This window comes from Schistocerca piceifrons, chromosome 2, assembly GCF_021461385.2.
Source record: "Schistocerca piceifrons isolate TAMUIC-IGC-003096 chromosome 2, iqSchPice1.1, whole genome shotgun sequence".
Taxonomy (NCBI): Eukaryota; Metazoa; Arthropoda; class Insecta; order Orthoptera; family Acrididae; genus Schistocerca; species Schistocerca piceifrons.
Window position 1 is genome coordinate 532632797 of NC_060139.1, and position 72089 is coordinate 532704885.

Below are 72089 nucleotides of genomic sequence, written 5' to 3' on the forward strand. Positions count from 1 at the left end.
ACACTTGGCAATACGAAGGAAACTGAAGTGAAGTTGTGGAAACGGTCGAGACAGGTGGAGCGAGCGAGACAAGCGTAAGAAAAGAGAGAGACAGCGCTTTTGCATAAAATCTAGGAACGGGAGTTGGCACCGTTGTCAACACAGAAGCCGTTTTCTGCACTCCGCATTGCCCAATGCGCTGACGCAAACACTCTGAGAAGCCTTCCACTACAGTTTTTACCCTCCACAGTTCCCTCTAATACCATGGAAGTTATTCTTTGATGTCTTAACAGATGTCGTCCCATCCTGTCCCTTCTCCTTGTCAGTGTTTTTCCACATATTCCTTTCCTCGTCGATTCTGCGGAGAACCTCCTCATTCCTTACCTTATTAGTCCAACTAATTTTCAAAATTCTTCTATACCATCACACCTCAAATGATCCGATTCTCTTCTGTTTCGGTTTGGCCGTACTCCACGTTTCACTGCCATACAATGTTGTGCCTCAAACAAATATTATCAGAAATTTCTCCCTCATTTTGTGGATAGTGTTTGGTACTTCCAGAACTGTCTTGCCAGGAATTCACTTTCTGCCAGTTCTTCGTCAGCTCTTATATCATGCAACGATTTCTGAAATTCAATCATAACATTAGGAAACTCGAGACTAGGGTTTTTGTATGTCCCCGCTTGTGGTTGATGGGATTTCTGGTGTGCACTTACGTGATTCAGTTGATAGTTGATGGTTGCAGATACAACATCGCTATTACACTATTCTACGGATGCCAGTTCATAGATGTAGGCCACTGATGACTTCGTTAGTACGATTGGAGTTCACTCCCTCAGATTCAGTTAAGGCCTGAAGGTGCTGTATCGCGTTATCGAAACTGCTTGCGATATTATGAAATAACATCATAACTATATGTGTCCTTGGAGTCTTTCGCAACGGCATATATGAATAAAACGTTCTCGCTTTTCAAGCCGTGTCAATTCGAATAAAATCTTCGAGCCTTCAATGACCATCTCCGCCATCGTCGTCAGGAGTCCACTGATGCCGGGACTGCTACGGTTTCTCGCCTATATAGGCATGATGACATCATTAGCAGCCAATCACATAGACCCAATGTGGTGCGCGCGTTAAGTCGACCCGGGCAGCTAGCGGAGCTATTGTCCGTAGCAGCACCGGTGAAGTCAGGTGGCGCCAGGGGTAGGTAGGCACCACGTTTGAAACTGCCGTTCCCGCGTCGCGCATCTGTCTTTGCTTTCTTTCTATGTCAAACGCCCGCTCCCATGCCCTGCTGAGTGTGTACCCCTGGTCTCTGTTAAAAGTGTTCTTGTTTAAACGAATCTCGGCCGCTTCCTTTATAACGGAGTCCCAATATGTGGATGCATGAGCCAACACTTTTGTATTTTCGAACTGTATTTTATGTCCGTTTTCTAAACAATGCTCAGCTATGGCCGACTTGTCAAGCTCCCTTTATTTTATGTCCTGCTTGTCCTCAGCACAACGCTCCGCAACCGTGTGAATCGAATTGTTTGTCCGATATAGATGCTGCCACATTCACAGCGTACACCATACACGCCGGACATTCGAAGAGCAATGTCATCTTTAACAGGGAGCAACATATCTCGTATCATTTGCATATCACAGCATCTCCTTCCTGTCAGTTAAATTTCGCGTCTGTAGCACGACATCTTCGTGGTGTAGCAATTTTAACGGCCAGTAGTGTATTATTTAATATACTACTACAGAAATATTGAATCCGAAGTATGTAAGTATGTACGTATTATGCCCTTATACATTTTCATTCTTATGCCCCAGGTTTTGTACGTTTACGCCGTCCAGTAGCGGTGTACATAACGGCGGCCTGGGACGACAGGTGGTAATCAGACGCCGCCGGGCTGTCAGTGAGCTACGTGCACAGTGCGCAGGTGCGAGGCGGCCTGTTAGGGTGCTCCGGCTGCGCCGGTCTGGTCTGGCGCCAATCGCCGTCCGCTGGCGCGCCGATAAATCCCAGGCGTGCTGCAGGCCCGCCGTGGCCCGCGCTGCGCGGCGCGGCGCGGTGTGGCGGCGGCGGCGGTGGTCCGCCGCTGGCCGCTGTGTCCTGCCACTGAGGGACGCTCGCCGTAAATCTCGGCCTGGGGCCGCATCACCTGCGCTGGCGCCAGATCCCGGGCCTCCTTCACTGCAGTAGCGCCTCCAGGCCGGGATTATACCCCTAAACTACACCACTTGGTCCTCCGTTTGTAATACGCATAGAGTTTTAATTATCACCTCGAACAAATAAAGTTACGTAATTAGTAAAAACAGAAGAACCTGAAAAAACAATATTGAGGAAATGAAACTTGGAAAAACTGAAAGAAGCAGAGATATTTTGAAGTTTTAGAGGCAGTATTAGGAAACAATTGACTAGAACAGAGGAAAAGCGTACAGCAGAAGATGAATGGACAGCTTTGAGGGATTAAATAGTGAAGGCAGCTGAGGACCAAACACCTAAAATGACAATACCTCCTCGAATTCTTTCGGTAACGTAGAAGACACTGCATTTCACTGATGAAAGGAGAATATATAAAAATGGAGCAAACGAAGTGGGCGAACGGGAATAAAAACATCTAAAAAATGAGACGGATACGAAGTGCAAAATGCTCAAGCAGCAATGGATAGAGGACAAATGCAAGGAGTTATGAGCATATGTCACTAACGGAAAGATAGCAACCGTCTATAGCAAAATTAAAGAGGACTTTGGAGGTTAGAGAAGCTGCTGTACTAATTTCAAGAGTTCAGGTGGAAAATCAGTCCTAAGCAAAGAAGGGAGAGCTGAAAGGTGAAAGTAGTACATACAGGGTCTACACAAGAAAGACCAACTTGAAGGCATTATTATATAAATGGAAGACGAGGCGGATCAGCATGAGATGGGAGAGACGATACTGCGAGAAGAATTAGAGAGAGCACTGAAAGACTTAAGTCAAAACAAGGCCCCGGGAGTAGATGGCATTCTGTCAGAGGTACTGCAAACCGTGGAAGAGCCACCCATGAAGAAACTCTTTCATCTGATGACAAGGATGTATGAAACACGCGAAATACCCTCAAACTTCAAGACGAATTTTGTAATACCAATTACAAAGAAAGGAGGCACTGACAGGTGTTTATATAACCGAAGTATAAGTTTAATAAATCATGGTTCCAAAACACCAATACGAATTCCTTACAGAAGAATGGAAAAACTGATATAAGCCGACCTTGGGGAAGACCAGTTTGAATTCTGGAGAAACTTAGGAACACGGGAGGCAATACTGAATAAACGACTTATCTTAGACGATAGCTCACCGAAAGGCAAACCTATGTTCACAGCATTTTTAAACATAGAAAACCTTTTGACAATGTTCACTGGAAAAATGTCTTTCAAGTTATGACGGTAGCAGGGGTAAAAAAAGAGGGACGAAAGACTATTTACAACATGTACTGAAACCAGGAGTCGAAGGCCATGAAAGGAGAGCAGTGCTTGAGAAGTAGTAAAACAGGTTTGTAGCCTATCCCCCCATGTTACTCAATATGTACATCGAGAAAGCATAGTCAAGACATATAAATATACTCAGCACATTTGAATTACAGCTATAGCTACGAAAAAAACGTTCTCGGTTTTCAAGCCACGTCAATTCGAATAAAATCCTCGAGCTTTCGATGACCATGTCCGCCATCGTCGTCAGGAGTTTACTAACTGCTGGGGCTGCGACGGTTTCTCGCTTATATAGGCATGATGACATCATCAAAAGCCCATCAGACAGACCCAATGTGGTTTGCGTGCGCAAGCCGACCCTGACAGCTAGCGGAGCTATTTGCCGTGGCAGCACCGGTGACGACAGGTGGCGCCAGGGCCAGGCGCCAAGTTTGAAACTGCCGCTCCCGCGGCTCGCATCTGTCTTTGCTTTGTTTCGATGTCCAACGCCCGACCCCGTGCCCTGCTGAGTGTGTACCCCTGGTCTCTGTTAAAACTCTTCTTGTTTAAACGAATCTCGGCCGCTTCCTTTATAACGGAGTCCCAATATGTGGATGCATAAGCCAACACTTTTGTGTTCTCGAACTGTATTTTATGTCCGTTTTCCAGGAAATGGTCCGCTATGGCCGACTTGTCAAGCTCCCTTTATTTTATGTGGCGCTTGTGCTCAGCACAACGCTCCGCAACCGTTTGTCCGATTTAGATGCTGCAACATTCACAAGGGTACACCATACACGCCGGACGCTCGAAGAGCAATGTCATCTTTAACAGGGCGCAACATATCTCGTATCTTGGGGGCGGGCCGGAACACTGTTTCTGCAGCAGACGTTCTAACTTGCTGCTAGCTGCTCTACAGTATGGCAGTCCGTTTGGCCTCTTCTACTGATTCACCAGGTGTCTTTCGTCGGTGGCCCTTGAAAGCGTTTGCGATGTCTCTTTTGCTGTATCCATTTTCGCCGTAAACGCGTTTTAAGTTCTGCAATTAAGACTGTAGGTGGTCGTCGTCAGAGATAATCTTGGCTCTATGAACGAACCTGTTCAGGACCTCTTTCTTATGTACAGGATGGTGGAAACTACTGGCATTCAAGTACCGAAAAAAGGACGTTTCCAAGACAACAACCATCTGCACGAACAGTTCGACGACGTTTGCAGCACCATGGATTATCAGCTCGGAGCCCACGGCTGCGGTTACCCTGCATCACAGACAGGAGCGCCTGCAATGGTGTACTCAACGACGAATCTGGGTGCACGAATGGCAAAACGTAATTTTTTCGGATGAATACAGGTTCTGTTTACAGCGTCAGGATGGGTGCATCCGTGTTTGGCGACATCGCGGTGAACTCACATTGGAAGCGTGTATTCTTCATCGCCATACTGGCGTATCACCCGGTGTGATGGTATGGAGAGCCATTGGTTACACGTCTCGGTCATCTCTTGTTCGCGCTGATGGCACTTTGAACAGTGGACGTTACATTTCAGATGTGTTACGACCAGTTGCTCTACCCTTCATTCGACCCCTGCGAAACCCTGAATTTCAGCAGGATAATGCAGGACCGCATGTTTTAGGTCGTGTACGGGCCTTTCTGGATACAGAAAATGTTCGACTGCTGCCCTGGCCAGCACATTCTCCAGATCTCTCACCAATTGGAAACGTCTGGTCAATAGTGCCCGAGCAACTGGCTCGTCACAATACGCCAGTCACTACTCTTGATGAACTGTGGTATCGTGTTGAAGCTGCATGGGCATCTGTACCTATAGACGCCATCCAAGCTCTATTTGACTCAATGCCTAGGCGTATCAAGGCCGTTATTACGGCCAGAGGTGGTTGTTCTGGGTACTGATTTTTCAGGATGTATGCACCCAAATTGCGTCACAATGTAATCACATGTCAGTTCTAGTATAATATGTTTGTCCAATGAATACCCGTTTATCATCTGCATTTCTTCTTGGTGTATCAATTTTAATGGCCAGTAGTCTCCCATTGCGACGCATAAGTTTGAAAATTTCTAAAAAGTTCCTAAGAAATCAAACCGCTGAGGTCATCGGTCCCTGGGCATACACACTACTTAATTTAACTTAAAATAACTTACGCTAAGAGGAACACACATATCCATGCCCGAGGGAGGACTCGAGCCTCTGACGTCCGATGGGGAGGTTCAAATGGTTCAGATGGCTCTGAGCACTATGGGACTTAACATCTGAGGTCATCAGTCCCCTAGAACTTAGAACTACTTAAAGCTAACTAACCTAAGGACATGACGCACATCCATGCCCGAGGCAGGATTCGAACCTGCGACTGTAGCGGTCGCGCGGTTCCAGACTGTAGCGCCTAGAACCGCTCGTCCACTCCGGCCGGCTCCCGATGGGGAGGAGGGGGGGGGGGGAGGGAGAGGGCGTGGCGCACGATTAAGTTGGAAATTTGGCTCAACGTAGCGTAAAATGTTCCTCTGTAATGGTGAAAATGCGCGGCACCCTGCGACATCACCTTCAGGGTCGACGATGGTTCAAAAATCGAGGTCTCCACATATGTGAAAAAAAATGCCACAGCTCAGAAGTTCGTGTGACATGTAAAGTGGGTTAATAATGTACCATTGGCATCAAAGTTCACCATAATTCTCCCCCACGCCGCTGTGAACATGAGACTCACACCCCATCTTACCCGCATATCAAACCTTCGTTTGGCGCCTCTGCGTTGGAGGCCGGCCCTGCGATGGTCAGCGTCGTAATCGCGCAGGTTGTAGGTAGGCTGTTTACGTTCTTATGTTGGTAACGCCATGTAGCGCTCTGTATGAAAATCACTGCGTTGTGTGCAGTCTGTGGCTGGTTGGACTCATTGTTGTATTATTCGCTTGTGTAGCCTTGCGAATTTGGATCTGAACAGCTCGTCGCTTTGGGCAGTTGGAGGTGAGCCGCCAGCAGTGGTGGATGTGGAGAGAGAGAGATGCCAGAGTTTTGAGAGGTTACTATGAGCAGACGATCTGCGTCTTTTGAACACTTTTAAGGGAAAATAGACTGTTTGTTTTCTATCAGAATCTTTCATTTGCTAACTATACCTATCCGTAGTTAGTGCCTTCAGTAGTTAGAATCCTTTATTTAGCTGGCAGTATTGGCAGTCCTGTACTACAGTGGTTCGAGTAACGATGATTTTTGTGAGGTCAGTGATTCTTGAAAGGTACAGGTTACTGTTAGTCAGGGCCATTCTCATGTAGGGATTATTGAAACTCAGATTGCGTTGCGCTGAAAATATTGTATGTGAGTTTAGTGATGATCATATTAAGTAAAGAGAGCACTGGCTGCGTACGTTCAGTTTTGCTCAGCTGTTTGAAAATCAAATAACGTAAGAGGTTTCCAAGCACTGTCATTCTTTACATTCAATGGGGAAGTTTCAAGGTTTCTTATGGATACGGGAAGGTAACTGACACCAGAGGCTCATCAAGTAGGTGGCTACTTCCACGCGCCTGCAGCTACTTTGAATATTTTCTCTGTAAAGGCACATTTTTAAAATTTTCAGTTAAAGAGGGCGCGTGCCACCGAGATTATTACCGAAAGGGGGGGGGGGGGGGAGGACGTGTTAGAAGAACCCTTTACATTTTCTTCCCGCATCTGTCAATATTGCATACCTCCACGATCACGCTGCAGAAGGGCGTGGAACAGGAACACTGAAAAATAGCTATCTGCTGTTTTGGATCACGTTCAGAATTTTTCGAATGGTTTTAAATGGTTCCTAGGGGTCTACTCCTTCTCCCCTCCGTACAGAAGAACAAAAGCTGGACTGTGCTTCACAAGAGTAAGAACACGTTCACTTGGGTTGCTAGCCTACGATGTCCTTGGAGAAGGGTTGAAGCATCATGGAGTTGTCAGCAGTATCAACGATTGTCAAAAGCATGTTGGTTATCGCACGGGAAGTGTAGTTTTCTACTGCGAAACGTGATTTCATATTAACGGCTCTATGAAAATGAATGAAAGTGCAGAAGCAAGTTGCCAGAGACCTTCCTGTCATGCACAGAAAGTTGGACGTCACTCAGAGCGAGATCAGAACGGGGCAGTTGAGGGAACATGAAAAGATAGGCGTCCCAATGAGCCAGCAGTTACAGTCTGCTGTGGTTGTGTTCTTCATTATAACATGCCTCGAAGACATCTGGTTCAAAAAATGGCTCTGAGCACTATGGGACTTAACATCTCAGGTTATCAGTCACCTAGAACTTTGAACTACTTAAACCTAACTAACCTAAGGACGGCACACACATCCATGCCCGAGGCAGGATTCGAATCTGCGACCGTAGCGTTGCGCGGTTCGAGACTGAAGTGCCTAGAACCACTCGGCCACACCGGTCGGCAAGACATCTGGATGGGGAGGCATCATTGCAAAACTAGAAGAAAGACAGAGTGTGATGGCCCAGGAGTTTGAAATTGCTCACAGTACTCTTTCAAGTGTATAGGGGCGAAACTGGAAGAAAGACGGAGTGTGATGGGCTAGCCCAGGAGTTTTAGATTGCTCACAGTACTCTTTCAAGTGTATAGGGGCGTTCTGAAGAAAAGGCCCAGAGGAGATTAGGTGCTCGACACAGTCAACTGCAGCAACAGGTGACCCATGCTTGTACAACCGACGTTGGATAATGAGAGCAGTTGCAACGACATTTAACAGGACTGCAAGGCACGCAATCTGACGCTCCACATTGGCACGGCAACCGCATGGAGTGTGGTCCCTTTAGCCGACGACTAGTGCGCCGTGTTTCGTTAACACCCGCACATAGATGTAACCATTTGCGATGGCGCCAAGTGCATAAGGTCTGGACCAACGAGGAATGGAGATACGTGCTCCTCTCGGATGAGAGTAGATTCAGTTAGAGCAGTGATTCTGAACGTACCTTAATATGGTGAGAGGTGGCATCATGTAATGCACCCATGAACATTGTCGAACATGATTGTTTTGGTGGTCCACGTGATATGGTTGTAGAAGGCGTAATGTTGCATGACCACCAAATCTTTTAGCTCGGCACATCATAGTTCACCAAGTGCTTCTTTTCGGAGGTGCATACGGCCCTGGCTTCATTTTCATGGGGATGACACACCTCACCGAACAGCCCAGGTGGAGGAGCATATTCGGCGAATGGTCTGTCCTACCCGTTCCTCGTACTTTAATCACATCGAGTGCTTGTGGGATTCGTTGGGGTGATTTATCACCGGATGTCCATAAGCACTAACGACCATCCAGCAACTGTCAACCGCTCTGCTAGATGAATGGATCGCCCTACCACAATAACTCCTTACCAAGCTTGTGGCCAGCGTGGGAACACGTTGCCCAGAATGCACTGCCCACCGTAGTTATCACAACCCCTGTTAATAACCACGTGTCACCTTTGCGATGTCCAAGGGGAATATCATAAATCGTGGCTACTTCTGTGTAATCATTGCTTCTGAATAAAAGTGTCGCTTCTGATCATATAGTGGCGTATTTCATTCAAGTACCTCCTGTACTATTCTGTGGCAATTCTTCCTACGTATGGTCTAACTTTTACTGAGCAGTGACACAACTACATCTACATCTATATGATTACAATTCACCCTCCATCGAAGTGCCTTCAAGCTATTTCTGTACCGTTGCGCTCTCTAACAGCGCCCTGGAAAAACGAACACTTAAATCTTTCTGTGCGAGCACTGATTTCTCTTATTTTATTGTGATGATCATTCCTACTTATGTAGGTTTGGGCCAACAAAATATTTTCAGAGGTCAAAGTTGGTGATTGAAATTTCATGAGAGTACACTGCTACAACGAAAATCGTCTATGCTTTATTGCTTTCTACTCAATACTGCATATTATATCCATGGCGCTCTCCCCTATTCCACGGTAAGGTGAAAAACATGCTGACCTCTGATCTTTTCTACGTCCTCCGTCGGTGTCTGAAGCGAATCCCACACCGCGCAGCCGTACTCCAAAAGAGTATTCTGCCAATAAATCTAAGTCTTTGGTTTGCCTTCCTTACAATATAGTCTATTTGATCATTCCAATCAGATATATTCGTGATTGTAATCCATAAGACTGTAGCTGAATTTTCGGCCCTTAGACTTATGTGTTTTTTCCTGTAACCGAAATATAGCAGATTCCTTAAAGATCGGGAACAGCAGGGGACATATAACACTTCCTTGGGAACCAGCTACACATTCCCCGTCGCTAAGACGCATTAATTCGTGAGGATAAAGAGATAGTTTAGTTTCAAAAGAACGATGTTTTCTGTATCCGTCTTTGCTGTTTGTCGGTAAATAATTTTCTTCGAGGTAACCATGCACGATGTATGTTCCAAAATCGTTCTGCAAATCGGCTTTAGCGATATGGGTCCATAATTTAGCGGATTACTGCTATTTCCTTTCTTGGCTACGGGTGTGACTTGTGCAACTTTCCATCCTTTAGCTGCGGACTTTCAACTAGCCAACAGCTGTATTTGATTACTAAGCATGGAACGTATTTCTAAAAGAACCTGATTAGTATATTGTCCGGGCCGAAGGTCTTGCCTGTATGAAGTGATATGAGTTGCTTCGCTGCACCGAGGATATCTACTTCTAAGTTACTCATGTTGTCGGTTGTTCTTGATTCGAGTCCAGGAATATTTAGTTCGTCTTCTTTGGTGAAGGAATTTCGGAAAACAGTGTTTAATAACTCAGCTTTTTGGGACTGTCATCCGTAAAATCAATATTGTGATCGCGTATTGATGATATTGATTCTGTCTTTCCACTGGTGCACTATACATACAACCATAATGTCTTTGAATTTTCTGTCAGATTTCAAGAACAATGTTCCGTTGTGCAAACTATTAAAAGCATCTCGCACTGAAATTCGCGTTAAGTAATACTTTTCAACTTTTGCAGGTTTTTCGGTTCCTTGAAATTTGGCATGCTTTTTTCGTTGCTTCTGCAACAGTGTGCTAACCAGTTTCGTGTACCATGTGGGGTCAAACCAACCCTTATTATTTTATTAATTGCCGTTGATACTTTTTATTTGAATTCAAACCACATCTCGTCTACCCTTACATAGTCAGATTGAAGGGAGTGGAGACTGTCTCTTAGGAAGGTATCAAGTCAATTTTTATCAGCTTCTAAAAAAATTGATATAATTTGCGATTATTTTTTGTGGGTTTTAATATCACGGTATTGTAGTCTTGCTACAGCAATCTTGTGGTAACCAAATCCTGTAACCATAATGAATGTTCCCTATCTGCTCAGGATTATTCGTCGTAAAGGGGTGAAGTTTATATTCGCGACTATTTAAAATTGGTGTGGCCTCCTGAACTAACCGTTCACAGTAATTTACAGAGAACCCACTTAGAATGTTTTCGGACGATGTTCTATGCCTAACACCGACTTTAAACATGTATTTTCTCCAACATATCGAAATCAAATTGAAGTCATCACTAACTATAATTGTATGAGTGGGGTACCTATTGGAAACGAGATTCAAGTTTTCCTTTGAACTGTTCATCACATTGTTCATCTGAATCGGGAGGCGTCAAAAGGGAGTCAATTACTGATTTATTCCGGTTGTCAAGTACAGCCTCTTCCCCACAGGCGTTAGCTGGGATAGAAACCGGGGCAAACATCAGACATCAAGGTTGAATTCGTGGAGTTGTGGGAAATACGGGCAGGCACCGCATCTCCAATAAAAGTTGTTTCTTTTGCCTTTAGAATTTTACAACTTTATTAACTTGATATTAAAACAGCAAGCGAACATTCGTTATCACGAACAGCAAGATTCTCAATACAGTTTCTTAATGATAGTTCCTGAAGCATTATTTAACCAACAGTCTCTTGAATAACAACATATCCAAGAACAGCTCTGAGAATCAATTTACAGCGCTTAAAACTAAAAGTCCCTATTTCAGCAAAGGGAAAAATAAAAACTGCATAATGGCAGGTTAAATAAAAGATTATAACGCCACGTGGTAATACCAAAATTTTCCTTTCATCTATGATCTCTAAAGGCAATGAAATATTGATCAAAAAATTTTAATTTAAACAACAATTTAAATGCAATACAATTTGATTACTACAACGTACACACAGATCCAGTAACCTCTACGATGCGCACCGTATCACAAAATATTTTCCTTCCTTTTAAACACTTTACACCACAAACTTCCCTACATGTGATGCACACGACACCCACCGAATTATGCCAAATAATAAAGCGAAGATATTATAATTAACCAGGTATGTAAATCTTCTCCTTTCACATTAAATAAAAAACACACTAATCAACTGTTAAGCTCAGTGGTTTACTTCCGTTAAGAAAATGATATACAATACATATCTTTTGATTTCGTCGTGGTCATGCGCTGTTGTGCACCGTTCTGTCCTTCAGGATCACATGCGGCACGGGAAAGTTTTTCCATGATGTGCAAAACGTTAACAGAGCACAACCAATTTACACAAATTACATGGCTGAGGCTCACAATGCTTAAAACGGGTGAGGGAGTACATGCGGTACTACTGAACTCTTCGACTGTACAGCACCGCACCAAACAGCAATACGGTGGGGTAGACAAGAGACAACTCGACAACTGTTGCAAGGAAAGCTCAGCAAAGAAAGTAAGAAAATATTTGGGCCTTTAAACTCTTGGGGGGACCACACCAAACCACAGAATGACTTCACAAGCTAAATTATGAAAACGCTATCGGCGATTTCGCCACAAGTAGAACGGTAAACAACCATAAGAGATGAACTGCAATTAACATGTTTCGTAAGCGTCCGATCAAGTAGCTACACACTCAATCTTTCCATTACTGCAAACACTTAACAGTATATCGAAAGTTCATTCGTGGACACTACCAGAGTGCCAAATTTCTCGTTGTAACAGTAGATAACAGAGCTTAACAAGCTGGGGGCCAACTTAGGTTTCTTAATAAGACAAGCAGTGATTCGGTCCCTCACTTGGATCCACCTACGATCCAAAACAGTCATTTACTTTAAAACAGCTAAATAGATGACAATGCCGATATCAACACTCTCCTGGCAAGCAGAGCTCTAACTGGAGACTGCAGTAACGAAGCAACGCTTACACCATTCACAAGTCTGATACACGCACCACCGACGTGCGCCTTTTTAGATTTCTTATGTTCGCCTCATAAACCAAATTTGCTGTAATTCTTCGTCGGAATGCAAGGGCAGAACCAAGAAATCACTTCTCAGCCCTTGAATGACCACAGGATGATCGCCATCGGGACAGTAGCGGCCCTCCACACTAGGATCTTCGAGCCCACGGCGTTCCGTCCCCAAACTACCGCTTCCGCGGGGCCCACCGACCAAGCGGCCTTGCCCTCCGACCGTCGCTCCTGGCACACAGTCCAGAGCTAACTCCCAGCAACCCCATTCTTCCTCGTTCCGTCACCTCGCGGCGCGCGGGAAGCAAACTCGCCAAAATGCGGCGACCAGAGACTCCAATTCGATCTCGATACTGACATCGCGGCAGGTACTGAGAAGGCGGGTGATTTCAAAAACAAAAAATTTAAATATCGAGCTCTACCGGCTCAAACTCCCCCCCTAAAACAGAAAACTCACAGGAGCTATCTACTGTACTTCAATTTCACTATACAAAGCAAACTACGTGTGACAAAATAAACACTCCGCCATTAACAGTATTTAATCTGAACACGATTTCGTCCCTTGTAAAAATTTCGGTTAAAATTATTTCTGACTTTAAACACCTCTCGGATTTGAGCTTCAGTGCTTTATTTCAGTGTTAGGAGTTCTGGCTCTTTTACAACACAGCTATAGCAATTTACAACTCAAATTCCGACATTTTATAGGTCTACCTTACTATGTTTGGCTTGTACCGTCTTAGACTGCGGCCCTTCTCGAGACCTTACTCGCTTTCAATTTTATCAGGGAGTCACATCACTGATTTTCTATTTTGTTTCAGCCTTAACTTAATTCCAAGCTATCTCTTATTTTCATCGATACATACACTACTGACCATTAAAATTGCTACACCACGAAGATGACGTGCTACAGACGCAAAATTTAACCGACAGGAAGAAGATGCTGTGATATGCAAATGATAAGCTTTTCAAAGCCTTCATACAAGGTTGGCGCCGGTGGCGACACCTACAACGTGCTGACATGAGGAAAGTTTGCAACCGATTTCTCACACGCAAACCAGTTGACCGGCGTTACCTGGTGAAACGTTGTTGTGATGCCTAGTGTAAAGAGCACAAATGCGTACCATCACGTTTCCGACTTTGATAAAGGTCAGATTGTAGCCTACCGTGATTGCGGTTTATCCTATGCAAGACAACAACCATCTGCACCAACAGTTCGATGACGTTTGCAGCACCATGGACTATCGGTTACCCTTGACGCTGCATCGCAGACAGGAGCGCCTGCGATGGCGCACTCAGCGACGAACCTGGGTCCACGAACGGCAAAACGTAATTTTTTTCGGATGAATCCAGGTTCTGTTTACAGCATCGTGATGGTCGCATCCGTGTTTGACGACATCGCGGTGAAGGCACATTGGAAGCGTGTATTCCTCATCGCCATACTGTCGTATCACCCGGCGTGATGGTATGGGGTGCCATTGGTTACACGTCTGTGTCCTCGGTCACCTCTTGTTCACATTGACGGCACTTTGAACAGTGGACGTTACATTTCAGATGTGTTACGACCCGTGGCCCTACCCTTCATTCGATCCCTTCGAAACCCTACATTTCAGCAAGATAATGCACGACCGCATGTTGCAGGTCCTGTACGGGCCTTTCTGGATACAGAAAATGTTCGACTGCTCCCCTGGCCAGCACATTCTCCAAATCTCTCACCAATTGAAAACGTCTGGTCAATGGTGGCCGAGCAACTGGCTCGTCACAATACGCCAGTCACTACTCTTGATGAACTGTGGTATCGTATTGAAGCTGCATGGGCAGCTGTACCTGTACACGTCATCCAAGCTCTGTTTGACTCAATGCCGAGGCGTATCAAGGACGTTATTACGTCCAGTGGTGGTTGTTCCGGGTACTGATTTCTCAGGATCTATGCACCCAAATTGCGTGAAAATGTAATCACAAGTCAGTTCTAGTATAATATTTTTGTCGAATGTATAACCGTTTATCATCTGCATTTCTTCTTGGTGTAGCAATTTTAATGTCCAGTAGTGTATATTCAAAGGGGTGGGGAGGGGGGTTAGGGGACACTCCTTGTCTTTCAGTTCTTGAATTCCCTTATGTTACTCGTATTATATGATTACATCTAAATATCTGAGAGTTTAGGACATCTGCCACCAATTAGAGCTATGGTGAAGTTTTTATATGACGACAAATCCTATGAAGGCCGTTGATTTCTGCTAAGTCTTGCTTGTTACATCAGGATGTAACGGAAAAACACTGTCCAACGTCGTAGTTGCCTCATGTCCATGTACCAGGAAAAATGGCGTTAATCCTGTGATGTCTTGTTTGGCGGTATTGTAGGCAAACATCACGAAAGGTAACACCTCATCCCAGTTTCTCTGCTCAACATTGACAAACATTGATAGCATGTCGGCCAACGTCTTATTAAGGCGTTCAGTAAGCCCGTTAGTTTGCGGATGGTAGGCAGTCGTTATGTGATGAGTTACGTTGCACCTACGGTTTATCTCTGTCACTAGATTCGATTGAAAAACTTTCCCTCGATCCATCATTAACGGCCTTGGGGCACCGTGTTTTAATGCAATGTCTTCCACGATGAATTTGGCTACCTCGATGGCTTCGGCTGTTTTCATGGCTTTTGTGATGGCATAGAGCGTCAGATAAACAGTGCAAACAATAATCCATCTATTGTCACTAGCAGACATTGGAAATCGTCCGAGGGGGTCAATCCCAACACACTGGAAAGGCGTTTCGGCTGGTGGAACTGGTAGGAGTCGGCCAGGTGGTTTCTGAGGAACTGCCATACTCCTCTGGCACTCTCGACAGTGCGACACATAGTGACGTACACTTCTAAATAAACCTTTCCAGAAAAATCTCTTGCGTATCCTATCGGATGTCTTAATAAATCCTAAATGTCCGACCTCATGTGTGTCATGGAATTTCTGTAGAACATCTAAGCGCATGTGTTTAGGAATCACTGGTAGCCACCTATTTCCAAACGGATTAAAGTTTTTCTTGCTAAGTAATTCATTAACTATCTTAAATTGTCTTTTCACATCCTCTCACCGATTTAAGGCAACCATAATTTCAGATCTCTTGGAATCCTTCTCCTGCTAAGCAGACAGATCCTGGAGTGCAGCGAGACAGTCACTACCTTCAACAAAGTCTTGATGGTCTTGCACAGGGTTTCTTGAGAGGCAGTTGGCATCTTGGTGTTTTCTTCCACTTTTGTACACTATGGTAATTTCATACTCTTGAAGACGTAGTGCCCCCCTGGCGAGTCGTCCTGTTGGGTCCTTAAGACCTGTCAACCAACAAAGTGAATGATGGTCTGTAACAACTGTGAATGGCCTTCTGTAGAAATTAATGTCGAAATTTGCACATGTCCCAGATCACAGAAAGACATCCTCTTTCTGTAGTTGAGTAGTTTCTCTTAGCTTTTGTAAGTGTCCTAGAAGCATAGGCTATAACCTTCTCTTTTCCATCCGAAATCTGCACCAGAACAGCACCGATCCCATACCAACTGGCATCTGTGTGTAGTTCTGTATGTGCTCTCTCATCATACAGACCAAGTACAGGATCAGTCATCAGAGCTTTTCACAGAACATCGAAAGACTCTTGTTGAGCACAACCCCAAATAAATTTAGCATCGGATTTTAACAACTCTTGGACTGTCCTGGCTTTGAAACAAAAGTCTTTGATAAAACGTCAGTAATAAGAACATAATCAGAGGAAGCTTCTCATATCTCTAATACTTTCAGGAATAGGAAATCCCGTTATAGATCTCACCTTTTCTGGGTCTGGCACCACATCTTCGTTTCACACAATTTGTCCATGTATTTTGATTTCTTTTGCTCTAAAGAGACACTTTCTTGGATTAAGTTTCAGTCCGCCTTGTTGGAAATACTTAAGATCAGCCCTCAGTCTTTTTACGTGTTCATCAAAGTCTCCGAGAACACTATAATGTCATCTAAATAAAAAAGACACCTCGTCCACTTCAAGTGACTCAAAAGATTATCTATCATCCGTTCAAAAGTTGCTAGTGCATTACACAAACCAAACGGCATTACCTTAAACTCATAAAGGCTCTCATGGGTGATGAATGCAGTTTCCTCACGATCAGCCTCATCTACGTCGATTTGCCAGTATCCCGAGTACATGTCCATGGTTGAGAAAAACTTAGCCCCCTTCGGACAATCTAGCGTTTCGTCAAATCGTGGAAGATGGTAAACGTCCATTTTATCTCATTAAGCTTCCTGTAATCAACACAAAAGCGCAAAATGCAGTCCTTCTTCCTGACGAGAACCACTGGTGACGACCATCGGCTCCGCGAAGGCTGAATAATGTCATTCTTCATCATTTTCTCTACCTCGTCGCGAATTATTCGACGTTCCGTTGCTGACACACGGTGTGCTCTCTGGCTTACTGGTTGATGGTCTCCAGTGCTAATCCGGTGCTTCACCGTCAATTTGTCTAATTTGCTCTTCACCTGTCGATTGAAGCATTCAGAGAACTCTTGAAGAATGGCAGATAACTTCTTCTGATGTTCCTTAGTGAGATCTGGTGATAGTCGAGCTAGTAGATCTTGTCTCGTAGTGGTAGCGCCAATTTTGCCCAGACTCGGCATAGGGGGTTTCTATGACGCCCAGCTGTTCCGCAATTAAAGGCACAGCGTTTTCTACGCACATGCGTCTTGGAATGATGTGCGGTTCTCGGCGACAGTTAAATATCCACAATTCACTGAATCTGTTCTTAAACGAGATGACAGAGGCTGGGTTGACCAAGTTATTCTTCAGTGGTATGCTTCACTTACTTGGGTTAATGCGTGGCATGACACATGACAGTTACCTTTCTAGCGCTGACTGCAGGAATGATCACTTCATCCAGCACACATAGTCTCCGCACACTCGCATGTGCATCTTTCTGTCCACAGTATCTCATCTCGCCTAGCATGATCTTCAAGCCACCACAATCTGTAATTGCTTGAGAAGCTTTCAAAAGGTCCCATCCGAGAATGACGTTATGACTATACTCTTGTAAGACGATGAATTCTAAGGGCTTTGTATGACCACTTACACCCTCACGAATGACACATTTTCCTGTAGGTTTTACATATTTCCTATTAGCCACCTTCAGCAGAGACGCTTTGTTGTCGAAGAAGACGGGTTTCTGCAACTGGCGACGGTACTTATCCGAAATGACTGAATGTGATGCTCCATAGTACACAAGAGCTTGGGCTGGTCGGCCATCCATGAGGATATCGACGTAGTTTCCTATAATTTTTGTAGTGATCGACGGCGGAGGATTTTTCTCATCAGCGGCCTCACCTGCAAGGAAGGTCGCACCCTTTAGTTTTCCAGGTTGCGACCGCTAGTAAACGGCTTGAGCTTCTAGACGGCGATGGAGACCTTGATAAACGTGTTGGGGAGGGTTCTCTCCAGCGGCTAGCTTGCGGCGATGTTCACCTACGTCGTCCTGCATCCGCATCTTCTTGCTCATCTTCGTCGTCACGGAGTTGGCGTCGCTAAGATCGGTCTCCTGTCTTCTGGCGCGGGCGTCATCAAATACCCACCGCCTTTCTCGACATGTCCCGATCGGCCGGCCGAAGTGGCCGTGCGGTTAAAGGCGCTGCAATCTGGAACCGCAAGACCGCTACGGTCGCAGGTTCGAACCCTGCCTCGGGCATGGATGTTTGTGATGTCCTTAGGTTAGTTAGGTTTAACTAGCTCTAAGTTCTAGGGGAGTAATGACCTCAGCAGTTGAGTCCCATAGTGCTCAGAGCCATTTCAACCATTTTTTTGTCCCGATCGTCCGCAGTAGAAATATACTGGTTGGTTATCTTGGGTCCTCCAGACGTCAGTGTTCCTTGGTGCCCAAATGGGTTCCTCATGCGGAGTTGTAGGAACGTAACTTCGCCTGGGTCTCGACTTTTTCACTGTTTTAAAGGGAAATGAAGGACGAGAGATTGGGTTCAATGTCTGTTCCACTTCCTCCCTTATGACCTCTTGAAGCGTCTAGGCTTTTTGCTCACCGTGCAACCCAAATGCGTTCCGAACTTCCCCTCTTACTATCTGACGAAGAACACTTGTGAAATCAGTTTCCTCCTCCCTCACAGACATCGATACGACGTTTGGAAGCCGTTCGAACTCCTTGCGAGTATTCTTTTTTGATGCATTGTCTCGATATACTTCCACCACTTTATGAAGCCGTCTGCTGCCGAAACCTCCTTCAGGAGTAGGGCCTGATACATGTCGTCAGAAACACCCTTCATGAGATGTGCAACCTTATCTTCCTCCTTCATTCTAGGATCCACTGTTTTACACAACTCCAAGGATGCAGTAGATTCTCCTGGACGCTGTACCCTGCACATTAATTTATCTTCAGCCTTGCACTTCTGTCGTTATGTGTCGCCGAAATACTTTCTCAGTTCCGCCTCTAACACTTCCCAGCTTGTGAACTTCTCCTCGTTGTTCTCATACCATTGCTTGGCAGTACCCTCCAAGCAAAAAAATACGTTAGCCAAACACACGCTGTCATCCCCTTTGTTAAATTTGGCTATACGCTCATATACCTTCAGCCACTTGTCTGATGTTACTGTCATCGTAACATCCTCTTCTTCTTCTGTCTCCGATAGTTTGCGATGTGTTGAATATGGCTCGAACCTCGGGTTTCTCGCCACGTAAACGGCGGCTCTGTTGTGGTCTGATGGGAGCCACAGTGTCGTCGATAATTTGTGCTATCACAAGTTCCAATACCCAGCGTCTCCACCAGAATAATGTCACGTAGAAGAAGGCGTAATTAGATAAATGACGAACACTAACTTCACTTAACAAAGGTTTATTCAGCACTTGAAAATACAAGAGCGTGGAGCCAACTGCCTCTGGACAGAACACATACGGTATATATACAGTTACAGAACATTCCAGTACAATGATTCTTAACATTTGTGGATACCTCTAGAATCTACTCGAACCGAATATAGAAATTAAAATTTTACAGTTCAGGTGAGTTTTGAATTAACGACCCCCTATGCAACAGTCTAGTATCATAGCCAGTACACGACGGTGACTGTGCTGCTCAGCTTCTTCTGAAACATTGCTCCCTCCTTAAGAGAACAGCGTCTCGGTGTTACGTCCTTGTCCGGGACGAGTCATCGGTCCTGCATATTCCGAGTCTCGATGACTGATGTTCGCTCTGGCGGTGACCTTCTTGGAACTTCCTTAGCCACAATGCTCTTCGTCACCTTCCCGCTTGTTGCCTGTCGCTGGAGTTTCGAATTTACCCTGGGTTGCAGGATCCTTATAGGGCTTCATTCAAAGGACGTGGACCCTAACTCTGGTCTTTCGTCGTCTTGTGTCAGGGTCAAAATCTTCAACTCCATAAGTAACATCAGAGAACTGTTTTTCAGTTTACAAGGTCCAAAGTAGCGCCTGTGGAGCTTCTCAGAGAGACCAACCTTCCTAACAGGAGTGAAGCTATAGATGAGGTCACCAGGCTGGTAGAAAACATGGCGGTGGCTCGCGTTTTACCTTCGGCGATTGTCTTCTTAAGCCTGCAGCGTGCGGAGTCGAGCTAACTGCCGAGCTTCCTCAGCTCTGGTTAACACCTGGCCGACGTAGTCGTGGTCCATGTCATCAGGATGTAACGGAAAAATAGTGCCCACCGTCATAGTAGCCTCATGCACATGCACCAGAAGAAATGGCGTAAATCCTGTGTTGTCTTGTTTGACGGTTTTGTAGGCAAACGTCATGAAAGGTAGCACCTCATCCCAGTTGCTCTGCTTAACATTGACGAACATTGATGGCATGTCGGCCAATTGACGACCTTGGGGCACCGTGTTCTAATATAATGTCTTCCATGATGAATACGGCTACTTGGAAAGTTTCGGCTGCTTTCACAGCTTTTTTATGGCACAGAGTGTCAGATAATCAGTGCAAACAATAATCCATTTATTGCCACTAGCGGATGTTGGAAATCTTCTTCGTAGAAGAAGATGAATTTAGATGAATGATGAACACTAACTTCACTTTACGAAGGTTTCTTCAGCACTTGAACTGTAAAATTTTAATTTCTATATTCGGTTCGAGTACATTCTAGAAGTATCCACAAATGTCAAGAATCATTGTACTGTAATGTTCTGTAACTTTATATATACAGTATGTGTTCTGGCTGGAGGCAGTTCGCTTAGCGTTCATGTATGTGCAAGTGCTGAATAAACATTCGTTAAGTGAAATTAGTGTTCGTCATTCATCTAATTACGCCTTCTTCTACGTGACATTATTCTCATGCGACCAGTAAGCCCATTAATTACGGATCGAGGGAAAGTTTTTCAGTCGAATCTTGTGACGGAAATAATCCGTCGGTGCAACATTTCTCATCACAGGACGACTGCCTACCATCCGCAAACTAACGGGCTTACTGAACGCCTTAATAAAACGTTGACCGACATGATATAAATGTTTGTTAGTGTTGATCAGAGCAACTGGGATGAGGTGCCACCTTTCGTGACGTTTGCCTACACACCGCGAAACAAGACACCACAGGATTAACGCCATTTTTCCTGGTGGATGGGCATGATGCGACTACGACGTCGGACACTGTTTTTCCCTTACATTCTGATGTAACGAGCAAGACTTATCAAAAATCAACGGCCTTCATAGGATTTGTCGCCCTACAAAAACTTTACCATAGCTGTAATTGGTAGCAGATGTTCTAAATTCTCAGAAACTTAGGTGTAATCATTAATACGAGTAACATATGGGAATTCAAGAACCGTAAGACGAGGAGTGTCCCCTAACCCCCCCCCCCCCTCACCTTTGAATATATGTGTCGATGAAAGTAAGAAATACCTTGGAATTATGTTAAGGGTGAAACAAAATAGAAAATCAGTGATGAGACCACCTGATAAAATTGAAAGTGAGGAAGTGTTACACGACATAGTGAATGAAGTGATCTGTCCACCGAGAACGGAATATGAACTGAGATCCCACCGACGACAGCTACAGGCTTAACATCGAAACTGGGGACGAAGTTAAGGAATTCAGCTATAATGGAAGCAAAATAACATACTGCGATCGAAGCGAGAAGTATATAAAACGCACACTAGCACCATCCATGGGATCATTCTTTATCAAAAGAAGTGTGGTAGTATTGGCCTTAATTTGAGGAAGAAAACTCTGTGGATGTACATCTAGAGCCGGAAGTTGTATGCAAGTGAATCATGGATTGTGGGAAAATCGTAAAAGAAGAAAACTGATGCGTTTGAAATGTGGTGGTATAGAAGGAAATTAAAAATTAAGTATACCGATAATGTAACAGGAAATAAATAGGTGTAAAAACACGAAAAAGAGGGGGTCAGGATCTTACGACATATATTAAGAGATCATACCTTATCTTCCACAGTACATGAAGGAACTTTAGTGGCCAAAAACTGTAGGGGGTGACAGAGCCGGGGATGTATCGGGCAAATGCTGTTTTGAGAGAGTTTGACAGACAGGAGGAAGTAATGGGAGGCTGCAGCAAACTAGCCAGAAGACTGATTACACAAAAAACAAAACAAAAAAAAAAACGCAAAGAATTCTGACATTTCATTTAAACCCAATGATTTACACTATCATCTACAGAAACTGAAGTTATTGATACTAAGGACAAATGAAAAATTAAAACTCTTCTCCTTCGTTGTAGTAGTTTTTTCTTACTGTGCCACCATTATTACACTTCGGTAGCAGTAATCGGAACATGAAGAAAATAGCAAATATCCGATTACTGTATGGTATAAAACATTTAGCTATAGGCGGAGAAGGTACCTCACTTTTATGAGATTAAGAACATGCTACAACTCAGTGGCAGGTACAATAACGGAAATAGAGACTTAATAAGTGCTCTTCTAAAGGAAGTAGAAGAAAACTTTAACTCCTCGCTGCAGGAAGCTGATAAGAAACACAGGGATTGATCGATGAGAGGAATCGGAACAAAATAGGTCTCATGAACTTGTATTCGAAAATGCATGGTATACTTGCTAGAGACCATTTATTCAATCATACTTCGTTACAAAGACTGCGGTCTAGCACGCTCTGTACCATGCAGCCCCAGCTACAGTGCAAGGTGCCGGGGTTCAGAAGAGTTTGTATGTATTTAATTGTGGCGAATTTTGCATGATAACGAGACATGCACTCGATCCCCTCCTTACCTACCACCTAATTAATTACGCGCACAACGGTAGCAAAAGTAAATAATGGTGGACCCTGCTAGTTGGCGAAAAAAGGAGGGCACACTCACAATAATTAAATAAAATGCGTAATCTACTCAGAGAAAAGAAAGAAAAACGAGAGAACTTCATCATAATAGATAACGGGAAATGGGATTCTGCTTATATCTACGAAATGATATGCGGATTAAATATTAGAATGAGCTTTATTATAAATCAGAACATAAAGGCACATGGTTATCGTCACAAACAGTAGGTTAAATAATAGGGTATACTGAACTATTATGAGAATAAGAGTTGGCTCGAGAACATGGGGTTCCTACTCTCTGTAATGCAATACATTGACGATAATGACTGGGTGCCCTAATGAATCAAATATTACTCTCCCGACTATATTGCAGTATCGCGATTAGTAGTGAGAGCTCACACTGGATCACATGGAGAAACAAGCAAGGTGGACATGTGGCAAAGCGAGCGCGGGTGCTGTTGAGGACTTCAGTATAAAACTGATAGGTCCTACAATGTCAGAGCAGCAAAATACTTCACCAATCCTGAAATCTGTAGCAGGTCGTCGGTAGGCAGCGTTCTGATGATGTAGGAGCCGATTTCTGCTGTGCAGCAGCTCTGTTTCAACCCCTGGCCTCGAAGGCTGTACATTAAATCTAAGTTCTGCCGAAAAAGACTAAGTCGAAAGGCCGTCCGACTCTGATGGAGAGCAGATACCGAATTCCTGCGCCCACGCAACGCAAGAGTGAAGCCAACATGGCTCAACTCCCTACCATCCTCGAAAACCGCGAATCATCATTCAGTGCTCATTCCAAAATTTCCCCCACGCTGTCTCAGAACATCACTCGCGCCAATAGCGACTGTTCCCTTCAGTTTCGAGTAGGGCTCTATGATGTCAACTAGCCTCAGTTTAAGTTGACCAGTCATGCCTCTGCTATTCAGCTTAAGGCACTGAACTTGCCATTTGACCGGCTACGAAAACAACGTACCTAAGCCACCTGCTATCTGGCGCCAGACAGTCGCTCCCATCAGGGCACGGTCCACAAGTATTCTCAGAATTATGAGGACAATGCAATAAGTCGCTGCCAGTAGTCTTCGTTCCGGACGTGCCGGGAAGGTAAACATAGAAACTGCGGCGACATTCAAACGTCTCGCATGTCGTTTCGCCCTGCGTACAATAGGGGAAACTTGACTGACGTCAGTCGTTCCGCTAGGAGCTTAAGTCCATTGATGTATGACCTTCTGAGTATTCGCAGAAGTGCAGCCCCCAACCGGAAACGCAGTGTGTCGCGTCCTTCAGTGCTCCCCTCGCACCGGCCATCCAGGGAAGAAAACCAACATGCATAGGAATCAAGTGAAAAGTATTTTGATCTCTCAGTTCAAATACTCTCATCACAATAACCTTATTTGGCCTGTTACCACTGTGCTATGACATAAAACATTAATGGTTCAAATGGCTCTAAGCACTATGGGACTTAACATCTGAGGTAATCAGTCCCCTAGAACTTAGAACTTCTTAAACCTAACTAACCTAAGGACATCACACACATCCATGCCCGAGGCAGGTTTCGAACCTGCGAATACATAGAAAGAAGGATCCTTTATTGTATGATTATATAATAGCGGAACAAACAGTCGTAGCAATTACTTCTGTAAAGTATCTGGGAGTATGCGTGCGGAACGATTGGAAGTGGAATGATCATATAAAATTAATTGTTGGTAAGGCGGGTACCAGGTTGAGATTCATTGGGAGAGTCCTTAGAAGATGTAGTCCATCAACAAAGGAGGTGGCTTACAAAACACTCGTTTGACCTATACTTGAGTATTGCTCATCAGTGTGGGATTTGTACCAGATCGGGTTGACGGAGGAGATAGAGAAGATACAAAGAAGAGCGGCGCGTTTCGTCACAGGGTTATTTGGTAAACGTGATAGCGTTACGGAGATGTTTAGCAAACTCAGGTGGCAGACTCTGCAAGAGAGGCGCTCTGCATCGCGGTGTAGCTTGCTCGCCAGGTTTCGAGAGGGTGCGTTTCTGGCTGAGGTATCGAATATATTGCTTCCCCCTACCTATACCTCCCGAGGAGATCACGAATGTAAAATTAGAGAGATTCGAGCGCGCACGGAGGCTTTCAGACAGTCGTTCTTCCCGCGAACCATACGCGACTGGAACAGAAAAGGGAGGTAATGCGGAGTATAAATGTAGATGTAGATGTAGATTTAGATGAACCATAGCAGTCACGCGGTTCGGGAATGAAGGGCCTAGAGCCGCTCGGCCACATCAGCCAAAACATTAATAAAATTGATAAAAGAGGCGACATGCAAAAGAGGTCAAGGAACCTCTCATCAGTATGCATGGTTTCCTCTTAGAGGGCGGTCCTGTTCTTCACACATCATGCCCTAGCACCCTTTCCGCCATAGTCATTGGTAATTATGCTTCCGATTCACTTCTCTTGGTCACTCACCTTGTAGTGAATGTGATACAGCGCTATACACAATGGTTCTGTACTCGAATCGAGAGCTTGCTGACATGGTGTTTACTTAGGGATAGGCAACTAGCAATGGGCGGCGGGGAACAGCTTGGTTGTATCAGGTGACTTATGCCCCCTTCCCCCTTCCATAACAACTACAGCATTCAATGTTTACAATAGTTTTTCACCATTTGTCTGAGACAGGGTCATTTCAGGAAGAAGGAAATCGTGAAGGACCTACCTGAAATGTTCAGACCCCAGACTTGGACCAAAATGTGATAAACACTGTGGACGGCGACTATTCTGTCAGTACCAGACAGTTGTCCCGCCAGTACAGGGTAAGCAGAAAACCGTGTAGAACATTCTCCATGACAGCTGTTGCTACTCGTAGCACTTACAGCGTGCGCAGGACTTACTAGCTGCAGAATTTCCACAACGGGAGCAGTTTTGTCACTGGTTTCTTCATCAGGCGACCACGATTCTAGGTTTTCTGTCATCCATCCTGTTCACAGATGATGCCACCTTTACACGGAGTGTTATCTTCAACTTTCATAACGGTCATCTGTAGGATAGTATGCAGAACCCCCATAGTACGGTGACAGCGAGTCATCAGCATCAGTGCAGCCTGTATATGTGGGCAGGTATAATTGGCGACCATATCTTTGGACCAGTCGTCCTTCCACGTCACCTAACAGACCGGAACTATCGGCGTTTCTTGCGTCTGACATGGCCTCCCCTGCTGGGAGAAGTGCCATTGATGATTCGAAGGGTTATGTGGCTGCTAGATGATGGTACTCCAGCACACTTCACCATTAAAGTACAGACGTGTCTCAGTCGTATCTTCCCTGGTGGATGGATCGTGTTGCATTGCCAGTTGCATGGCCTGCTCGTTTAGCGGATCTCAAACCGCGTGATTTCCGATTACGTGGCCATCTCAAAAGTGTCGTGTATGAGGAGCCCATTCCAGATGTGGAGACCCTGGAGCAGCGTGTTCGTGCGCAACTGTTCGATTGCAGCTTGGCCGATGTGAACGTGTGAGAAAGAACAAGCTACTGCGCATACGCCTGCCTTGAGACACGTGGAAACCAGTTTCAGTACATACTTTAATGGCAGCTGCATGGTACAGCGCTTAAGAGACCGCAGTCACTGTAACAATGTGTGACTGAATATATCGCTTCTAACATGGAAACCATGCATTCCCGGACATAAATTCATTAGACGTGCACTGTGGAAAACATCACTTTGTATAAAGATCTTTTAGCAGAAGTATATAAAAAACGAGACACGGATTTGTGTGTTACATGCATCGAACCATGGGGAAGCGTGACCATATACAGGGTGAGTCACCTAACGCTACCGCTGGATATATTTCGTAAACCACATCAAATACTAACGAACCGATTCCACAGACCGAACGTGAGGAGAGGGGCTAGTATAATTGTTTAATGCAAACCATACAAAAATGCACGGAAGTATGTTTTTTAATACAAACCTACTTTTTTTTTTAAATGGAACCACGTTAGCTTTGTTAGCACATCTGAACGTATAAACAAATACGTAATCAGTGCCGTTTGTTGCACTGTAAAATGTTAATTACATCCGGAGATATTGTAACCTAAAGTTGATGCTTGAAACCTCCGACGTTCAGTTGCGTGTTGTAACAAACACGGGCAACGGTCGGCGAGCAGCATCTGCAGGGACATGTTTACGATGACGACCGTGTTTACGAGTGTGGCTGTAGTGCACTGTTGTGGTTTGGTCTAGCTGTCGCAGTGTCCGCATGTAGCGCTTGCTGCTATTGTTATTCTGCATTCGTCTCCGCACGCAGACCAACTGTAGTACACCGTGTTACCAGACGTCTGTGATAGTGCAGTGTTGTAGGAACTGTGACCATGGTGTATTCGAACTCTGAAAAGGCGGAGATGATACTCATCCATGGCGAGTGTCGACGAAATGCAGCTGAAGCCTGCAGGGTGTATGCAGAACGGTACCCGGACAGAGAGCATCCAACGTGCCGCACATTGCATAACATCTACCGCCAACTGTATGCAACAGGTATGGTCGTGAACGCAAATGGGTCCGTAACAGGCCCGTCACAGGAGAGGCGGGTGCAGTTGGTGTGTTCGCTGCTGTTGCCATGAACCCACACATGAGTACACGGGACATTGCGAGAGCCGGTGGACTGAGTCAAAGTAGTGTCATGCGCATACTGCATCGTCACCGCTTTCACCCGTTTCATGTGTCGCTACATCAGCAAATACATGGTGATGACTTTAATCATCGAGTGCAATTCTGTCAATGGGCATTAACAGAGAATGCGTTGCAGTTCTACCTGGTTACCGATGAAGCGGGTTTCACAAACCACGGGGCAGTGAATCTACGGAACATGCATTACTGGTCCGTGGACAATCCTCGCTGGCTCAGACAGGTAGAGCGACAGCGACCGTGGACTGTAAATGTATGGTGCGGAATCATTGGCGACCACCTCATTGGTCCTCACTTCATTGCAGGGGCCCAAACAGCTGCAACATACATCGCGTTTCTACAGAATGATCTGCCAACATCATCATCATCTTGGACAGTTTCCAGCCACTGGCTGGGTCTGTCGGGAACACAAGCCTCTCCATCGTGTTCTGTCTTTCCACCATTCCCCCTCTTCCACCTTCGTCCAGTTCTCTCCTCTTCTCGCTACACATTCCTTCACTCCCTTCACCCATCTATCTCTTGGTCTTCCCCTGGGCCTTTTCCCCTCCAGTTGCAGATCAAACATCCTCTTTGGAATTCTTCCCTCATCCATTCTCTTCATGTGTCCATACCACTGCAGTCTTGATTTTTCTATCCTGTCCTGTACTGGTTCCTCCTTTAGTCTTTCCCTCACATACACATTTCGCAATCTGTCTCGTCTTGTTACACCCAACCTGCTCCTCTGGAACTTCATTTCACTAGCTTGTATTCTACTTTTGTCGCTTTTATGCATTACCCATGTCTCACTTCCGTATGCCAATATGGGGACAAAGTAGGTCCGGTATATAATTCCCTTGGATTTCTGTGGCACCTCCTTGCTCCAAATAAGCCCCCTAATGCATTTGAAGAACTGCCCTGCTTTTCTGCACCTTTCATTTATTTCCATTGCATTTCCCCCCTTACTTTCAATCATGCTTCCCAGGTACTTGAAGTTCTCTACCACTTGTAGTTTTACCCTTCCACAAGTTATATCCACATTTGGCCTATTCTTCTTCCTTGTTGTGACAATTATTTCACTTTTCTTTGCAGAGAAATGCATTCCATATTGTGCTGCCGTTGCCTCCCATACATCTAACTGCTCTTGCACCTCCTTCTCGCAATTTCCCCATAACATCAGGTCATCGGCAAAAAGCACTGCTTTCATTTTATGGTCTCCAATTGCATCTGATACTTGCTGTAGGATTTCATCCATAACAATAATAAACAATAAAGGTGAAAGTGCACTTCCCTGTCGCAGCCCATTTTCCAGCTTGAACCATGCAGTACGTTCCCTTCCAACTTTCACACAACTCTCACTTCCCTCATACATTTTTCTGACATTTTGTGTTATCTCTTCATCTATCCCTTTTGCTTTCGGCACATCCCAGAGCTTGTCCCTATAGATACTGTCATATGCCTTCTCAATATCTAAAAAGGCCATGATTAAGTCCTTCCCGTACTCATAGTGCCTTTCCTGCAGTTGCTTTACCGCAAATATGAGGTCCGTTGTTGATCTTCCCGGTCTGAAACCATACTGCTCCTCTTGCAGTCTACTTTCAATACTGCTTCTTATTCTCTTCTCCAGGATCTTTTCATAGATTTTTCCACAGTGGCATAGCAGGGTAATTCCTCTGTAGTTCTCACATCTCCTTTTATCCCCTTTCTTGAAGATCGGGACTATAATTCCTTTCTTCCAATCCTCAGGAATTCTGCTCTCCTTCCACACCACCCTCAGCACTCTGTATAGCCACTGGGTTCCTACTTCTCCTGCTGCTCGTATCATATCCACTGTTACTTCGTCCCAACCTGGTGCCTTGCCCCCTTTCATCCTCTTTATGGCTTCTTCCACTTCATTCCAGGTTAGATCATCAATTTCCCCACTATTATAATCGTCTGCTGCCTTAGGCTCTCCATCGCTGTTAGTTACCCGCTTGGCGGCATTCAACAGATCTTCAAAGTACTCCTTCCAAATCTTTTTGAGCTCATGCATTTCCTCCACAACTCTTCCATTATTACCCATGATCCTCAGGCACTCGCTTCTGTCGTTCCTCTTATTTCTTACCATGGTGTAAAGTACTTTTTTGTTCCCTTCACTGTCCTCTTCTAACATTCTTGTCCATTTTTTCCATCCACTTCTTCCTCTCCGCCCTTACTATGGTCTGTGCCGCTTTCTTGCTTTCCTTATATTTTACCCTAGCTTCCTCTGTTCGGGTCTGGAACCATTCTCTGAAGGCTTTGTTCTTTCGAAGTACTGCCTCTTTACATATGTGGTTCCACCATGGGGTTTCCTTAATTCTCCTCTTTGTGCTAGTTCTTCCGCACACAGTCTCAGCTGCCTCAACTAGAGCCCTCTTAAAATCTCCCCATTCTTCTTCCACTGTTCTCTGATGTTCCTTTGGCAGCTTCTTCCTGATCAGTGTCTGGTACTGGGTCCTCCGTTCATCCTCTTTCAGCATCCATGTCTTCAACCTTTTCTCCTGTATGTCTGTTGCCCTCCTATCTTTTTTCTGTCTCAGGGTGGCTACCAACAGCCGATGGTCACTGTCTAAGACCTCAGACGGAATGACCTTAACATCTGTGAGGCTGCTCATCATCTGCCTATCCACTAGTACATAGTCTACTACTGAAGTTTGGGACCAGTCTCCACTGTACCAAGTTATTTTGTGGCTACTTCTCTTCTTGTACCAGGAATTTGCGATCGCCAGCCCATTCCTCTTGCAGAATTCCAGCAACAATTTTCCTTCTCCATTTCGGTTCCCCCAGCCCTCTGGTCCCATTATCTCCTCGAATCCTTTCCTGTCTGTGCCAACATGTGCATTGAGGTCCCCTATTATAATCTGATTACCTCCATTTAGCTGCTTTTGCATGTCATCTTCAAATTCCTCCTTCTCCTTTTTTGTACACCCCACCTGTGGGGCATATGATTGGATGATTTCAATGCTTTTTCCTTTCACTCGTACTCTGGCTTTTATCATTCGATCTTTGATACCTTCCACCTCCTCCTGCAGACCCTCTCTGACCACTATTGCCACTCCATTTCTTCCCCTCTCATTCCCTATCCAGTACAGTTTACATCCTTTACTTAGTGGTTTTTCACCAACTCCTCTCCACCTAGTCTCAGCAAGTCCCAAGATGTCCAATTTCCTCCTTTCCATCATTTCTACAATTTCTTCTAACTTCCCAGCTAGAGTCCTTACGTTTAAGGTGCCCAGTCGTAAACCATCTCGTAATCCTTTTCCATTGCTTGGTCGGTTTCCTTTAAATCTGTTCCGTGATCCGAGGCATGTTCCCTTTTTGAAAGCAGTTGATTTATCCACTACTGGCTTGCTAGGCCTATCGCAGCTTCACCAGAGCCCCGTTAGCCGTCACGTTTCAGGGTTCCCATAGGGCCTTCCCAGCTACCGTAGCGGTCCTGGGGCACACGAAGTCCCCGCTGTACATCGCCCCTATAGGCAGTCCCCTACTTTGTGCCGTTGCCCATCTCCCACGACTTGGACGAGGGGTTGGACTTATGGGAGATGATCTGCCAACGTTGCTCGAAAATGTCCCACTGGAAACGTGTCGACGTATGTGGTATCAGCATGATGGTGCACCTGCACATTCCGCAACTAACACTAGGCTGACCCTTGACAGAATGTTCGACGGGCGTTTCATAGGACGTGGAGGACGCATAAATTGGCCAGCCCGTTCTCCTGATCTTACACCTCTGGACTTCTTTCTGTCGGGTACGTTAAAGGAGAATGTGTACCGTGATGTGCCTACAACCCCAGAGGATATGAAACAACGTATTATGGCAGCCTGCGGCGACATTACACCAGATGTACTGCTGCGTGTACGACATTCATTACGTCAGAGATTGCAATTGTATGCAGCAAATGATGGCCACCACATTGAATATCTATTGGCCTGACATGTCGTGACAAACTCTATTCCACACCGTAATTGAAAACGGAAACCACGTGTGTACGTGTACCTCACCCCTCTTGGTAATGTACATGTGCGTCAGTGAAAAAGACCAATAAAAAGGTGTTAGCATGTGGACGTAATGCGCTGTTCCAGTCTCTTCTGTACCTAAGGTCCATCATCGTTCCCTTTGGATCCCTACGTAATTAGGTGCTCTCCGATACACACGATCGAACAGCGGAGGAGTGGTACTCAAGCGTCAACTTTAGGTTACAATATCTCCGGATGTAATTAGCATTTTACAATGCAACAAAGGTAGGTTTGTGTTAAAAAACATACTTCCGTGCATTTTTTTATGGTTTGTATTAACCAATTACACTAGCCCCTCTCCTCACGTTCGGTCTGTGGAATCGATTCGTCAGTATTTGATGTGGTTTACGAAATATATCCAGCGGTAATGTTAGGTGACTCACCCTGTATAACTGTATGATTGTCGTTCATCAATATTATTCATCAAAATGCAGGAAAGTATGGTGGTCGATACACACAGTATATTGGCCATGGTGGTTCTTGCTCATTCAAAACTATTACGGAGACTGAACTTCACGGCCCTAGTTGTACATTAAAAAATTTAGAATGTGTTGACCATATAAAAAGACGAGTGTGAGATAGATTTTTAAAATTGAAATATGAGCTGAAGTATAAAAATTTGATATGAAACTTTTAGGAGAAGCTAATAGACTCACAAAGATATTTATCCTTTATTATGTGTTCTATGGCAAAGTCATAGGGAACACAAAGGAAATGCGAAAAACGTGCTGAAACCTGTGTGGTCTATTTATTTTCACTATTTACTGACGACAAACTCGAATATAATTTGTGCGACATATAAGAAAGCAAAGATCGCATTAACCGTTCACAGAAACTCAGTTTACCTACTGCTGTATAAAATACAAGCAAACATTTATGTATTTAGCAGATGCAGACCTCCTGTGAAAATGACAGCACAGAAAAACTAAAAATCGTAGTGAGGGTTGCAACACAATGACGTGTGTAAATTGCCCAATACGATATTTATTTCCACAGCTGCTTGTCAGACGGCAGAGTATGATGATTGTTTATTTTTTGCTGTGGTAATTTACACAAACTAAGAACTGTGCAAAGGCTAGGATTTCAGCCCAGAGCATTCACACAATCATTGTTGAAGGAAGGAGATAAAAGGAAAACTAATGCACTTGATATTATTGGTAACAAATTTTAAAATCTAGTTAAGAAAGTGGAACGAACAAAGATACTTACTTGTTAATGAAGTTGACATAATGTTTACACTAGTTCACTCAGATATAAGAAGATCTTAAACAGACACTTCAAATCTTAGATTCATGTTCTCCATAATTTACGTTTTGGAGATGTTTTGTACCTCTTCCTCACAAACCAATAAAGTTATAGTAGTAAAATTTGACAATCAGCTACTCAATACACTAGCTCAAAATTATGACGAAGAATTTTCATTTAACACAATACTAAGGCATTTACTTGTTGAATTTTACAGGTTCCTGAAGAGCTACGAAAATTAAGAAAAAGCAGTTACCAAAATTACAAAGATACCCCTAACAACAGCAGCACCAGCTTCTTATTACTTTTAGTACACATTGATATGCAAAAACATACGTTTTATGAAAACGGTGCCCCACAGCTCGTAAGTTTTGGGAAAATTTCGTAAATCAACGGGCAAGTGTTCGTGTTAAAATTTCTAAATTCACAGCCGCTTTCGATCTTCATATCATCCTCAATTGTCTGAAAGCCAGTTGAAACAGTTAACATGGAATTTTAATACTGTCGTGCAAAGAACATAAAGGCCATTAGCATTACGTCCTCTCAGATGCGCATCTCACATCGCGCAGCAGTAAGCCAGAAAGTGACGAACATGCCTAGTTTAAGCAGTCTCTTTAGCAGATGTTTTTGCTTTTTACAAGTGTTCTTCAAATAAATCGCCGTCTTTGGTTCGCTTTCCTCGCAACATTATCTGTGTGTCCGTTCCAATGTAAATTGTTCCCATTTGTAATTCCCGACGATATAGTTGAATTCACAGCGAGATTTCTCTGAGTTAACGTGCAACCGACATTTTGCGAATTCCTTTTTGTGCTCATGTGAATAACTTCACAAATTTCATTATTTAGACTCAATTGCCACTTTTCAAACCAAACAGATTTTTTGTCTAAATCATTTTGCAACTGGTTTTGGTTATCAGATTTATTTAAAGACGTTAAATGACAACATCATCTGCAAAAGTTAACAGGGCTGCTCAGATAGTCTCCTAAATCATTTATATAGATCAGGAACAACAGTGTCTACAGCACTTCTTGGGGAAAGCACAGATGTTCCTTCTATTTTTATCGAAGACTTTTCATCATTTACTGTGAACTGTCACCTTTCTGACATGAAATAACGAGTTCAGTCACACAACTAAGACGATACTCTGTAGCCTCGCAATTTGATTATAAATCACTTGTGAGGGACTCTGTTCAAAGCGTTCTGGAAATGTAAAAATATGGAGTGAATTTGATATCCTATGTCGATAGCACACATTGCCTCTTGAGGGCTTCAGGAGTGGCATTAAAATTCAAGGAGAAAAGATATCAATGGGAGCATTCGCTGATGACATTGCTAGCCTGAGTGAAACTGAAGATGAAGTACATGATCTGTTGAATGTAATGAACAGTCTAATGAGTGCACAATTTGGACTGAGAGTAAGTCCAAGAAAGACGAAAGTAATGATAAGTAGTAGAAATGATAACAGCGAGAAATTTAATGTTAAGCTTGATGGTCACGAAGTAGATGAAGTTAAGAAATTCTGCTGCCTAGGGAGCGAAATAAGCAGTGACGGATGGAGCAAGGAGGTCATCGAAACCAGACAAGCACTGGAAAAAAAGGCAAGCTTGGACAAAGTCTACTAGTATCAAACATAGGCCTCAATCTGAGAAAGAAATTTCTGAGAATGTACATTTGGAGCGCAGCATTGTATGGTAGTGAAACATGGACTGAGGGAAAACCGGAACAGAAAAGAATCAAAGCATTTGAGATGTGGTGCTACAGACGGATGTTGAAAATTAGGTGGACTGATAAGGTAAAAAATGAGGAGGTTCCGCGCAGAACTGGAGAGGAAATAATATGTCGAAAGCACTGACAAGCAGAAAGGACAAGATGATAGACCATATGTTAGGACATCAGGGAACAGCTTCCATGCTAATAGAGGGAGGCGCAGAGGATAAATACTGTAAATGAAGACAGAGATTGAAATGCATCACCATGTAACCGAAGACGTACGTTGCTAGTGCTACTCTGAGATGAAGACGTCGGCACAGAAGACGCCGCATCAAACCAGTCAGAAGACTGACGAAAAATAAATAAATATATATGTGAAGAATAAAAAATAAAATTGAAAAAATCCTATTTCTTTTACTGAGTATTGGTGTGACCTGTGTAATTTTCCAGTCCTTACATAAGAGTCTTTGGACTTGTGAGCAGTTGTATGTAACTGCTAAGTACGGAGCTATTGTGTCACTGTACTCTGAAAGGTACCAAACTGGTATACACTCTGGACTAGTGATCTTGCCTTTATTATTCCTTTAGTAGTTTATGGGCTACATCTGTTCCACTAAAGCAGTACGCACTTTTGAGCGTGGAGATGTCTCTGTCTTGTATTTTTCTAGCATGCAGCGAGATACTTTCGAAACTTCTAGAAAAAGGCTACGGACCCTGGGATCGATATACAGAAGGCTGTAAGCGATCAAATGGATGGGTGTGTGTTTACAGCGTGTCTGTTTTACGAAACTCACGTCACATCAGCATCTTCTACAGTCCATGACTCTTTGGAGTAACTAATTGTGTTTTCTTATACATCACATCCTCCCACAATGAACCATAGACCTTGCCGTTGGTGGAGAGGCTTGATTGCTTCAGAGACACAGATAGCCGTACCATAGGTGCAATCACAATGGAGGGGTATCTGTTGAGAGGCCAGAAGAACGTGTGGTTCCTGAAGAGGGGCAGCAGGCTTTTCAGTAGTTGCAGGGGCAACAGGCTGTATGATTGACTGATCTGGCCTTGTAACAGTAATCAAAACGGCCTTGCTGTGCTGGTACTGCGAACGGCTGAAAGCAAGGGGAAACTACAGAAGTAATTATTCCCGAGGGCATGCAGCTTCACTGTATGGTTAAATGAGGATGGCGTCCTCTTGGGTAAAATATTCCGGAGGTAAAATAGTCCCCCATTCGAATCTCCGTGCGGGGACTACTCAGGAGGAAGTTTTTATCAGGAGAAAGAAAACTGGCGTTCTACAGATCGGAGCGTGGAATGTCAGATCCCTTAATCGCCCAGGTAGGTTAGAAAATTTAAAAAGGGAAATGGATAGGTTAAAGTTAAATATAGTGGGAATTAGTGAAGTTCGGTGGCAGGAGGAATAAGACTTTTGGTCAGGTGAATATACATTTATAAATACAAAATCAAATAGGGGTAATGCAGGAGTAGGTTTAATAATGAATAGGAAAATAGGAATGCAGGTAAGCTACTACAAACAGCATAGTGAACGCATTATTGTGGCCAAAATAGATACGAAGCCCACAGTAGTACAAGTTTATATGCCAACTACCTCTGCAGATGATGAAGAGATTGATCAAATGTATGATGAGATGAAAGAAATTAATCAGATAGTGAAGGAAGACGAAAATTTAATAGTCATATGGGTGACTGGAACTCGATAGTAGGAAAAGGAATAGAAGGAAACGTAGTAGGTGAATATGGAATGGGAGTAAGGAATGAAAGAGGAAGCCGCCTGGTAGAATTTTGCACAGAGCATAACTCAATCATAGCTGACACTTGGTTCAAGAATCATAAAAGAAGGTTGCATACATGGAAGAAGCCTGGAGATACTGGAAGGTCTCAGATAGATTATATAAAAGTAAGACAGAGATTCAGGAACCAGATTTTAAATTGTAAGACATTTCTAGGTGCAGATGTGGCCTCTGACCACAATCTATCGGTAATGAACTGTAGATTAAAACTGAAGAAACTGCAAAAAGGTGGGAATTTGAGGAGATGGGACCTGGATAAACTGAAAGAACCAAAGGTTGTAGAGAGCTTCAGGGAGGGCATTAGGGAACGATTGACAAGAATGGGGGAAAGCAATACAGTAGAAGAAGAATGGGTAGCTTTGAGGGATGAAGTAGTGAAGGCAGCAGAGGATCAAGTAGGGAAAAAGACGAGGGCTACCAGAAATCCTTGGGTAACAGAAGAAACATTGAATTTAATTGATGAAAGGAGGAAATATAAAAATGCAGTAAATGAAGCAGGCAAAGAGGAATACAAACGTCTCAAAAATGAGATCGACAGGAAATGCAAAATGAATAAGCAGGGATGGCTAGAGGGCAAATGTAAGGATGTAGAGGCTTATCTCACGAGGGGTAAGATAGATACTGCCTACAGGAAGATTAAAGAGACCTTTGGAGAAAAGATAAGCACTTGCATGAATATCAAGAGCTCAGATGGAAACCCAATTCTACGCAAAGAAGGGAAAGCAAAAAGGTGGAAGGAGTGTATAGAGTGTCTATACAATGGCGATGATCTTGAAGACAATGTTATAGAAATGGAAAAGAATGTAGATGAAGATGAAATAGGAGACATGATACTGCGTGAAGGGTTTGACAGAGCACTGACGAATCTAAGTCGAAACAAGGTCCTCGGAGTAGACAGCATTCCATTAAAACTACGGACAGCCTTGGGAGAGGCAGGCGTAACAAAATTCTACCATCTAGGGAGCAAGATGTATGCGGCAGGCGAAATACCCTCAGACTTCAAGAAGAATATAGTAATTCCAATCCCAAAGAAATCAGGTGTTGACAAATGTGAAAATTACCGAACTATCAGTTTAATAAGCCACGGCTGCAAAATACTAACAGGAATTCTTTACACACGAATTGAAAAACTGGTAGAAGCCAACCTCGGGGAAGATCAGCTTGGATTTCGTAGAAATTTGGGAACACGTGAGGCAATACTGACCCTACGACTTGTCTTAGAAAATAGATTAAGGAAAGGCAAACCTACGTTTCTAGCATTTGTAGACTTACAGAAAGCTTTTGACAATGTTGAATGGTATAGTCTCTTTCAAATTCTGAAGGTGGCAGGGGTAAACTACAGGGAGCGAAAGGCTATTTACAATTTGTACAGAAAGCAGATGGCAGTTATAAGAGTCGAAGGACATGAAGGGGAAGCAGTGGTTGGGAAGGGAGTGAGACAGGGTTGTAGCCTCTCTCCGATGCTATTCAATCTGTATATTGAGCAAGCAGTAAAGGAAACGAAAGAAAAGTTCGGAGTAGGTATTAAAATCCATGGAGAAGAAATAAAAACTTTGAGGTTCGCCGATGACATTGTAATTCTGTCAGAGACAGCAATGGACCTCGAAGAGCAGCTGAACGGAATGGACAGTGTCTTGAAAGGAGGATTTAAGATTAACATCAACAAAAGCAAAACGAGGATAATGTAATGTAGAAGAATTAAATCGGGTGATGTTGCGCGAATTAGATTAGGCAATGAGACACTTAAAGTAGTAAATGAGTTTTGCTATTTGGGGAGCAAAATAACTGATGATGGTCGAAATAGAGAGGATATAAGATGTAGACTGTCAATAACAAGGAAACGTTTCTGAAGAAGACACATTTGTTGACATCGAGTATAGATTTAAGCGTCAGAAAGCCGATTCTGAAAGGATTTGTATGGAGTGTAGCCATATATGGAAGTGAAACGTGGACGATAAATAGTTTAGACAAGAAGAGAGTAGAAGGTTTCGAAATGTGATGCTATAGAAGAATGCTGAAGATTGGATTGGTACATCACATATCTGATGCGGAGGTATTGAATAGAATTGGAGAGAAGAGAAATTTGCAGCACGACTTGACTAGAAGAAGGGATCAATTGGTTGGGCATATTCTGAGGCATCAAGGGATCATCATTTTAGTGTTGGAGGGCAGCGTGGAGAGTAATAATCGTAGAGGGAGAGTAAGAGATGAATACACTAAACAGATTCAGAAGGGTGTAGGTTCCAGTAGGTACTGGGAGATGCAGAAGCTTGCACAGGATAGAGTAGCATGGAGAGCTGCATCAAACCAGTCTCTGGACTGAGGATGACAACAACAACAACAACAACATCACGGATATTATTTTGAAAGATTAGTAAACAGTCCAGTAATTCTGCAGGTTTGTGCGTAATTTTTATATAGTGACGCACATATGCCCCAGAAAACTTCATATAATGTGGTAAATATTGGTTTGTGATACGTCAACGCCATCTTCAAATGCTATGTGAAAACATGTGTCATATTTCATGTTTTCATTCTCAGAAGAATAAACATGTTTTGGTACTGATTTCTTATAATTTTCTTCCGTAATTGCAATCCTGATAAAATCATTCTAATATTAAAAATGTAACTGGGAAAAGCCTACATTCACACGAAAACCTGGATCTAGGTAGGCTCATGGGACACATCTGTCCCACACAACCGACTGTCTTTTTTTCTTTTTTTTGGAAAATGTTTGTTATTTACAACAGAGGAATACATGTTTTGACCTTTCATTTATCAAATATATGCTGAATAAATTTTAACCATGTAAGGATTTAGCCAATTCAGGTGGTTTGACATACTAACGATACCTACAGCTAAGTTCCTCATATTAGCAATAGTTATTTATTTGTATTCTGGAAGAATCACACTGAAGAATGTACTACATTTCGAGCTTCAGCACAGTTTCCCCAATCTTTGGGAATTTGCTTCCTTTTAAATTTGGCACAGTCTTTTCCTTGCTTCTGTACTTACAATGAAGTGTAATTATTGATAATTTATGTAATCCGTATTAGAATCTTTTGAACAAATTGTAGTAGTAATGATCTTTGAAAGTAATTTAGTCTTGTGACTGAAGCACAATCATATCCTTTTGCTTTTACCCTAGAGAAAATTTGATAGGCAGTAATTTTGCCCATTTTGAGAAGCACTGCTCTACAGGAAATGTGTTCAATAGGAGGACTGCATCGCCGTGTCGCTCTGCACAGGCTGACCCCGCTATCCGTGATGTTGCTCCAGTGGAGGGCACGTACGTCTGAGCGTGGTGGCTGGCCTGGGGGGGGTCGGTTCTCGGCGGCGTGGCGCGGTGCGGTCCGGCGCAGGTCGCGTCGGAGGTGGCGCCTCTAGGCGGCTGCGGCGGCGGCGGCGGCGGCGGCGGCGTCGGTGGCGGCGTCGCCACAGTGCGGACAGCGCGCGCCGCGGCGGGTCGCCACGGCAGTGCCAGGGGCAGCTCGCAGGCACGGGCCACGCCGCGCCGCTGCCGCCGCCGCCGCCTCCGGCGCCCGCCGCACGCTGGCGTCTCCGCGACGGGCCTCGCTGCCGCCAGCCTGCTCCCACACATGCAGCCTCTCTATGCTGATTGCCTACATAAGGTCAGTTCGTTCATCCACTGCGCACGACGTTTTTCCACGGCAGACGATCTTTTGCGAACCGATGCACAGATCAGCTTCAGCAGTATCCGTTAATACGCTGAAGCTGAACTGCTTCCCCCAAAGTACAGTCAAAATACGTTGATGATTTCTTCCTTTACCAACATAATAATTTTTATTACGATGACAGGTCTTCCGATACCTTTATCTTTCGCTTTCATTTATAGATATAACAAATTCCTCCCTGTTGTGAGGTCATTTGGTAAACATGAGTTTTTGTAAAATAATTGTTGGTACCAGTCACGATTTTCAGTAACAGCAACGACGCAATTGGAATGTCATCTTCAAAACACGTTAAGCAGATTTCTTTTTGCGTTCAGTAGAAATGCACAGATGTCATTTGTTGAACAAATAATCACTGTTTGACGCAGAAAGACCTCTAAATCCGACGTAACCGTTACGAAAACTTGTCCTACTTATTCAGATACATGAATATTTTATCTTATTAAACATCTGATAAGAATTCGAGGAAAAATATCTCTATCCAGGTTATAACAAGATTTCCTACACTTTTCGAGACTGTGACGAGCACTATAACGAAATAACTAAAAAACTTTTGTAGGGTTGTATAGTCTGCATACGTTCTCTTCTAGTTACACCTCTACCAATATGACAATGTATCGACTAAGGCCTTATTTTCACAAAGAGTTATTTGGTCGCTGTTCGACTATTTGGTCATTCCGACAATGCTTAATCACTATAAAAACGTCTAACGAGCGATGGAAGTGCAACGCTACGTGAACACTTCATGGTGCAATGCGAAAGGTTTGCAACAGAAATGCCGTACGAGAACAGAAGTACTAGGAGAGCATCCGAAAGCATTTGTTGTATTTCTGTTTAATAGCAAGCAGCATTGAGAGTATCATCCGGCTGGTCCCGGCGGAGGTTCGAGTCCTCCCTCGGGCATGGGTGTGTGTGTTTGTCCTTAGAATAATTTAGGTTAAATATGTGTAAGCTTAGGGACTGATGACCTCATCAGTTAAGTCCCATTAGATTTCACACACATTTGAACATATTTGTCAGTATCATCCTCCGTGGCGCGCTGCGTTGTTTATTTGGAGATCACTCTATCACCATGAGAAACCTACACATTGTTTTCATTGTCCACTACTGAAAATTATCTAAGTTTAGTATTAGAATATTGGAAGAACGTCGTCATTAGTTTAGAATACTTCTTCCACTGAGCTGCCGTTTTTAACGTTCAAGGTAGTTTCTTAGGGGTGATTTTGCCCTTCACGAAAAGTTTTACGTTATTTGCTTCTCGTATAAGGTAACTAACAGACCCACGCCACCAAATTCTCTGCTGACTGTCCTATAGCGTCTCTCATAAACGTTGTGTAAACGACACGAATAAGAAGAGTCAGTGCAGAATCGTTTAGCCAATATCAGCATTGGTGACAGCAATAGTTTTATATTACTTACGCAGATAAGTTATCTCTGTTGGCGTATTTTCCAATTTCAGTCGTGGACATTAACATCCCTTATGATATTTACATGTAAAGGTATATATATTGTAGTACATATCACGTTACGTGCAGCTAAAAACCCGCAACACAATTTCTTACATAACGGAATCGCGTGTATGTGGCATTATGAAAGCGGGAGGTGCTCATCGCATCGCTCGTACCAATACATCGGGACGGGGCGACCGCTAGGTTAATCTGTCCATTCACGGCGAGCCATCGACTGAGTCGTGGTCGCGAACACATTGCTGGCGCTCGCAAAGCGGCGTGCAGTGCACGTGGTGGCAGGCACCCCGCACTTGCTGTTCCTCTGTGGAACGTGGCGCGCCACACCACTATCGCAAACAGTGGTGAACTGAATCACATTAGGTAATATTTAAAATTCAGTCATAACTTCATCAGAGTCATTTCCTTATTGTACAATATAACCTAAATATACAAGACGTCGTTACGTGATTGTGGGTGGCCAAGGAAATATAACATGGCCAGTATGTCAAATACCGCTACTACTAAACAGGTTAAAATAATTCATCATAAAATTTTATACTGATATTCAGTAGCACGAACGTGTAAACACGATTGTAGGTATCACAAAATTGCTTTGCAGTTGCCCAATGTGATGTTGCGTCGTCGTGCGTAGGTTTTACTTATAATATTTCATTACCTGCAGGTTTTTTGAACACCACGTAACAATTCAGAAAGCAAACAATCGCAAACGAAGTTTTACGTTCTTCGCTGTGCATGAAATTCCTTCATTGACTGATGATACTAATTTCCGTCTTTAGATGGCAGGTCAGACTCTGTAAACCTATCATACGATAGGTAAATCAGGGTGGCGACTGTGATAAACTTCTGACATACCTGTCGTCAGTAGCATTCATTAAAAATCCGCTAAACGGTACAGAACTTCACTGTATTTCTTTTAAAAAATCTTAAATCACGCAAAATATAGTAAAGTAGCTTCTTTCTCTGTCTTCTCAGGTTGTAAAAATAATATGTATCACTTAACAAAAATAATCATAGCCGTCTTAATAAACCATTACATTATTTTCGTTTAGTGCATATCTTAACGTAAATAAACATCACCAGCTCTTGCACAACTTAAAATTTTATTGTTTTCGAAGTTAATCTGACAGAGTCTCAATTTCATCCCGATAACTACTATAATAAAATTCCATTAACATAAAGTTATAAACTAACGATAAAAGCAGGAACAATACGTGATCGTTTCTCAAAGAGACGATGGCCTTCGGCGTCTTATCAGTTGCGGCCATATATTTGAAAGCGCCTTCGAAGGCGTCATAAATTCTTCCTGTGATCAGCGATTACACGAAAAGAGAAAAACAATTTTCTGTGGTCGTTTCAGGTACACATATATAATGCAAAACATAATAAAAACTTGAACAAAATGCGTCGAACGTACATCAGGTAGGCGGTTGTCACAAATAAATTAGTGACACTACACCATTTCAGTGTAAAATAAAAGTGTTAAACCACAATTCGTTCTTGAAATGACATTTTCCACATCGAAAGAAGATAATTGTTACCATTGGCCGTTTTAGGCTATTATGTCACTTTTAAGAAGTAGTTGACTTGCAGTTCACTTAAGTACCCAGCCACCAGCGGATGGTGGGTAAGTATCATTCTGGTACTTGGAGAACTTAGTCAAATACATGTTGGAAAATAATATAACAGTCGAAACTGGCTAATAGTCGGCCACAAAGAGTAACTTACGCTGAAGTTGGAATATGTTGCTTCAGAGGTTTGGAGGACCGTGGTACCTGCTCGGAGATGAATACTCTTTGCATTACTCGTCGCGTCGTTAGAATTTCAGAGGTGCGGTTACGACAGACCAACTTAAAATACAGTACCACTGCTGTGAAGTGTCGTTACATCAGTTTATAGGAGTCATATGCACCAAAAACGCCGCAAAGAACTAATTTTATTTTTATGAGATAGTGTGCTTGCATGATGTTATGTATTATACAGGGTGGTTGGAAATTCCCTTTACAGACTTCTAGGACTTTTAGAGGGGAGTGAGTAGATCGTATTTTGAATACGAACTCATGTCCGGAAACGTCATCCAACGAGACTACAGAGCGTCAGAGTTATAGGCGCGGGCGTCTGTAAATGTACGTATATACACGGAGTGATTCCGTGATGATGTTACAGACTTTCTAGGATGATGGAGAACGATAAATGTATTAATTTGAAGTAAGGATCCCTGTACCGGAAACGAACGAATCGAAAGTTATAAACGAAAACCGTTCTGATACCTCTGACAGTTGAATACATGTACCGATTCTTGTGTTGTTCAGAGTGTAGGGTTGGTAGCTTTCAGTGGTGTTAGTGTGGACAAAAAGGAAAAAAAAATGTCCAATAAACGTAGGATCTAAAGTGCATACCTTAATAGCTATGAACACTTGCTCAATAGAGGAGATGTGTTTCACATTAGCGAAGATGAACGAATGGTCATAGCTCCTCAGTTATCTATATAGAGCCCACGTTTACTGGACATTTTTTCTCGTTTTTGTCCACACTACCACCACTGAAAGTTACCAGCCCTACACTCTTTGCAGCACAAGAATCGGTACATGTATTCAACTGTCAGAGGTATCAGAACGGTTTTCTTTTATAACTATCGACTCGTTCGTTTCCGGTACAGGGATCCTTACTTCAAATTAATACATTTATCGTTCTCCATCATCCTAGAACGTCTGTAACATCATCACGGTATCACCCCGTGTATACGTACATTTACAGACGCCCGCGATTATAACTTTGACGCTCTGTAGTCTCGTTGAATGACGTTTCCGGACATGTGTTCATATTCAAAATATGATGTACTCACTCCCTTCTACAAGTCCGAGAAATCTGTAACGGGAATTTCCGACCATCCTGTATACACGTGTTCTCCAGCTTGGTTTTGTTTGGACAGATTAAGTCCCCGCAAAGTTATGGACTGAAGAAGGACTGCAATTCCTTTTTTCGACCTGAACTGATACAACTGATAGAACGCTAAGTATCGAAACGTACCCAGGAGAAACCACTAAACACCTTACACCGAGTTCTGAGAAGGAGCGACACATCAGCACATATCTAATATGGCACGAGCAGCAAATAAAATATGTGTGCTGCAGGCTGATCTCCTTTCGGTCAATTTAAATCCTTTCCTGACACATTACTACAAGAAAAAAGGCTTAACGTCGAAAACATCTAAGCGATTTGCCAAAATGAATTGTCACTGCACTTACATTCTCACGTAGTCCTGGCCGCCAGCAGCGACAGACATACGGAGCAACAGAGCTGAGACCCACTCACTGCTGGCTGCCAAGAACCCACAGTAGCTCTAAAAACTCGGCAGCTGAAGGTAAGTAAAATTCCCACAGTCTTAAGCGCTGCTGCTCATCGCGGCATCAGCGTCACGTAGCGCTCGCGGCATTCTCTTTATGCGAAAATACGGACAAATGAAACCCAAATAAGCATTTTCATCAGTAAATATCGATTTCTTTCCTCATCACTCTCTCACCGAACATCAGAGGGGTTTTATGATACCTTGATCCACTGAGAAACATTAGTCAGCTGGATCAGCATTGATCGATTAGTATTCGAAACTATCTAAAGAAGAGGATCGCTTGTAAGAGAGGCCGAACACGATATTTAAAAAAAAAAAAAAAAAAAAACATGCACACAACTCCACAGAGCTTCTGTTGTAAAGTATTATTCCTTTAGTGCAAGTGAGGTTTCAGCTAGCAATCGTTTCATTCTGTTCCTAAGATCTCATTTGAAACCATTTGGTCAGTACACCAATCCACCAGCGTTAAAATTTCAGGCTGTTAACGCTAAATGGTCTCTTCTGATTCATGTAACTCTTGAATAGTCTTTAAGAAACAGACTGGCCTTCCTTCAGGTCTACATGGCAAAAATATGAACGACTGTATCAAAGGCGGGTCCCACTGTGGCAGACAGTAAAATAAGTATTGCATCACAGTAGTTCTAAATACACCCTAGCTTCAAACATTGTAGCATCAAGTAGGAGAGGAAAGAGAGCAAATAGTAAAATTTTACTTATTGTGCATACAGATTACAGTGGGATGAATGCATGATTAAACCTGTATCTTTCGTATATTCATCTTCTGTGGGAAACGAGACGGCTTTTCGGTATGTGAGGATTGATGGTACCAACTTCAGCCGTGTGTTTTTAAAATTCATTTATTCATTGCGACAGGTTTCGGTGCTACAATGAACCGTCAGCAGGACCCCAATTGGCATCGATTGATAATTGGTTTTGAATAAAGAAATTTTAAAATACGCGGCTGAATATGGTACCATGAATACTCACATTCAATCTGCTGGCGATTTTGGAGCATACTGGGTGCGAATTTTGGTATAGAGTGCCGTCACCTTATCCAACAGCAATAGGTCTAATAATGCTCAGCCTAGAGACGAAAGAGTGCGTGTCAGAACAAATACATCATTTTGTGCTCTATGCCACGCTTCATCAGTCGTACTGGTTCGCGAATAGTGGCCTCACCAGTATTCTGGCAGCCCATGACCAGATATTTCCAATTGCCGAGAGATTTGGACAGCTTACTGGGAATGACAAAAGTCGAATACACTCTGTATCGCGAGAGTACAGACAACACGCAAACTTTCGTTATATTTGTGAAAGATAACATCTCAGACACGTCAGAGATATAGCACAGAGTCGACAGGTCAGAAATATGACGGCTGTTGTCTAGATTATCGGATATTTGAGCCAGAGGTCATCATGTTGTGTACTGGATGCACCCCAAACTCCTACGCCAGGTGCTAGGCTCTTACCACGAAGAAAAATGTTGTGCGTTAACTTTCGTCTTTCTCCGACTTCTCAAAAGGATGCGACGACCGTGATGTTGAACGTAGGACCGGGACTCGTCTAAACAGAAGACGTCGTAGATCTCCTGGTACCAGCGTTGTTGTTGAGCTCATTTTACTGTTTGTGTGTCTCTCTCTCTTCTCCTGAGATAATGGCCGCCATGCTAACACCACATGGTGCTCCAGAATTCGCACACTGTCCGTGTGCTACCCGCTTCTGTGGCTGAAGTCGCTAACGCATGCCTGTGCGATGGCGCTAGACCAGAGAGTGAGCTGGTTCGAATCCTGGTGGTGGGAAAACTTTTCACTGCCAATATTTGACCGACAAGGGGAGGAGAGGTGGTGGCGTAACGTTCCTGACAAACAGACTTTGCGCCATTGTCCTGATTTAAATATAAAACCTCTCCGTAGTGTCTCATGAAGTGAGGGCATATGACACTGTTGATGCTGACCCACCGTCGGATGGGGACGTTAAGCTTGGCGGCCACTTTGATGGTATTAGCGGGGAGTAGGCTATGTGTCGGCACCAAGTTTCACCCACTCCCTTCTCTCATCATCATCATCATCATCATCATCAACATGCAACACAAACATGACATTACACTCCACATAAACACACAATACATATAAGTAGTATTAAACAAAACTGTAATTGAGCATGTTGCAAATAAACAAACAAACGAAAAAACCGTCCATGTGCTGCGAACGAGCCCATTTCTTAGCTCATGGTACGACACGTCTCTGTAAGTTCCTGCAAAGGCGAGTGAAAAACTTGTCTGTCCTCTATGGCGCTAGGCGCGTGGGTCATTGACATCACACACAGACTTGAGTACGTCTCTCGTGAACAAAAAATGGTTCAAATGACTCTAAGCACTATGGGACTTAACATCTCAGGTCATGATTCCCCAGCCTTAGAACTACTTAAACCTAATTAATTTAAGGACATCACACACATCCACGCCCGAGGGAGGATTCGAACCTGCGGCCGTGGCAGCATCGCGGTTCCGGACTGAAACGCCTAGAACCGCTCGACCACAGCGGCTGGCTCTTGTGAGCCAATCGATTCCATATTGGCGTTACAGTTATGATACCCTCACCTACGCGAGCAGCAGTATCGAGGAAAAATGAACTACAGTCTGGATAGGCCAATAGCGACACTTGACAGACATGTTCTTCTTCCATGAAGCACGACACGGTTTTTTTGCAAACAAAACATTCAAACTCATTTTTGAATGAATGACCAGCAGCATAATTTTTCACATATCGAAAATATATATGTCGTTTCTCCTGTCTACGTTATGAGGTTGCGCTGTAAACGCTAACCATTCGCATATCCAAGCATGATGTTGAAGCTTTAATGGCCAACAGTTTACTTTGCAATCATAAAAATGCGATTTCAGGATCCGTTTTTAATCCACCGAACCGATCCACTGTGTAAATGCACTTTAGCAACGGTACCTCTAATGTATATGCGTTATCGGACGCAGTTAGTCCACTGAAGGATAAGAGTCTGCAGACGGACCTTAGACTTTCATTTCGACTCATATTTCGCTTATTAATACTTTCTCAATGATATTTCTTTGACTGTAATAACGGGATAGAAAAATTTCTGACAACATAAGTGAGCAGATTTGAGAGTTTCGTGAAATTACAGCAGTCTGTTCTTTCACAAAATGTTCTTCAACAGCGCAAAGTTGCTAACAGTGAACGTGGATGTAAAGAGCTGCTTAAACACTACAGAATCATTTCCTTGATGACAATCACGCACGTGTTTACATGTGGCAACAATGTATAATTAAATAACATGACCGTCATTCATCTCCTTGTATTTGTTGTTTGTGGTTAAGCGTTTACCTACTGTTTTATCGTTATGTCAAATACGAGCAGAGATGTTTAAGTTTCAGTTGAAAAAACACGTAATTCCCTCTAGTTGTTCTATTTGTGTAAAATGGAGGCAGGTGACCTTTCTCCTTCAGCTGTCTGAAGGCAGGAGCAGAAGGCGCCACATAAACACGTAAATGTGATGTTTGTTTTTCACTTTATACTATCACAAATCCGTTAGCTTCAGTAATGCTGTGGAAAATAATCAAATTTAATTCACCGCTTTCCAGTTTTGTCACGTTTCAGAGGCGACACTTCGCTTTACCCATCCTTTAGGTAAACAGTTGTTAATTTGACGCCAAATTCCTTTCATTGAACGCCCGTAGCTTATGACACACAAATTTTTGATAGTCAACAACAGCTGTTGTGATATAAATTTCGTATGCGTCATTTTATATCTCCACAATGTCCCCTGCTCTGAAAATAAATCGCCATTTAGCAAACATGCCGCTGGCTTGCCTACATAAAAAGACTGAGAGGAAAATAACACCGTTACGTACGATCTTACGGATATACTAGCATCCACGCTCGCAACATTGTACAATCTCTTACGTCAGTAATATTTCTTCCTGCGCCGTTGCAGTTGTTTCATCTCAGGCATGGTGACAACAAACGACAAAAGAACCTTTCTCTCATATTTCATTGTCCTGTGGATTTAAAAATTTTTATTTACTTATTTTTATTTTATTTATTTATTTATTTATTTATTTTTTCACTAGGCCAATTTGTGGCCTACATGGTCTCAATTATTTCACGTGAACTGCTTCACACCAACTTGACATTCCCTCTATTTATTTCCTGGATGGTCTGTGATAAAATGATATTACCCTTTCGTTCTCCACGTGCACTATTGCTTCGCTGGCAGTGTTTTTAGGCTGCTGTACGTCTATAACGGTCTAAGTATTGTATTGTTATAGTCATGTCAGACCTATCATCAAGGGTATAATGATAATGGAAGCTTGATTGTTTCATTCGTGACAAGAGTCACGAATTTATTTTAAGTACCTACAGTTAAGGTACTTATAGAAATGATAGCCATAGAAATTCATGTAGGAGCTTCATATGCTAACATACAAACAGACGCGAACTTTAAGTTCTCATACATTTAAGTGATCAGTAGTTACAAATTGATCATTCGTTCTGTTACATAAAGTCCGCTTCGTCGTCATTAGTAAGTGATAACGTCGTTTACTACCTGCGTGATAGAAGTACAAACACAAAACTGATACACCCGCCTGACGTACGGTAAAACGAACAACAAAGTGATAAATTATTACATCCACAAAGCATTACTATCAATAGATAGTCTGCGTCAGAAGCTATCAGTTTTCATTATTTTTAATAAATCACTTTTCATCCCATACAGCTCTATTTCTATTCGAAATGTGTTCTGGGTTACATACTTATCCATCCATCTCTTCTTTACTTGCGCAGTAACTTATTGACGCAACAACTCGTTGTGCTATTCTCCGTTAATTATCCCCTTCTGGATACTTAATGCAATCGCTGAGTTAGACAGCTTGTGAGAGTGTTGCTGTACTTGCTGCAAATGAAGTTATCGCCCACTCCTACTCGCACATTTGCCATAATAACTCCCGCTGAGCATGTTGGACTCCATCTCCTTACGCTGTGTCAGTACTCAAAAATCTGTTCCTGGTAAAGCTGTTCCACGACTGCTTTCTCTAATTTTCAACTTCTTACTGCCATACCACCGCGACTTTACGCTGTGAACATTTTACTTCGTCGTATTTCTGCTTGCCAAGATGCTGTCACCCCTGTGGGGTAGTCTAGTGTTGTAATAGAAGACACCGAAAGGACAGCCAAAGTTTTAGACTTCGCCTTTAAGAAATTATTCACCCGGGAAGATCGCACAAACATACCATCGCTCGACCGTCGTACATACTGCCGTACTAAGGACATAGTAATATGCGTCCCTGACGTAGACAAGTAGCTGAAAGACTTGGATGGAATCCCAGTTAGGTTTTACAATATGTATTCTACATCATTGGTCACTTATTTAGCTTGCATTTATCGCTATTCCCTCTCATAGCGCAAAGTCTCAAGCGACTGGAAGAAAGAGCAGGTGACTCCCGTACACAAGCAGGATGAAAAAACGGACTCGCTAATTTGCAGACCAAAATCCCTAACGTCTGTTTTCTGTAGAATGCCTGAACTATTCTCAGTTCAGCTACAATAAATTTCCTTGAGACGGAAGATACTCTATACACTAACCAGTAAGGGTTTAGAAAGCATCGCTCGGGAAAAACCCAGCTTACCCTTTCCTCACATAATGCCCTGGGAATCTAGATGAAGAGCAACAGGCAGAATCCATATTCTAGATTTCCGGAAAGCATTTCATACAGAACAGGGTCCCAGATACATGAGTGGATCCCAGTAGTGGCTCCAAGACCTCTTAAGTAATGGAGTCCAGTACGTTGCCCACGACGGCGAGTGCTCTTCACAGACGAAGGTATCGTCAGGAACGCCACAGAGAAGTGTGATAGGACTGCTCTTATTCTCTGTATACGTAAATCACACGGCGTATCGGGTGAGCCAGAATCTGCGGCTGTTCGCAGATTGTGCTGTCTTGTTTGGGAAGGTGTCGACGTCGGGTGACTGCAGGAGGATACGGAGTGACTAAGAAGCAGAACACGGCCAGTGCCATAATCCGTTTCCCCAAAACTTTACTCTGTAGGAGGGGTGTAAAAATAAGTGAACACGTGATTCAACGTTTTTCCTTCGTAACTCATCAGACTTCTAACTGGTTTGATGCCGCCAGCCAGCCACAAATTCCTCTTTTGTGCCAACCTCTTCACCTCACAGTAGCACTTGCAACCTACGTCCTCAATTATTTGCTGGATGTATTTGAATCTGTGTCTTCCTCTATAGTTTTGCCCTCTACAGCTCCCTCTAGTATCATGGAAGACATTCCCTGATGTCTTGATAGATATCTTACCAGTCAGATAGACCGTCAGAGAGAGCGCATCGTTAGTTCCTGCTACTACTAAGGCGAGTATACCGTTCGCATGTTACATATTTTTACGAGCTTCAAACAGGAGGAGTGCAATAATGGAAAAGAACTGTGATTGTTGTGTACAGATGCGAGCTGAGCTGGCGACCCTTCGCTCACAGCTTTAGGCTGCGTTGGCTTCCGTCACACAGCTGGAGGCTGCTGCCAAGGGGCGTTACTGTGGGGGATCGGACGCGGGGATGCGAGGGACATCGAGCACGTCCCACGTGTCATCCGGTCGGTCCACTGCTGTGACCTCCCCGGGTACTGCCTGCACCGAGGTTGACCCCTCGCCCGTGGTCGAGTGGGAGATCTTTCCAAAGTCTGGCAGGCAGCGAAAAACTTTCCGTGGGGCCGATCGTAGGGTTTCCCCGGTTCGTTTGACGAACAGGTTTCGGGCGTTATCTGTGGCAGACGATGTCTCTGAGCCGGATGCAATCGTCCACCCCGTTCCAGAGGAAGCGTCTCGGCCCACAAGGTCTGGGCATTCACAGAGGGTGGGTTTGCTGGTAGTTGGGGGCTCCAACGTTAGGCCCCTTAGGAACATGGCTGCCAAGGAGGGGAAGGAAGCCAGTGTGCAGTCTGTGTGCATTCCTGGAGGAGTCATTCCGGATGTGGAAAGGGTGCTTCCGGATGCCATGAAGAGTACAGGGTGCACCGAAGTGCAGGTGGTGCCTCATGTTGGTACCAATGACGTGTGTCGTTTTGAGTCGGAGCAGATTCTGTCTGGTTTTGGGGGGCTAGCGGAAATGGTAAAGACTGTGAGTCTTGCTTCCGAGATTAAGGAGGAGCTCACCATCTGCTAGCATCGTCGATAGAACCGACTGTGGTCCTTTGGTGCAGAGCCGAGTGGAGGGTCTGAATCAGAGGCTCAGGCGGTTCTGTGACCGTGTAGGCTGCAGGTTCCTTGACATGCGCCATCGGGTGGTGAGATTTAGGGATCCGCTTAATAGGTCAGGAGTCCACTACACACAGGAGGCGGCTACACGGGTAGCGGGGGCTGTGTGGAAGGGACCTGGGTGGTTGTTTAGGTTAGAGGCTCTCAGAGACCCACAGAAGGGGCGTCCATCTAAAAGTAGGCAGGTAAAACACAGTAAGGTAGTTGTCGAAACGATTGGTATTGTAGTTGTAAATTGTCGTAGCTGTGTTGGGAAAGAATCAGAGCTCCAAGCCCTAATAGAAAGCACTGAAGTTCAAATAGTTGTAGGTACAGAGAGCTGGCTAAAGCCGTAAATAAATGCAGCCGAAATTTTTTCAAACGATCTAACAGTGTTCAGAAAGGATAGATTAAATACAGTTGGTGGTGGAGTATTTATTGCTGTCAGAGGTAGTTTGCCTTGAAGCGAAATTGAAGTAGATAGTTCATGTGAAATAGTATGGGTAGAGGTTATACCTGACAATCGGACTAAACTATCAATAGTATCGTTTTACCGACCCCCCCTCCCCCACCCGCCTCAGAGGACATAGTAGCTAAACAGTTCAAAGAAAACTTGAGTCTCATTTCATTAAAGTACCCCGCTCATACAATTATAGTCGGTGGTGACTTCAATGTACCCTCGATATGCTGGAAAAATTATACGTTTAAAGCCGGCGGCAGGCATAAAACATCATCCGAAATTGTACTGAATGTTTTCTCAGAAAATTATTTTGAACAATTAGTTCATGAGCCCACTCGAAGCGTAAATGGTTGCGAAAGCATACTTGCCCTTTTAGCAACAAATAATCCTGGACAAATAGTGAGTGTTGTGACGAATACACGGATTAGCGACCACAAGGCAGTTGCTGCTTGACTGAATACCGTAACACCTACAACCATCAAAAAGAAACACAAAGTATAACTATTTAAAAAATATGATAAAAATGCTCTTAACGCCTTTTTAAGAAACAGTCTTCACTCCTTCCGATCTGATCTGAGGAATGTTTTCAAAGAGATAGTATCGACAGCAGTTGAGCGATATATACCACATAAATTAATAAGTAATGGTACTGATCCCACATGGTACACAAAACGGGTCAGATGGTTGTTGCAGAAGCAACGAAAAAAAGCATGCCAAATTTAAAAGAACGCAAAATCCCCAAGATTGGCAAAGTTTTACAGAAGTTCGAAATATAGCGCGTACTTCAATGCGAGATACTTTTAATAATTTCCACAACGAAATTCTGTCTCGAAATCTGGCAGAAAACACAAAGAGATTCTGGTCATACGTAAAGCACACCAGTGGCAAGACGCAATCAATACCTTCACTGCGCGATAACGACGGTGAAGTCACTGATGACAGTGCCACTAAAGCAGAGTTATTAAACACGGTTTTCCGTAACTCCTTCACCAAAGAAGACGAAGAAAATATTTCTGAATTCCAATCAAGAATAACTGCCAAGATGAGAAACATAAAAGTAGATATCTCGGTGTAACGAAGCAGCTTAAATCACTTAATAAAGGCAAGACCTCCGGGCAGATTGTATACCAGTCAGATTCCTCTCAGAGTATGCTGATAAAATAGCTCCATATTTAGCAATTATATACAACCACTCGCTCGCAGAAAGATATGTACCTAAACACTGGAAAATTGCTCAAGTCACACCAACACCCAAAAAGGGAAGTAGGAGTAATCCGCTAAATTACAGGCCTATATCACTAACGTCGATTTGCAGTAGGGTTTTAGAACATATATTCGAACATTATGAAGTACCTCGAAGAAAACGATTTATTGACGTATAGTCATCACGGATTCAGAAAATATCGTTCTTGTGAAACACAAAAAAAAAAAAAAAAATTGGTTCAAATGGCCCTGAGCACTATGGGACTTAACATCTAAGGTCATCAGTCTCCTAGAACTTAGAACTACTTAAACCTAACTAACCTAAGGACATCACACACATCCATGCCCCACGCAGGATTCGATCCTGCGACCGTAGCGGTCGCACGGTTCCAGACTGTAGCGCCTAGAACAGCAGGCCACACCGGCCGGCTGTGAAACACAACTAGCTCTTTATACTCATGAAGTAATAACTGTTATCGACAGGGGATGTCAAATTGATTGCATATTTTTAGATTTCAGAAGGCTTTCGACACCGTTCCTCACAAGCGTCTTCTAATCAAACTGCGTGCCTACGGAGTGTCGCCTCAGTTGTTCGACTGGATTCGTGATTTCCTGTCAGAAACGTCACAGTTCGAAGTAATAGACGGAAAGTCATCGAGTAAAACAGAAATAATATCCGGCGTTCCCCAAGGAAGTGTTATAGGCCCTCTATTGTTCCTGATCTATATTAACGACATAAGAGACAATCTGAGTAGCAGCCTTAGATTGTTTGCAGATGATGCTCTCATTTACTGTCTTGTGAAGTCATCAGATGATCAAAACGACTTGCAAAATGATTTAGATAAGATACCTGTATGGTGTGAAAAGTTGAAATTGACCCTGAATAAATAAAAGTGCGAAGTTCTTCACATAATGAGTACTAAAAGAAATCAGCTAAATTTTGATTATGCAATAACTCACACAAATCTGAAGGCTATAAATTCAACTAAATACTTAGGGATTACAATTACAAATACCCTAAATTGGAACGATCACATAGACAATATTGTGGGTAGAGCAAATCAAAGACTGCGATTCATTGGCAGAACACTTAGAAGGTGCAACAGGTCTACCAAAGAGACTGCTTACACTACACTTGCCGCCCTATTCTGGAGTACTGCTGTGCGGTGTGGGATCCGCATCAGGTGGGACTGACGGATGACATCGAAAAAGTACAAAGAAGGGCAGCTCGTTTTGTATTATCGCGAAATAGGGGAGATAGTGTCACAGACATGATACGTGAATTGGAGTGGCAATCATTAAAACAAAGGCGTTTTTCGTTGCGACGGTACCTTCTCATGAAATTTCAATCACCAGTTTTCTTCTCCGATTGCGAAAACATTCTGTTGGCACCCGCCTACATATGAAGAAAAGATCATCGCGTTAAAATAAGAGAAATAAGGGCCCGCACAGAAAAATGTAAGTGCTCGTTTTTCCCGCGTGCCGTTCGAGAGTGGAATGGTAGAGAGACAGCATGAAGGTGGTTCATTGAACTCTCTGCCAGGCACTTGATTGTGAATAGCAGAGTAATCACGTAGATGTAGATCTTGTCCGTTCCTCTTTTCAGTGTTTTCCACATATTCCTTTCCTCTCCGATTCTGTGTAGAACCTCCTCATTCCTGAGCTTATCGCACCGCTTAATTTTCTATATTCGTCTGTAGCACCACATCTAAAATGCTTAGATTCTCTTCTGTTCCGGTTTTCCCACAGTCAATGTTTCACTACCATACAAACGTATATTCTAAGAAATTTTTTACTCAAATTAAGACCTACGTAGACATCTCTTTTCCACGAATGCCCTTTTTGCCTATACTAGTCTGGTACTGATGTCCTCCTTGCTCTTACCGTCGTTGATTATTTTGCTCCCTAGGTAGTAGAATTCAGTAACTTCATGTTCTTTCTTACCATCAACTCTGATGTTAGGTTTCTCGCTGTTCTCATTCATGCTACTTCTCACTTCTTTCGTCTTTCTTCGATTTACTCTCAATCCATATTCTGTATTCATTAGACTGTTCTTTCGCTTCATCAGAACCTGGAATTCTTCTTCACTTTTACTCAGCGATGTCATCACCGAATTGTATCACTGATATCTTTTCATCCTTTCACCTTGATCTTTAAACCCACTCCTGAACCTTCCTTTTATTTCCATCGTTGCTTCTTCTATATACAGGTTGAACAGTAGGGGTAAAAGACTACATCCCAGTCTTTCACCCTTTTTAATCCGAGCACTTCGTTCTTGGTCGCCCACTCTTATTATTCATTCTTGGCTCTTGTACATATTGTGTATTATCCGTCTTTCCCTAAAGCTTATTCCTGTTTTTCTCAGAATATCGAACACCTTGCACCATTTTACATTTTCGAACGCTTTTTACAGGTCGACAAATCCTACGAGCGTGTCTTTATTTTTATTTAGTCTTGCTTCCATTATCAACCGCAACGTCAGAATCGCCTCTCTGGTGCCTTTACCTTTCCTAAGGCCAAACTGATCATCATTTAACACATCCTCAATTTTCTTTTCCATTCTGCTGTACATTATTCTTATCATCAACTTGGATTAATAAGCTGTTAAACTGATTCTGCCGTAAATCTCGCACTAGTGAGCTCTCGCAGTCTTCGGAATTGTGTAAATGATATTTTTCCGAATGTCAGATGGTATGTCGCCAGACTCATGCATTCTGCACACCATCGTGAATAGTCGTTTTGTAGCCACTTCCGCCAATGATATTAGAAATTCTGATGAAATGTTATCTACGCCTTCTGCCTTATTTAAACTTAATTCTTTCAAAGCTCCCTTATGTCCTGATACTAATATTAAATCCCCCATCTCTTCTAAATCGACTCCTGTTTCTTCTTATATCACATCAGACAAATCTTCCCCTGCATAGAGGTCTTAAATGTACTCTTTCCACCTATCCGTTCTCTCCTCTGGATTTATCAATGGAATTCCCGTTGCATTCTTAATGTTACCAACCTTCTTTAAATTTCTACATAGGTTATTTTGACTTTCCTGTATGATGAGTTAATCCTTCCGAGAATCATTTCTTTTTCGATTTCTTCTCATTTTTCACGCAACCATTTCGTCTTAGCTTCCATTCACTTCCTATTTACTTCATTCTTTAGCGACGTGTATTTCTGTATTCCTGAGGCTCCCTGAACATTTTTATACTTCCTTCTTTCATCGATCAACTCAAGTATTTCTTCTGTTAACCATCGTTTCATCGCAGTTACTTTCTTTGTACCTATGTTTTTCTTTACTTCTTCTGTGATTGCCGTGTATAGAGCTTATCCGTAGATTTTCTACAGTTTCTGAGAAAACAATGGCCTTTTAGCGAGTAAGTAGTTCAGCCGAAGCGGTGGTACAATGGTCAACGTCGCGGTATCGCACTTATGCGCCCCGTGTTCGAAACCTGACTGTTACTTTAATTTTTATGTTTCATTTATCTACTCATGTTCACTGAAGATTACTACTAGAATGTTTTCCATTATTTTCGTACACTCCAATAAGGTTGTCCTTGTTCGTCTACGAACTGCGTGTTTGCTAAATGAATTTAAGAAAAAACAATATATGAATGAGAAAATTATTTCAAATTGTTTTTGGTGAAATTCCTGCAGTATATCTTGACTCACAATCAGTTTCAAGCGCCACTTTTCGGTAAGGTTATCCGTTACGCGTGAATTGGCATGTAATTATTCCCAACGCGTGTAATCGTCAGCAGTATTAACGAAGTTTAATTCCCGAGTGAAATCCACTCGAAGAAATGCCACTGTGGTAACTCTATCTACGCGCAATGCTCGTGGTGTTTGAAATTTCTATGCTTCAGATGTTGCTGTGATCGGTATCATCCAAGGGAATGCACCAAATCTTCCCGAAGAATAAACGTAGGAATAAAATATAAGAATTAATATAAGAATTAGTATTAAAATGAAATATAAGAATATGACAATTTATAAAGGTCAAAACCCTGAAAATACCATAAATACATGTAGTATGTAATAAATGTATGGCAAGTGACTGTGAAACCTAGTTGTAATTTTACACTTAATATGGCCCGTTGCTATACCCTCCCCTGCTAAGAAACATTATTGTAGTAACGTTTTATGGACAAGAGTTAGATAAATGAAAAGTAAAATGATATAAAATCCAATAATCGGGTTTGGGACACGGAGCGTAAAGGTGAGATGCCAAAGAACATAGCGACTGTGCCATCATTTCGGCCTAAGTAATAGCGCATTAATAGACTCGTAAATTACATCGAAATCTTTGACCGTCGTTTTCTTACAAAAGGTTGAGTATCCACGGATAAACCGAGGTACGTATTCGGTTATTTTGACTCCTCTTCCTTCGAGCGAAGTTTCTGGAAAACTAGTCTATGGCACTTACTATATCCTCCTCCTCTGACGAAATTTTTTGTTATTGAGCAGCTAGCTATAAGTGTAGAAACATTTAATTTAATTCACATGAGTAGGAGAAGCAATCGCGTATTGTTCGAATAAAGCAGTAGTCGTGTACTGCATGACATAGTCAAAAATGTTTGAAATGGTTGTAAGCACTATGGGACTTAACATCTGAGGTCATCAGTCCCTTAGACCTAGAACTACTTAAACCTAACTAACCTAACGACATCACACTCACCCATGCCCGAGGCAGGATTCGAACCTGCGGCCGTAGCAGCAGCGCGGTTCCGGACTGAAGTGCCTAGAACCGCACGGGCACAGCGGCCGGCATGACATAGTCACGTCTACTAAATATCTAGGCGTATCGTTGCAAAGCGATGTGAAATAGACAGTGCTTCAGTGAATGGTACACGGTGATGCATTTTTGAATAGGTATTTAGGAGAGGAAATGAATTACCGAATAAAAAATACATCGCTACGGTGGCAGGTTCGAATCCTGCCTCGGGCATGGATGTGGGTGATGTCCTTAGGTCAGTTAGGTTTAAGTAGTTCTAAGTTCTAGGGGACTGATGACCTCTGATGTTAAGTCCCATAGTGCTCAGAGCTATTTGAACCATTTTGTTGTGAATAGAGTTAGCAGTAAAGAAATAATAAATTAAAACGTCATACCGCCATTTAAAAAGTCATACCGCTGTTCATATCTTTGCAAAAAACAAAGCAACAACGAAAGCAATCATGCTGATTGATATCCCCCTGACGGCTAAAGAACATTTGCTTGAAACATTTTGTAATTTTCATCTCAACAAACAGTTATTTAGGGTGGTCAAGATAAATGGGACACCCTGTATATTCCCTCGTACCATTTGTGAGTGGACCGGGAAACGAAATTACTGGTAGTTCTACAAGGTACCCTCCGCCACGCAGAAGATGGTGGTTTGCCGTGTATGTATGTAGATGTAGATGTGGATTACGGACACGGACGCTGTCCAAGTGCTATCATCCCACTGAAATACTTTGATTCCGATACTGAGCCAAAAGAAATTATTATTACTATCAACTAATCAACATTTTAAATCAACACAGGGAAAAGTTAATGCACCGCCTAGCGTGGAAAACACCAATTTGAAACACTAACAGAAATCTCAGTAAAAGAAACATGTGATATTCCGATGTGGAAGGGTTTCCTTGAGACTGTTACACGCTCTGCTGTTCACAAAATAAGTGACGTGGCGCTGCACCGTGTTTCACTACTACTGCAGGCAGGTACAAACGTCCTGCCCTGGACACGACTGCCGTGTCGAGACCTCCAGTCCCTAGGCTCCAGCCTCTGCCCGTCGCGCCGCCTCGAGCTCGCCGTCCCCTGACGATTGCGGCCCTCAGCGTGCGTCTTATTTGCTCCTCGCGGAGCCATTCTTCCGGAAGGCTTGCCGGAGTCGCTGCACACTGTCAACGTCCTCTCGTCGCGCTGACGGCCCGGCTGCTGCGCGCTGGAGCGGAAAGCGCCGCCCCGTGTTGTGCTGCGCTGTGCCGTGTTGTGTCGGCCTCTGCTGGGACGGGACCAATCGTGGCCGTAGCACCTCCGAGCAGCGAGGACTAGCATGCTGCCTGCTCTCCCGCCACCTGTGCTGGGTCAGGCGCCTGACCATTTAAATGAGTTGCCACCGCTTCCGTCTATGGTGCTATAGAGGCATTTTTCGGAAGAGAGGCTCAAAAAACCTTACTACAAATATATCACTATAGCAACCGGACTCTGATACACAGGTATTTTAATAGGCTGTATATACTATTAAGTTTTTAACATTTATAAGCCCTTTGCCACGTACACTGAAGAGCCAAAGAAACTGGCGCAGTTGCCTAATGGGTAGGGGCCCCGAGCACGCAGAAGTGCCGAAACACGACGTGGCATGGACTTGACTAATGTCCGAAGTAGTGCTGGACGGAACTGACACCAAGAGTACTGCAGGGCTCTCCATAAATCCGTAGGAGTACGGGGAGTGGAGATGTCTTCTGAACAGCACACTTCAAGGCATCCCACATATGCTCAGTAATGTTCATGCCTGGGGAGTCTGGTGGCCAGCGGAAGAGTGTAAACTCGGAAGAATGTTCCTGGAGCCACTCGGTAGCAATTCTGGGCGTGTGGGATGTGGGATTGTCTTGCTGGAATTCCCCAAATCTGTCGGAATGCACAATGGACATGAATGGATACATGTGATTAGACAGGATGCTTAAGTACGTGTTACTAGTCAGGGTATGAGTGGTCTCGTATCATTCCAACCGCAAACGCCCCACACCACTACAGAGCCTCTACCAGCTTGAACAGTCCCTTGTTGACATGCATGGTCCATACCCGTACACGTCCATCCTCTTGGTAGAATTTGAAACGAGACTCGTCCGACCAGGCAACATGATTTCAGTCATCAACAGTCCAATGTCGGCGTTGGCGGTCCCAGGAGAGGAGTGAAGCTTTGTGTCGAGCATGCATCGATGGTACACGAGTGAGTCTTCGGCTCCGAAATCCCATATCGATTATTTCGTTGAATGGTTCGCACTCTGATACTTGTTGATTGCTCAGCATTGAAATCTGTATCAATTTGCGGAATGGTTGCACTTCTGTAACGTTGAAGGATTCTCTTCAGTCGTCGTTGATCCCGTTCTTGCAGGTTCTTTTTCCGGCCGCAGCGGTGTCGCAGATTTGAAGTTTTACATTATTTCTGATATTCACGATACAGTCGTGTAATAGTCGTACTGGAAAATCCCCATCTCATCGTTACCTCAGAAATGCTATCTACAATCGCTCGTGCGCCCACTATAATAACACGTTCAAGCTCACTTAAATCTTGTACCTGCGGTAACCGATGCAGTCACTGCGCCAGACACTTGTCTTATACAGGCGCTGCTGACCGCAGCCCCGTATTCTGCCTCTTTATTATTAGAGTCAGTAGATTATAATGTGTAAATATTTTTTTCATCAACCGTTATTTTACCTCTTGTGAAACATTAACACATAACAGTGATATTATTCTTAATAATGCCTACGATCTGACACCCTCAGAAAGGTACAAAAATAATATAACAGCAAGTAAAGTGACAACAAAATGCAACCACACATATTAGCTACCACTGTTTTATCTTGTGGTACATGCATTAAGTTCTCTGAGACAGTTTCCAGCTACTGAAGGTCCTTTTTTCTCCTTTTATTCTTCTTCTTCTTCTTCCTGTCCCGTATGAACTTCTATTTTCTACATAACGTCTGGGTTCTGCTAACTATCTTCAAGCATACTGTGCGACCATGAATTACTTTGATGATCGATGTACATAAATATATCCTTGATATCCTTTTCTTTTCCTTGTTCCACCAGATTAAACGCCACGTTACATTGAACTTAATAAGACGTTCTGCGCACACACGTGTCAAGAAAACGCTGCACTGATCTCTAAAATTTTTATGAAGAAGCGAAACCATGGTAGAATATTCTACATAACCCACCGATTTATTTGTTTAGAGAAAAAGGGCACGTGGACCTATGGAAACTTCTTCAGGAAAACTATTCTAGGACTTATTGGCTGCTACACATTTACGTCAACAAGATTCTGAATTATCTGTACTAGGGAACAGGTTGTTAACATCTCAGTTAAATACCTGTAAAGTCATCCATAAATAGTAACAAGTTTATTTTCTCTCCTTTTACACGAGCTTTTCCTTAGTTTCTCATTGTGCATGTAATGTAGTTCCATTTAAACACTACGAAGAACATTAAAATTTATGCTAGTAGCGAGCGCGGGCGTGGAGGGTTGGAGCATTCTGCTGGATTTACGGAACTATTATAAATTCATCATTTACTAACAAAAACACAATCTGAACGACACATTTTATTGTAACAGTAATTTCACCACAGCTGAACATAACACAGTCCAGTTAACATATCTGGCAACAACAAAAACAATGTTTTATCTTATAGCTACTTGTAAAATAATATTTAACTGTAATGTTTTAGGCGCTTTATTAAAACTAACCAACACCCAGCTATATATCTATTATTAAGGCGCAATCGTTCACAAAAAGTGATAACAAAGTTTAATACTGACCTCCAATTTCAAAACAGGGACTGTTATGATAAATATTCAAATTTAGAGTGACAGCAACTACGCAACCAGTGGTATCTTCACCTTAAGACTCACCAAAAACATTTGCAAGTAGTTAGCAATTTCTTTAAAAATAAATCCTACACAACACACACTCTAAAAATATGCACAGTTAAATCTTGGCAGCCTGAGGTCAATTACGAACTTACCGAGTGCCGGATCAGATTTGCAACTGGATTCAAGACTTTCTTGCAGACTGAACTCAACACATCGCCCTTAACGAAACAAGATCAAGAGCGGTACAGGTGATTTACGCAGTTGGTTCAAATGGCTCTGAGCACTACGGGACATAACATCTGTGGTCATCAGTCCCCTAGAACTTAGAACTACTTAAACCTAACTAACCTAAGGACATCACACACATCCATGCCCGAGGCAGGATTCGAACCTAAGACCGTAGCAGTCGCGCGGTTCCGGACTGAGCGCCTAGAACCGCTAGACCACCGCGGCCGGCTTTGCGGAGTACCCCAAGAAAGTGTGATAGGATCTTTACTTTTTACAATGTATATAAGTGATATAATAGTAAGCTTCAGATGCTCCTTTAAGACTGTTCGCAAATGATGCTGTTACCTGCACGTTAGTGGCAACGCCAGAAGATAGTATCGAATTTTAAAATTACCTGCAAAGGATTAATGAATGGTGCATGCTCTGACATTTGACCCTGAACAAAAATAAATGTAACATATTGCGCATATGTAAGGAAAAGAAGCCACAACTGTACAGCTACACCATTGATGAGAAACTGGTGTAAACAGTATCTGCCGTAAAATATCCAGGCACGGCTATTCAGATCAACCTTAAGTGGAATGATCAAATAAAACAAACAGTAGAAAAATCAGATGCCAACTTAAGGTTCACGGGAATAATCCTAAGGTAATGTAACTCATCCACGAAGGAAGCGGTTTATGAGGCGCTTGTTTGACAGATTCTCGAATATTGTTCAACAATATGTGATTCTTACGGGGTAGGAATGATAGTACAGCCTGAGAAAACAGAACGAAGAGCAGCACGTGGCTCACAGGATCGTTTAGACGGAGCGAGCGTTACGAGATGATCAACAAACTATTAAGGGATGTAACAAGAGAAGCGTTGGCATCACGTAAACGTTTACAATTGTAGTCTCGAGAGAGCAATTTCGGGGAAGAGACGAATAACATATTACTTCCTCCGACTCACATTTCGTGTAATGAGCACGACAAGAAAATTCGATTAATTAGAACCAAGACGGAGGCTTTCCGACATTCTTCCTACGCGCCATTCGCGAGTGGAAAAAGGTAGGGGTTATAGTTAGTGGTACCAAAAGTATATATCGACCTATATGCTACACAATCGCAGCGCAAACAGCATAGTAAATATTTAACACTAGCCGAATGGCGGAAAACTGCATAAATTAACCTCTCAATAAGACATCAAAATTCCTTGCGTCACTATAAAAACACACAGTTATAGGCATAAGTAAGCAACAGGCAAGCCAAACTTCATCTACGTCTAATGCTACATCTACATGGATTCTCTGCAAACTGCAATTCAGTGCTTGGCAGAGTGTTCATGAAACCGCCTTCACAATAATTCTTTATTATTCCACTCTCGAACAGCGCGAAAAAAACGAACACCTGTATCTTTCCGTGCGCGCTTCGATTTCCCTTATTTTATTAGGATGGTCGTTCCTCCCTATATAGGTCGGTGTCAACAAAATATTTTCGCATTCGGAGGAGAAGGTTGGTGACTGAAGTTTCGTGAGAACATGCCACCTCAAATCCTATATCATGTCTGTAACACACTCTCCCCTATTTCGCGAAGATGTTAAATTTTCTATCTTTCTTTGAAGTTTTCCTATATACTACCTGGTAAGGATACCACACCGTACAGCAATACCCCAATAGGCGACGAACAAGCGTAGTGTAGGCAGTCTCCTTAGTAAATTTGTTGCATCTCCTAAGTGTTCTGCCAATAAAACGCAGTCTTCGGTTCGCCTTCCCAAAAACAATTTTCTATGTGTTCTTTGCAATTTACGTTGTTCATAACTGCAATTCCTAGATAATTAGTTGAATTTACGGCCTTTAGATTCGACTGATTTATCGTGTAATCGAAGTTTAATGTATTCCTCTTATCACTCATATTGATGACTTCACACTTTTCATTATTTAGGTCAATTCCCAGTTTTCGCACAATGAAGATATCTTTTCTAAATATTTTGTAATTGTTTTTGATCCTCTGATGACTTTTCTAGACGATAACCGATAGCATCATTTGCAAGCAATCTAAGACAGCTACTCCTAAATCATTAATACAGATAATGGACAACCGAGGACCTATAACACTAGCACCTTTCGGAACGCCAGAAATCACTTGTTTTTTACTTACCATTAATTATAAAACATGATATAAAGAAGAAAGAATCTTGGCATTCAAACTAGTGTACCTCGCTTATACCAGACACCAATGGACCAACAAACTCGCTTTATAGCGACGACCCAAGGTCCCACGATATGAGAACATTTACTCAAAACAACAAATGATTCATACATGACAGAGGAGGCACAACTACGAGGACAACTCCATAACGAACCACAATGGTAACCAAAATGAGTTCTGTCATACATTGATCAACCACAATGTCTGACAGGTGACGTGACCTTGATATTGATCGACGACCAAGATTGCCAAATAATGTCACTCAAACACTAAGTACCCTTACTTTATATATTCATCACACTACTTCACCGTCCCAAAGCAGAAATGAGGAAACGATACAAAATAGCTTCTACCAGAAGTGCGATGAACAGAAGATAACTTCTATTCCAGAAATCGCTGACGCGGCGGCAGTTTACCCTCTTGCAAACGCAGCTGAGCACTGTGATAACATCATCCCATCACTTCCACATAGATACTTGCTGGAAAGTGACTGGCATAGTGCCCACCAGCGTCCACCAGGGACCTGCACTCTGCACACAGCTGTGATAAAAGGAAACAGACAGCCAGCATACATGCCTCTAGACATGCGCTACCCTCGCTTTTCAGCGGCAACAACTCTGTGAGGCTTCTGTATCAGGCTGTTCGGCCGACGTTCCTCTGATGATTTTTTTCTGACGTTTCGCCAGCATGAGGGGCTGGCATTGTCAATGTTTCACCCTCCATTGCTAGTGCTGGACTGAAGTGTGAGAGCCGCACACAGACTGGTCACTTGGCGATCCACTCCAGCGGACTGACACTTCATTACCGCGTCCTAGGCAGACTGCAAGCGTAGATCCCGCACTAGCCGATGCGGGTCACTTACTCCTTGGCCACAGATAACCCCAGCCACACAACAGGTTCATCGTGGCTTGTCTGACATCGATAGGATAAGAAGTTCTCGCAACGGCACACAATTAATAAGTAGATAATGGAGAAGGTAGTAGTAGTAGTAGTAGTGAGCAGACCTGGCCGGAGATCTGTTTTAAAGAGCGAATCACGTGAACATTTCACATCACTTTCAAGATGTTCATAATCCTCTCCTTCTGTTTCTTCTTTTGTTTCGCCCTCTTTGACGTACAATAAATTAGTCTTTTCTTTATGTATTTTTCCTGCCTTTGTCTCCAGTATTTCTTAATTTTCTCTGACCTTTTCTTTTCCCCTTCTGAGATAATAGGTTTCGACTTCATTTTAACTTTGTTTTAGAACCAAGTTGTTTCGCCTTAAGAGCTTATCCCAGTGGTTCTATCGAGTGACTTTACTGTATTTTTTACTTCTTTTAGATATTTCATAATTTCAGTATACTAATTAGGTTTCGTTATCCGTTTATGGAAGAAATAAAAATTGGTTTCTTTAACCGATCTCAATTAAATCTGATAAGATGTACGTAAACATTTAGTCTCCTTTCTCGCACAGATTTGTGAATTTTTGTTTTGTCATTTCTTTTTTCAAAGGAAAGTTAATACGTATTTTAGCTGTTTTGTTTCTCTTGTTCAAGAATTTGTCTCTTTGCTTCCTCCATTGTTTCAGCAATTTGCAAAAGCAGTTAAGTTGATTTTGAGGTTTTTTTCCCAGTCTTATTCCACTCTTTACATTTTTGTTCCATTCTATGATTACTTTGTCAAGTGCACAGTTAAACATAAACAGGGAAACCCTATCCCCTTGACTTACTTCTGTTTTTATTTCAGTAACTGACATCTGGTAATCCATCCATGCATTTACCTTTTGGAAAGGTATTTCTAGTAGTGACTTTTATTACATTAGTTGTTTTCGTATCCAAACCTAGTTCTGTATTACTGCTCTCAATCGAGTCAGACGCCTTCTTGAAATCAACAAAGGAAGTTACCTAGATCTTTGACCTCCATTTTTGCTATTTAATTATGTTTTTTAGGTTTAGAACTTGTTCAAAACATGATCTACGCTTTCTGATCTCTGCCAGGCATTTCCCCCGCCGAAGGTGCAATTGTGACTCTGGTCTGTTTAAATGGACTTTCGAAAGACTGATAAGTTACATCCAGCAATGACATTCCCTGTAATTGTTTGGGTTTCCTCTGAAGCCTGTTTTGTGAAGAGCTTTGATGAGAGCTGCTTTCCACTCTACTAGGATCTCGTCTTCTTCCCAAATTGTATTACCTCATTCATAGTTTGGCGACTATTTGATTTTCACTCGACACTTTATTATTTTATAATTCTGAAATGATTTTTTGGTAATTTTGCAATTGTTAGTGGATCTGAAGCTCTTTTAACAGAATTATTTTGAGTGAATTAAAATTTTTCAAGGAGGAGTTCAGAATTCTAGAGTTCCAAAATATTCTGCTAATATCTTAAAATTTTCTACATTGTTGTGAGCATTGTTCCCATTAGCATCTCGAAATTGAAGGCTTGGTGCTTTGTATTGTGACAGTTTTTGCTTGAAAGTTGTAGACAAACTTCTTCCACTGTATTGAGTAAACTCTTCATCAATTTTGTTGAGAGTTTTGTTTTTGTGTGCTTTAACTTTTTACATATTTATCTGCCGTTTTCTTAATTTTAATGAAATTTAATGCTTTTCCCCCTTGTTCGTGATTACAGTTGTTGCCAAACCTCTTTCTTGTTTCAGTGTATGGTTCACATACCATGTGAAAACCAAGTATGTGGTCTGATTCTAGTTCGAGATACTATATGTTCAGTTTTATTAAATAAGTTATCCCTGATATTTTTCCAGCTGGGTCTGTATGTTTTCTTTAGCGTTTGTGAAGTCACCTGAACTTAATATGTTTTTTGTACTGTATTTCTGGTCTTTAATTCTTTTTTATTTTGTGTTTTCTTTTTGGGATGACTTTAAACGCTATTTTAGAAATGTAATGAAAATTTTTCCAATGAAACACAACATTATAAATAATTATCAAGATAATTTCGTACTATAGAAATAAAGTTATCGACTTTGTTTCCACACAAGGAATTTTGCTATTTTTATGGCTTCAGAACATCGGTTCTAAATTAGTCAGGTTCTTTGCTACAACTCCTAGTTTTGCAAAAGCATTACATAGTGAAGTATACATAAAATTAGAATTTAAATGTTTTTACAGCGAGTGATGGTTGTGAGATTACAATGTGATTAATGTCGTTCTTGAGTGGAAGATGTTTCCTCATGATGTGAGACACTTCATCAACTGGTCATAGTCCAACTGTTAACAAAAAGAGTATCTCACAATTACAGTTTGTTTACACAAAATTGCAATATAATTTTAGATTCCCCAAAATATCAAACAGATACGTCTCAATTCTTATTCACGCAGTAAACAAATCATGAACATTTATGTTGTCCTAACAGAGAATGGTTTCTCTTTAGCATTAGAAATAAACAGGAATATTAAACGACACAGCCTATACATAAATTACTACAGTGCTGTGCATTAATATACCGCACTGTTTCTCCACAGTGTATCAATATTTCACCTAATCCTACATTTGCAAATACATAAAGAAGTAAAGGAAAAGCAGCAGTGACAGCAATGTTCTGTTCACCACATTCAAACAACAGCAGCGCATAAAATCCTCTGACTGACAAGTTCTTGAACATTCGCTTTCGGTACATCACGTTATTCATTTGGATTGTAGAATAATTACTAGGCACAAATGTTCACTATTATGACCTTGAAAACACACATAAATGGACTTGGATTATTTTAAGCTCTGCTAGAAAAACAGTGGAAAATGTCACACCCGAAAAGACAGTAACATAGTTAGCTTTTTTAACTTTTTATTTCCTTTTATTCGTTTATTTACCCTTTGCGACAGTGCACCTACAATAAAGGAAATATTTATTTAGCAGAAGCAAGTGGTAAGAATACCGCCTCAAGTAGGTAACAATAGATATTACAGAGGCCTTTTAAAGGGTCTTGGAATTCTGACATTCATTTCCCACCACATTTACCCCTTAACAGTTTCTAACGATGAAAATCAGATTCGGCTGAGTTCATATACAGTCGCAGTGCAGGACATCAAATTAATTTTCATGCACAAACTGCCTCTCTGTCGTGTTCATAATAGAATTACATGCAGTAGGGCGAAGGTACTCAACATATTCCCATGTAAGATAATGTAACAAATTCAAAAATCTAACCACTTCAAAAGAAAATGGAAAACACCCCTTATTAAAATTTTCCTACGAATTATCTGAATATCTAGATTTAAGGATTGAAAAAATTATTAATTAGATGGCAAGTAGCAGTGTTTAATGAAAAATACCAAGTAATAAGATACCGTAAACAGTACTTGGTTACGTTTAGCTGAGTAGCATTCAACAGTATTGTGACAGTTTATTATTAGTACACTCTATAATGTTATGTTGTCTTTTCTTAATGTACAGCGACACTCGTTCTACGTTGCTGGAGGTTCACCTTTGTGTTGCAGTCTATGGGTCACATCTTACTAACGCATAGTTCCATTGTAGTAAGGCTGAAACGTGGATTCTTTCCTTAACTGATATCCCGAAATGCAATAGTAGAAGATGTGTGTTTCTTTGAAGTGCAGTTGGACCTTTACAGTGTCACCGACTCGTACGGATAATGTAATTAATTGTTGTTACTACTAACGCAATATTCTGTCTTTCGTTTGTTTACGGTTAAAATGCTAAGTAATACATTTAGTTACAGTTTGCCGAAATATGCCTACGAACCTCCTGTCTTCTCTCCTTTGTCACTTAAATTTGGCTGACTCTTAGCAAAGATCAAATTACTCGCCAAGTCAAAACTGTACTATTAGTTTCCTTCTTATTATTTATCAGTCACAAACGGCTATTTCTCTTGACGTCTTTTCCTGTTATGAAAATTACTAACAAATATCTCTTATATATCAATCACCCATACAGATTAATTATTTAGTCTTTTTATTTCTTTACGTCAGATAGTACGCAAATGAAAATTATCGTCTAGAGTGACATAAAACCAAGGAGTACCAAACCTGTATTTACTGTGACACTTGTTTCTTCTTTGTGTCTAACACTATTGCCTCTGACACATAATTTACTACCTGATGCTTCCTACACAGTCGTAACCGCACCACTAAGCGGACTACGTAGGTCAGTAAAGACTAACCGTTTTGCGTCCATACAACACCTGACCTACTGCCCAGGGATAAATAAACATTAATGACTTGCTTTTGCCACGTCTACTTGGAGGTATCAACTAACCTTAAACCATACTACTTCCAATAGCCGTCATTATTAGCCTGCAAATGAAGTAAATACTGATGTAATGTTGTTAAGTACACTGTAACCAGGGATCCATAGAAATATCTACAATTGTACCTCTAATACCCTGTGTAATGTAAGGAAATAACTCTGGATAGGAGAGGCCGTAGAAGAGAATCAACATAAAAAAACGTTTAGATGGAGGTCACTTTCCCTGCACGTAAGAGTGCTAGCTTCCTTATAAGACAGACTGACGCACAAGCAAAACAAGGATGAGTAGTTGTAGCTATAGCTGAAGAGAATGTCGCTTCTTCTAATACTGTACAGCTTGTATCCTTCATTATCTCGTCCTGTTTTTCGACTTATTGTCTTAAAAACATGACTCTGACAAAAATATACCAAGCTGTTTAAACAGAAACGAATAAGATGAAACTTTGAGATGGTATGTAAGACAAGCAACTGTAGCATAGTATTTATCCGAATTTGAACCCTGGTCTGGAACAAGCTTTTGAGTTTTTATATATTACCGACACAGCATGTACAGCACATAAAATAAATTCATTAATTTTCAGTGCATTTTTGTTAGTGCCCCACTTAAGCTTCATAAACATTGCTGGCAGCGTCCACTGTCTCTCTATACAGCAATAACCACCAAACTCTCGGCAGGATTTTGTTGCATCATACGAGGGTGAGTCAAATGAAAACCTTAAATTTGTAATAACAAATCGAAATTTCGCGCCGTTAACCTGTAAGTTGGTAAGCGTGCTACAAACAGCGTGCAGAATGGCCTGTAGGTGGCAGCATAGTGCAGATGCACACGTACTGTCGCAGTATCAGTATAAAGATGACCGCCCCACTTGCGACTTGCACCAGGGAAGAACAGCGCTATGTTATTCGGTTTTTGCGTAGTGAAGGTGTGAAACCTATTGAAATTCATCGACGAATGAAGGTTCAGTACGGTGATGCATGTTTGTCACAGCAGCAGGTCTACGAATGGAGTAGGATGTTCGCAATTGGTGTGACTTCAGTGGAAGCTGCTCCTCGTCCAGGTCAGGCACAACGAGTTGTGAATCGACAGAACATTGCAGCAGTTGAAACCATAGTGAAGGAAAGCCGCCGAGTGACACTGAATGACATTGTAGCATGTTTACAGATCAGTCATGGGTCAGCACATCACACTGTGCATGATGTGCTGCAGTTTCACAATGAGTCTGCAAGATGGGTGCCACGGCAGCTGACTCCTGAAATGAGAGAACGACGTGTTGATGATTGTGAAGAACTTCTTCGGCGCTTTGAAAGTGTAGGTGATGGCTTCCTTGCAAGAATCGTTACTGGAGACGAAACTTGGGTTCACTTCCACCAACCGGAAACGAAAGCGAGCAAGGAATGGCATCATTCCTCATCACCAAAACCAAAGTAGTTTCGAACAGAACCACCAGCACGGAAGGTTATGATGACTCTCTTTTGGGACGAAAAAGACGTCATTTTGGAGCATTACATGCCTAGAGGGACCACTAACACCAGTTCATCATACACAGATCTCCTACAAAATCATCTGCGGCCTGCAATCAAAGCAAAGCGACGTGGATTGCTGTCAGGAGGTGTCCTTTTGCAGCATGACAATGCAAGGCCCCACACTGCCCGTACAACAGTTGCAACAATCACAGACCTGCATTTTGAGTGTCTTCCTCATCCACCATACTCACCAGGCCTTGCCCCAAGTGATTTCCATATGTTTGGACCACTCAAAGACGCAATGGGAGGAAAGAAGTTCCGTTCTGATGAAGAGGTACGCCACGCGGTGCATGAGTGGTTGCGCGGACTACCAAAAGATTTTTTTTCTAAAGGAATTTTTGCACTTTGTAAGCGCTGGTGGACTTTCATTGAGCGTGGGGTGATTATGCTGAAAAATGCTACAGCTTTGTCCCACCTCTTCACAATAAATAATATTTAAAAAAATATTTAAGGTTTTCATTTGACTCGCCCTTGTATTAACGAATTCCGCACACCACGAACAAATGATTATTGTTGTACGTGACTTGCGTCGCTGCTCTTTTTCTTTCTTTTATAATCATACATTCATGACAATTGTCACTGCCTACGTTAGAGTCAATTTATATTTTCCAGTTAATAGACTTCTCACAACATGATTGGTAAGAAAACCCCCAATGAAATGTCACTGACCTCTTTACGTAATGTCATGTACCAG

The 72089-nt window shown here is 42.7% G+C and overlaps 1 protein-coding gene across 1 annotated transcript; it reads right to left on the reverse strand.

The window, feature by feature from the left end:
- Positions 1 to 1885: 1885 nt before the first annotated feature.
- Positions 1886 to 59713, reverse strand: LOC124775552 (translation initiation factor IF-2-like). The gene is made up of 3 exons (XM_047250382.1): positions 59381 to 59713; positions 39494 to 39756; positions 1886 to 2111 (listed from the first exon to the last, which is right to left on the reverse strand). Exons 1-3 carry the CDS (start codon positions 59711 to 59713, stop codon positions 1886 to 1888), a joined length of 822 nt encoding a protein of 273 aa, XP_047106338.1.
- Positions 59714 to 72089: the final 12376 nt, after the last annotated feature.

Bases quoted from the DNA above. Each gene is read 5' to 3' on its own strand.
- LOC124775552 (XM_047250382.1), bottom strand. From the start codon at position 59,713: ATGCTAGTCCTCGCTGCTCGGAGGTGCTACGGCCACGATTGGTCCCGT. The intron at 39,757-59,380 runs GTACCTGCCTGC...CGGCGGCGGCAG, and splicing joins GTGTCCAGGGCAGGACGTTT to CGGCGCGGCGTGGCCCGTGC. The intron at 2,112-39,493 runs GTCAGCCTGTGC...ATGCGGCCCCAG, and splicing joins GCAACATCACGGATAGCGGG to GCCGAGATTTACGGCGAGCG.